The 72,089-nt window shown below is 41.1% G+C and overlaps 1 protein-coding gene across 3 annotated transcripts; it reads left to right on the forward strand.

The window, feature by feature from the left end:
- Positions 1-32,044: 32,044 nt before the first annotated feature.
- On the forward strand, positions 32,045-51,024 carry GHITM (growth hormone inducible transmembrane protein). 3 transcript variants are annotated; one of them, XM_037003012.2, is made up of 9 exons: positions 32,045-32,199; positions 33,511-33,675; positions 34,719-34,818; positions 36,236-36,347; positions 36,765-36,906; positions 41,455-41,563; positions 47,331-47,519; positions 47,975-48,146; positions 49,620-51,024. In XM_037003012.2, the coding sequence occupies exons 2-9, from the start codon at positions 33,547-33,549 to the stop codon at positions 49,702-49,704; spliced, it is 1,038 nt and encodes a 345-aa protein (XP_036858907.1). In that variant the 5' UTR covers positions 32,045-32,199; positions 33,511-33,546; the 3' UTR covers positions 49,705-51,024. The 3 variants fall into 3 exon arrangements, with proteins under 3 accessions (XP_036858907.1, XP_036858908.1, XP_036858909.1); XM_037003013.2 differs by having other exon boundaries at positions 32,069-32,221; XM_037003014.2 differs by lacking the exon at positions 32,045-32,199 and adding an exon at positions 32,393-32,573.
- Positions 51,025-72,089: the final 21,065 nt, after the last annotated feature.

The raw sequence follows: 72,089 nt of genomic DNA on the forward strand, positions 1-72,089 counted from the left end.
AGAAATACAGAGGACGGAGAGCTGAGTCCTATCAGTGCTGGTAGTGGGAGATGCTCTGCATGAGAGCTCCTAGCATACAAGCAGCTGAAAGTGGATGTGGGCTGAGGGCATGAAGCACAGGACACCAACAGCATGAGCTCCAGGCCTCCTAAATAATCAAGTGTTAACAGGTGTTAACTATTTATGACATTCTGTGAGTGCCTCAGGAGACAGCCAAGATATCTAATCACAGAACGATTTTATAATTTAAAAGGGATTTGATTCTCTTCTCTGTCTAGACAGAAAATAAGCTCAGAGAATGACTCAGACCCTGTATATTTAAACAGAATACTCTGTAGGTACCTTAAGATATGTTAGTCTCTAGTGTGAAAAGTAGATTAATACACATTACTTTGCAAGGAAATTAATTAAATTTTTCTGTCTTCCTCTTTGGCCTCCATCAATTAACTGTAATTTAAACTTTACCTGGGTCTTTCCATAGAGGAAATAAAGCACACAGCCAAAGTCCTGAAAAGCAAATACAGTGTTCTTAGGGGGAAGATTGTAAAGTATGAGATAAGAGCTGAGAAACTGAGTAGTTTCGAATACAGCTAATTTCAAACTCTATTATTTAAGGAGGATAAAACCTAGATGGTAGAAAGAATGCAATACATTGGCCCACATTATCCGTTTCAAGAAGATATTAATGAAATTCCTATTTCCCAAAATAAAGAAAATTAAGCAGAGAAACAGATCAAATTGCAGGGCAAAGAAAACTAACTACCCTACATAATGTTGCTTCCATGCTTTTTCTCATATGAGTTATATGAGGCTAACCAATGGGCCAGTTGAGGAAATGATCACAATGAGAGAGGACACAAAACTATTCTTGAAAGGCAATGGGACTTTGCCCAGCCCTTCACAACCTGTGGGAGCTAATGGGATATCAGCAGAAATAACTCATTTTTCACTGAATCACGCCTGTGTAGGCCACTTTAAACATTCCTCAGAGTCTTCAGGTACATCTCAGGTGTGTTTATGGACACGTCCTTTCCAACTGAATGCTGCTGTTGTCCCTCTGCCTCCTGCCAGATGCCCCCGCTTGCATTGCAGCTGAACTCCTGGAACCCCTGAGACAGCAACACTGACAGTGGTCCCTCTCCCTTGGGCTCGTGTGCATTGCTGGAGTGTCAAAGCTCATGCCGTAGTGTCTTAGAGAAACAGCATTGTCAGAGTTCATATACAGCACACCTGTTCTCCAAGGGACTCCAACATTTGTGAAATCCAAGGAGTGAGGACTTGGACATGAACTGAAGTGATCAACACTTCTAAGTCCTCCAAACCACATACCCTTGGCTGGGATGGTTCAAGACTTCTCTGTGCTTCCTTCTTCCTTTATGTGGCTTTCTTTCCCACAAGGCACCATAATCCCTCCAGATATGACCCTAGGCTAGGACCCTCTTAATTAAAAAAAAAAAAAAAAAAAAAGGTTGCTTTAATTTATTTATGCAGTTTTCAGGGCTTGTTTTCCTTAATAAGCACTTTCTCAATACAACTGCTCAACTTGTTTTCACTTAACATATTCAAGGGATCATTGTCCTGCCAATGGGTTTCAGCCCCCGGCAAGTTTGCTATGGATTCAGTGTGACCAAAGAAAATGACAGCAAAACATTCTTGGGGTGAAAGGGTTATACCCAACTTTATTTCCATGGTGGCAAATCAATCACTAAAATCCTGTTCACTCAGAGCGAGTCTGCAGGCAGCAAGCCAGTCTCTGCCTCTGGGCCCCTCTGTCCGCACAGTCATCCTCTGAGACTCTCTGCACAGTCATTCCATACAGCTGTCCTCCCGGCCTCTCTGCACAGTCATCCTGCACAGCCGGCCTCTGGGCCTCTGTCCTTGGTGCTGCCACCACTCCAGCCTCTGCTCTGCTCTCCTGCAACCTTGCAGCCCTGACACCGTGTTGTGCCCAGAGCCCTGGGCAGAGCTCTTTTTATAGAGTCAAATTGCCCACAGATGTGCAGTGGGCTAGTCAACCAGGGCCAGGTGAGAATCCTGGCCACAAGAACTCTCATTTTATCCACAATCGTATTAAAATGTCATTTCTGATTCAGTAGATCTAGGGTGGGTCCCAAGATTCTGCATTCTTAACAAACCCCCAGATGACACTGATGCTTCTGGTCTTTGACCTTCCCTGGAAGAGTGAGGCTTAAGGCATTTGCAGATAAACATGACACAACCTGGGCCTCCAGGAGGTTAGTTTGGCTAGAAAAATAAAGTATCTCTACACAGTCGACAGTACAAGTGAGCCTATGTCTAAGAATGAGTACCTATTCTTAAAAATGCCCAGAATGTGGTCCATGACCAAACTCATGTAAGTAACCTCTTCAGCAGAGGGTCTCAAACTCACGTGATCACCAGAAGCACCTGAGAAGTTTGTTAGACAAATTGCTGGGCCCCACCCCCAGAGCTTATGTTTTCATAGGTCTGGGTTGGAGCTCAAGAACCTGCACCTTTAACAAGTTCCAGGTGATCCTGTTGTTTCTGGTCTTTCATTTGAGAAAGATGCTTCCCACACCACGAGAGCCTCTAATCTAGCATCACCAGGACTAGTAAGCCTCGTGCTGAAAGGCAAGACAACTTCCAGTCATCTGTATGAGGATAAATTACCCTCTGGATTCCTGCCCACCAACAAAACTTGTAATGATCCAGACCTCTTAACATAATCCCCCCTGGCAAACATGTTCACAAGAATCTTGCAATATTGTCTTGCCAATAGGTTTCAGCCCCAGACAAGTTCACTATGGATTCAGTGTGACCAAAGAAAATGACAGCAAAACATTCTTGGGGTGAAAGGGTTATACCCAACTTTATTTCCATGGTGGCAAATCAATCACTAAAATCCTGTTCACTCAGAGCGAGTCTGCAGGCAGCAAGCCAGTCGCTGTCTCTGGGCCCCACTGCCTGCACAGTTGTCCCACACAGCTGTCCTCTGGGCCTCTGTCCTCAGCGCTGCCACCACTCCAGCCTCTGCTCTGCTCTCCTGCAGCCTTGCAGCCGTGCCACCGTGTCCTGCCGCTGCACAGCACCGCGTGTCGCGCCCAGAGTACTGGGCGGAGTTCTTTATATAGAGTGAATAATAGCTTATTGCCTAAAGGTGTGGAAGCGGTAGCCTAGCAACAGGCCAGTTACATCATCAGGTGATTTAAGTTCAGTGAGGATCTTGGCCATAGAAACTCCAACTTACCCACAAATATTAATCTTCATCCTTTTATCTTTAAGCTGAGGCTTTGTATTTAAAGTGGACATACACTAGGGACTTTAAATACATTCTCCACCCTGACAATCTCTATCTTGCGATTGGTGTCTTGAGATCATCTAAAGTGATTATTGTTATATTTGGATTAATATCTCCCACGTTTGTAACTGTTATCTACTTGTTGTTTATTGTTTGTTATATTGTTCGTAACATTTGTTGTTTCTTTATTGGCCCTCCCTTCCTTCTCTAGCTTTAACTGGCATTTCTTATGATTCAGTTTTCTCTTCTCAGTATAACAATTATGGCCCTTTTCAAAAAAACTTCAGTGGTTGCCCTAGAGAATACAATATATACATACAACTAATCTAAATCAATTCTCAAATAACACCATACCTCTGTGTGTAATACAGGCACCTGATAACAGTATTCCCAATTCCTCTCTTCTGTCCCTTGTGATATTGCTGGCATTCATTTCAATTACCCATATGCTAATAATCACCCAGTACATTATTACTATTACTGCCTCAGTTTTCTTTTAGCTCAGTTAAGAAGAAAATTATTTTATCTTCATTTATTCATTTGCCAATGCTCTTTATTATGTAGATCCAAGTTTCTGACATATCAGAAACTCCTGGCATTTCTTGCAGGGCATATCTGGTCATAATGAATTTCTTCAGTTTTCGTTGTTCTGTGGAAGCCATTATTTCTTCACTTTTGAAGAGACATTTTATTGGATATAGAATTCTAAGATGGAGGGTGTTGTAATCAACACTTTACATATTTCATTCTACTCTCTTGCATGGTTTCTGATTTGAAATCCTTATAACTCTTAGTCTTGTTTCTCTGTAGGTATGTGATTTACCATAACCACCCACCAGCTTCTTTCAAGATTTTCTCTTTGTCTTTCCTCATCTACAGTTTGAATATGATGTATCTAAATGAGAGACTTGGAGGAGTGGGAAGGGCTGGTTTGTTTTTTCTTTTTTGTTACTGTTTTATTTTGGTCATTTAACCACGTTGGTGTTCTCTGAGCTCTTTGAATCTGTGCTTTGTAGCTGTCATTTATTTTGAAATGGTAAATAAAACATTCTCAGCCATTATCATTTCAAATACTATTTCTATTCCATTCTTTCTCCTTCAGATTTCCCAATTACACATGTGTTACACCTTTAGAAATTGTCCCTCAGTTCCTGGGTGTTCTGTTGTGTTGGTTTTTTTTGTGTTTTGTTTTCACCTTTTTTCTCTTTGCATTTCAGTTTGGGAAGCTTCCATTGATATACGTTTAAGTTCAATGACTCTTCATTTGGCTGTTTCCAGTCTGCTGATGAGCCCATCAAAGACATTCTTCCTCTCTGCTACAGGGGTCTTATTTTCTCTCATTTCCTTTTGTTTCTGTCTTAGAGTTTCCAACTCTCTGCTTACATTACTCATTTGTTCTTGCATGGTGCTTACTTTTTATATTAGGGCCTGTCTTGCCATTGGGTTTCAGCCCCGGGCAAGTTCACTATGGATTCAGTGTGACCAAAGAAAATGACGGCAAAACGTTCTTGGGGTGAAAGGGTTATACCCAGCTTTATTCTCACAGTGGCAGGTCAGTCACTAAAATCCCATTCACTCAGAGCGAGTCTGCATGCAGCAAGCTAGTCTCTGCCTCTGGGTGACTGTCCGCACAGCTGTCCTCTGGGCCTCTCTGCCTACACAGCTGTCCCACACAGTCATCCCACACAGATGTACTCTGGTCCTCTCTGCACAGTCGTCCTGCACAGCCATCCTCTGGGCCTCTGTCCTCAGGGCCGCCACCACTCCAGCCTCTGCTCTGCTCTCCTGGAGCCTTGCAGCCCTGCCACCATGTCATGCCCAGAGCACTGGGCAGAGCTCTTTTTTATAGAATCAATAGCCATGCATTGCCCACAGGTGTGCAGTGAGCTAGTCAATCAGGGACAGGTGAGAATCCTGGCCACAGGAACTCTCATTTTATCCACAGGCCCTTAGTATGTTAATCAGTTATTTTAAATTCCCTATCTGATAATTCCAAAATAAGTGTCATATTTGAGTCTGGTTCTGAGGATGGCCTTTTCTCTGCAAAGTGTGTTTTGTTTTGTTTTGCCTTTTAGGATGCCCAGTAATTTTACATTGAAAGCTAGACATGCTATATAGGTAATAAGAACTGGGGAAAACAGGCCTTTAACATGAAGATCTGTGGTCACTGGGTAGGAGTCAGGTCATGTGTAACGTCCACTGAAGGTGTACATGCCAGAAACCCAACGCCCTCCAGGGCCCTTGTTGCCCCCTCCCGCTCGGCTTCTCTATGTCCTCCTCAGAGAAAGTCTGGGTCTTCCTGGCTTTCTCAGCTGTCATCTGCTGTTATTATGCTGGAGCCCTGGTGTGGCAGTGTGTGTAGGGGAGGGGAATGTTTCATGATCTGAACTAAATCTCAGTATTTTAGGGAGTCTCTAAATTCAGTGCCATGACCTTCACGAGTGTTTCTCCAGCAGTACAGCTTCCTTCCCCTGCACTGCCTCCCTGGCTGTAGCATTTCAAGTCTATTTCCTTGAAGCCCTGACCTCTGTTGACTATGTTTTACCCCTTTTGGTGAGAAAGGAAGACTAGAGGAGTGGAAAAAATATGTTTCTGCCAGGCACAATTAGGCCCTGGACAAAATCTTTTCCTCTGGAGAATAAGTATTTGTTATGAAGTGACGTGGTCCAGCCGCGCCTAGTCGAGCAGGTCCTGAAGTGCGGAAGGGGGGCGAAGAAAATAAAGAAAGACAGAAAGAACTGGGAGGGCTGATGCTCCCACGCGTCGCCAGCGAAACTTTAATGAAGGTCCAGGGTTTATATAATGCACTGGGGTTACATGATTCCAGGACATAGCATTATCCAATAGACAATCAAGCACAGTATTGATGTCAGCAATAGCCGGGCAAAGGTAGGCTCAGCAGGGTTCCGGTTAGTTGCTCATGGAATGCGAAAACAGAATGTTCTTTGTTCTCCATTCCCGCCACATGGCAAGTAGGGGAAGGGCATAGCCAGAAGCAAGGGCGGTGTTTCCACACATCTTCAAGGTCTCCCTATTTTCAGAGTGAGGAGTCTTGGCTCGTCTTCGAGGACAAGATATGTTTCTGTGGACAGATAACTTCAAAGGACTGCACCAGTTGTTCTCAAGCTGGTGCTTTCCCATGCTGCGTTCAGACATGGGGGAAGGTGCTTTCCCATTCTGCCTACAAACATGTGAGAAGACAAAGGCGGTCCCCAACAATGAAGACTGTGGGTATATTTCATGACAGTTAGTCTCCCTCTACCAGACCAACAAGGGAATCTTCTCAGATATTCACCATGAAACCTGGTAAGGTTCATGAAGCTAAAACCCATGATATTGTGCCCCCATCCCCAAGGACTGCTTTTCACTCTCGTGGTAGTCCATGCACAACCTCTAGCAGTTTGCCAAAACTACCACCCAAGTGTTCTTACCAGCTTATGACTCCAGCAACTCCCTCCAGAGGTAAACAGCCCTCAGCTGTCTCTCTCAGGACAAGCCTATCTCTCTAGTTTCAGGGTAGAGGCTTTCCCTGAATCATTTCCATAAGTCCAAGAAAAGTCATTGTTTTTCACTTTATCCATTTTTTTCTTGCTGTAAGGATAGGAGTGATACCCTGTAGATAAAGTGAAGGTTCCTGTGGCCAGGATTCTCACCTGGCCCCTGGTTGGCTAGCTCACTACACTTGTGGCCAACACATCGCTACTGACTATATAAAGAGCCCTGCCCAGTGCTCTCAGTGAAACGTTGGTACAGCTGCAAGGCTGCAGGAGAGCAGAGCAGAGGCTGGAGTGGTGGCAGCGCCAAGGACAGAGACTGAGACAGCTGTGCAGATATAGAGGCCCAGAGGCAGAGACCAGCTTGCTGTGTGCTGACTCACTCTCGGTGGATGGGATTCTAGTGATTAACCTGCCACTATGGAAATAAAGTTAGGTATAACCCTTTCACCCCAAGAATGTTCTACTGTCATTTCTTTGGTCACATTGAATCCATAATGAACTTGCCCAGGGCTGAAACCCATTGGCAAGGCATACCCTGAAAGCTCTTCATATGTAGAAGGTAAACTGGAAATCATTTCAGTGTTAATCTAAACACAATAGTTTCATAAAGGAAAGTTCTTGATAGAAAGCAAAACAAATTCATATGGTGTTTCAAAACCAAAGACTATCCATGGTACTGAAAGCCTCCTCCTCAGGACTTTTTGGTGTTTCTGCCCAAGACATCAATAGTCTTTTTGTGCAGCGGCCTGATTTCACCCCCAGCTCATTCTACCACAAAGATAATTTTTTATCTATAACGGTTGTTTGAAGAGATCTGGTTTTGTGCACAATATGGCCAGCATGCTGGAATAATAATCCATAATTCTGTTTCCTTTTATTTCTAAAGATAGAATATTTATAGTACATAATAGTCATAATCTAAAAAGCTTCAGTGGTAGGCAAATATTCTTGATTTTTAAAATCTTATGCCTTCAGTTAGTTTTGTCTGACTCAGTACTAATTGGGAATATGCTTGCTTCCTTGACTGTGGTACATTTTTCAAATGTATAAATGGCCCTATTGTCTACTTCCTAATTTTTATATTAAAAGTGGATTATTTGAATATTAAACATGACTAGATACCAGAGAGATATAAATGAAATAAAGAATGAGGTCTATTTGTACCCACTCTACATTCACAAACACAAAATCAGAAATGCCAGTGGAGAGGAGAGCATGGTGGGGTAAAGCACAGTTGACCACTGTGTCATCTTAGGAAAGTCACGTGTCTGCTCATCTCTCAACTTATGCCTTTTCACCTGAAAATGGGAGCACCTGTTAACATTGTGAAGATTAACTGAGGGAGCCCATGAAAAGCTTAAGACAGAATCCAACAGACAGGAGACAAAATTAAATTTTCATTATTGCCAGTTCTAGTGTCATTGTGTGTCTAAATCACTCCAAATGTGTCAGTTCCATGTGTACAAGGCTGTACCAATACAGGTTTCAAACCTATGGTCTCAAATTCCTTGTCCTTTACACCCCTTTTGGCTTCTCCCTTCCCACTGTGTTTCAATCCTTTAAGTGTCTATCAGACTTTTGACCTTTTTTGACTTCTTATTTCTTTTTGTTCCTACTACTTAAAATTCCACCTCCAACGTGAACTTCACAGCAAAATTTCAGCTTCACTAAGTTGTATTGTCAGCAAATCCAAAGTCAGGCACAAGAACAGACCCATAGACCAGTGGAACAGAATAGAGAGTCCAGATATTAACCAAGCATATATGGTCAATTAATATATGATAAAGGAGCCATGGATATACAATGGGAAAATGAGAGCCTCTTCAACAGCTGGTGTTGGCAAAACTGGACAGCTACATGTAAGAGAAACTGCATTATTGTTTAACCCCATACACAAAAGTAAACTCAAAATGGATCAAACACCTGAATTTAAGTCATGAAACCATAAAACTCTTGGAAAAAATCATAGACAAAAATCTCTTGTACACAAACATGAGCAACTTCTTCATGAACGTATCTCCATGGACAAGGGAAACAAAAGCAAAAATGAACAAGTGGGACTATATCAAACTAAAAAGCTTCTGTACAGCAAAGGACACCATCCTTTGGTGTAGAACAAAAAGACATCCTACAGTATGGGAGAATATATTCATAAATGACATATCCAATAAGGGGTGGACATCCAAAATATACAAAGAGCTCATGCACCTCAACAAACAAAAAGCAAATAATCCAATTAAAAAATGGTCAGAGGATCTGAACTGACACTTCTCCAAAGAAGAAATTCAGATGGCCAACAAGCACATGAAAAGATGCTCCACATCGCTAATCATCAGAGAAATGCAAATTAAAACCACAATGAGATATCACCTCACACCAGTTAGGATGGCCAACATCCAGAAGACATAAAACAGCAAATGTTGGCGAGGATGTGGAGAAAGGGAAACCCTCCTACACTGCTGGTGGGAATGTAAACTAGTTAAACCATTGTGGAAAGCAGTATGGAGTTTCGTCAAAAAACTCAAAATAGAAATACCATTTGACCCAGGAATTCCACTCCTAGGAATTAGCCCTAAGAATGCAGCAGCCCAGTTTGAAAAAGATATATGTACCCCTATGTTTATCACAGCACTATTTACAATAGCCAAGAAATGGAAGCAACCTAAATGTTCATCAGTAGATAAATGGATAAACAAGAGGTGGTACATATACACAATGGAATATTATTCAGCCATAAGAGAAAAAATATCCTACCATTTGCAACAACATGGATGGAGCTAGAGGGTATTATGCTCAGTGAAATAAGCCAGGCATAGAAAGACAAGTACCAAATGATTTCACTCATCTGTGGAGTATAAGAACAAAAAAAAAAAACTGAAGGAACCAAACAGCAGCAGACTCACAGAACCCAAGAAATGGACTAACAGTTACCAAAGGGAAAGGGACTGAGGAGGATGGGTGGGAAGGGAGGGATTAGGGGGAAAAGGGGCATTATGATTACCACACATAATGTAGTGGGGTTGCACAGGGAAGGCAGTATAACACAGAGAAGACATGGAGTGATTCTATAGCATCTTACTACACTGACGGACAGTGACAGTAATGGGGTATGTGGTGGGGACTTGATAATGGGGGGAGTCTAGTAACCATAATGTTGTTCATGTAATTGCAGATTAATTATACCAAAAAAAAAATTTAAAAAGACATCAAATAAAAAAAACATCCAAAGTCAGTACTTGTATTTCCCTTCCACCTCTTTCCACATAGGATACCCATCCCATCTGACCCTTCTCTGGCCTCTTGGATCCCTCACCCACTTGGTGAAACTTAATTGGTGACATAATCAGTAAACTCTTTTAAAAAGCAATATGAAAGTTAATATGAATAGGTTCAGTGTTCATCCCCTCTGATATAGTAATTCTCACTTTTGAAAATATATCCTAAAAAAATAATATAAAACATGGGGTGAAGCCATGGTAGATAACATTTTTCACTACAGAGTTATTTATGACAGTGATAAATTTAAAACAAATTAAGTGTCCTAGAGTAGAGGAATACTTAATTAACCTATGGCACATATACTCCTTGGAATATTATGCAGTCATTAAAAAGAACAATTATAAAGACTACATAGCACTCAGAATAATGAGTCAAGTGAAAAAGCTAGAGATAAAAATATGTATCTTGCATGATTGTAATTATGTAAAAATATGGGTGCATGTAGACATGGGAAATATTCAAAAAGGATAGTAACTATGTTAATTAGATTAATGGTCATTTTCTGTTAACTTTTTGTAACATTATTACATTGTTTTTACAATAAAAAGAAGTTCGCTATAAATGTAAATAAATAGTTAACAAAGCCAAACTCAGCTTCCAGAATATTTTGTTCTTTTCATTCAAAAGATTTGTACTCCAAGACTCAATTTCTCATGCTTGCAGGATGTTGTAGAAGCAAGTATTTCTATTTCCAGATACAATAAAGGGAGTAATTTAGTTTACTGAAGAGTATTTGACCTCTGTGTTAAAGTATTTTGTTATATGAAGATGGCGCTCTTACTCTTCTGTGAGCAGGGCTTGTGTTTTGAAATGTTTTTCCACTGAAGGGGATAGATTTGAGCTGAACTACCCTCTCTTCTTTCACCTTGTTTGTTCAGCTTATGGTGAAACATTTGCAAGGCTGGAGGCTGGGGGGCAGTTGGGAACCTGGCCAAGCAAAGTGAATTGACCTGTCCATTGTGCACACAAGACCTTGGCCAAATGCTCGATACAAAAGAGTTGAACTGAGATATAATAATAAAATATGCTTATAGGTGATTCCATGCCATCCAGGTGAAACAGTTTATTGACAGAGCAATGATGAATTATCTATAATAGCACCAGATAATGTGTGTATGTGTGTGTGTGTGTGTGGTGTGTTTTAATATAAAGTACCTGGAGGAAAAAGGGGAATTACCCTGTCCTAATATAATAGGAATATTATACTTACAACCATAGTCTTTAAGTATAAAGAAGGAAAAGTATATAATAATAATCTCCTAAATTCATTCCCCTACCCTTTCTACTGTTGAAAAACAAAATTCAACCAAGTAAATTTGAAGCTCTAATTGGCTTTGTTAAGTTATTCACGGATCAGACAGCATCCTCTCTATCAAGTAGAGATGTTCCAAGGAGTTATACAGAATGAAAGGTTGTTATAGACAGGAAGGGGGGAGCAGTTATTAGCAAAACAAAGGATGATTGTCAGGCCAGGTCACCTTCCCTTAGAGGGAAGAGCAGGGGCTCTTCTCATTTGTCCAGTGAGCCTCTCCCTCATCCTTAAAGGAAGAGAGGCTAATCTGCATTAGAAAATTCCTGACTGACTATGTTTCTGGGCAAGGTTGAAACTAATTGGGTGTGAGTATTAGGCCCTGGTTTGGTGAGTTCACCTGACAGAAGTGACCCCATGTGGAGCCTGTGTCTGTCTTTTTAACTCTTCCATTAGGCGGAAAGATGGATATGCGTGGAACAAAAAGAGGGTGGGGCCCACCAAGAACGCAGGGAGTTAATCAGGTAAACCCAGAGATCCACAAAGTACTCACAGAGTTAATGCCCTTTGCAGTGTGGGTTCATTCCACATGCTCTGAATCTGAGCTGACCTTGAGACTTGCTCTAGCTAATGCAGGTAGAGATAAGGCGGGGACATCAGACAAGCATCATAACTAATATGTCTAAAAATGCCAAAATATAAATAGCTTAGTAAGAACAGGAGGGACTCCATCTTAAGGCTAAAAATTCCATTTTAAAACCAGAGAGTTGACAAGTTAGATTCCTAACATATCTTTGGTAATCAGCCAACAACCTCTCTTAAGGCCAGGCAAGCAGTCTTAACTGACATATTCCCAGTGCTTGGGGATAGCCACTATCTTGAAGAGAAACAGGACGTTTATTCTACATAATTATCTAGAGGACTGACTGTGGATAGTGACATATTGTCTCTCACTGGAGATACACATCATAAGACTGCCTGACAAGCACTACGCCCCGCTAACCCTTTACCTTTATCCCATTCCTGAAAGATAATCACATAGTGTCTCATCAGAGATAGACATCATGAGACCACAAGTCAAGCCTACAACCACTCAACAACCCCCACCTCCACCCTTTGCCCCATTCTTGAAAGCCTTAAAAGACAGAATCCTAAGCCCTTAAGCATGTCTCCTGTCTGAGGTGGCCCTCACTCACCTTTCTTCAAGTGTGTGTCTCTCTCTCTGTCCTACTTCAGGTAAGTAGGGAGGGGCTCCTGAGAGCTCTGATTTGTACTTGCAAGTTCCCATCACCTGGGTGACCTGGACACAACTGCAGCTATAGGATCATGCTCCTTAATAGCCTGCCTGAAAATCTCCTTTCTTTGCCTTCGGGAAGTTCTCAGAACATAATTTCACTCCATCCAGTGCTCTGCGGCTCCCCCAACTCCTGGGGTGGTAGGGACTTGGTTCCCATGGAGTGCAGATTCAAGTGCACACTGGAAGCCAGGTGACACTGGCTTTAGGGGTTTGCAGGGGATCATGCCCTATGCCAAGTAGTTCAATAAGCTTCTCTTTCCTCCCTCTGTTTTTCCTTCCTCTCTGCTTTATTCAAATAAACCTGCTTGTGTCTACCTTGACTGTGGTCTGTTCTTCCCTTGGAGTATATTCAAATAAAACCTTAACTCTGCTTCACTACTCTGTCTCTGCCCTTCAATTCTTTGCTGCAGTGGGGACAAGAACCAAGAAGAACAAAACTGAGGAGAGCAAACTCAACACGCCAACACTACCATCCTGTCTCTTATACAACTCGGTCATCATCTACTACTGCAGCTCCAGCCATTCTTTTACTATCCATGATGTAACTGCTCCCGTCCGTGTACCAAGTCAGGAGTCCTGTTCCCCTTAAGGGCTGGTCTTGCAAGTCCTGGCGGGTTCCTGTCTCTTCAGCCAGGATTTCCTGGCAGGTATGAAGCACTTCTTTCCCCAACTCGGGGAGCAGAGTGGCCGGGTTTAGGATGGCAGGGGGGGCAAACTCTACTCGATCACGATTCAGGAGTAAGGTTTGGTAGTGAGTCATTCTGGCATTCGACATCCATCTCTCGGGTGGCTCCCGAATCACACTCTCTCAACGCATGTGGAGCAACCACAGTAAGTTTCTGTCCCAGTGTCAGTTTGTCAGAATCTTTAACTAGGAGGGCCACAGCTGCCACTACTCTCAAACAGGCAGGCCATCCACTACTTACTGGGTCTAATTTTTTTGACAAATAGGCGACAGGTCTCTTCCAAGGTCCCCATTGTTGGGTCAACACTCCCCGAGCTACTCCACTCCGTTCATCTACAAAAAGGACGAACGGCTTAGATACGTCTGGGAGGGCCAGAGCAGGTGCCGACAGGAGGGCCTTCTTGATCTCATCAAAGGCCTGTTGCTGTTGAGGTCCCCAAACAAACGGGGCTGCCCCTTTGGTCAGGGGGTACAGGGGGGCAGCTAAGGTGGCATATCCGGGTATCCATAATCTGCAGAACCCTGCTGTTCCCAGAAATTCGCGGACTTGGCGCGGAGTAGTAGGGACCGGGATCTGCGTCACAGTCTGCTTCCGGGCTTCAGTAAGCCACCTTTTCCCTTCTCTCAGGGAATACCCTAAATAAGTCACTTGTTGTTGGCAGATCTGTGCTTTTTTGGCAGATGCTCTATACCCCAGCCTAGCAAGTTCAGTCAAAAGGGCTTCAGTAGCCGCTTGGCAGACTTCCTGTGTAGGAGCAGCTATCAGTAAGTCATCAACATATTGTAACAAGGTTACCTGCGGGTTGGAGGCTCGGTAAAAGGCCAAGTCCTGGTGTAAAGCCTCGTCGAAGAGGGTAGGTGAGTTCTTGAATCCTTGTGGCAAGCGAGGTCCAGGTCAATTGTCCTGTAGTTCCTGTGGAGGGGTCTTTCCACTCAAAGGCAAACAGCGGTTGACTACTCTGATGCAGGCGCAAACAAAAGAAGGCGTCTTTTAAATCTAAGACTGTGTACCAAGTGTTTTCTGGGGCCAGAGAGCTTAGCAGGTTGTAAGGATTCGGCACAGTGGGATGAATGTCCTGTGTTCTCTTATTAACTTCTCTTAAATCTTGCACTGGTCGATAATCTCCTGTTCCCGCCTTCTTTACGGGCAGCAAGGGAGTGTTCCATGGGGATTTACATTTTACTAATATCCCCTGCTCTATGAGCCTCTGGATATGGGGCCTAATCCCATCTCTGGCCTCTTTACTCATTGGATATTGTCTCACAGTTACTGGTGAGGCTGAGGCTTTCAATTCTATGACCGGGGGCTGGTTATACAGCAAGTCCCATACCTGCCGTTTCTGCCCAGGCCCCTGGAAACTGGTTGAGCCACCTCTGATTAACTCGGGAGGGTTCTGGTTCTTTAAAAAGGCGGGTACTCGTCTTCTAACTTTATGGACAGGATGCTTAGGCCCAAGGGTCTCTTTTTGCTATCAGTCACTTGTATCTTCAGTCTGAAAGGATATTTGGGCCCCGACTTTGGTCAAGATGTCTCTTCCCAACAAGGGTGTAGGGCATTCTGGTATAACAAGGAATGAGTGGTTTAGTCCCACTCCTAAGTCCACTGTTCTTTGGGTAGTCCATGCATATTGTTTCTGACCCGTGACTTTTTACTAGAAAGGGGGGCTCTAGCTTGGGTCAGTACTGAATGTTGAGCACCAGTATACCAGAAACTCAACGGGTTGCCCCTCCCACTTTCAGAGTTACCCTAGGCTTCGAGCCCCGTCTTCCCTAATCTTCATCTTCTAGCAGGGACAACTCCTAGCTCCTTTAATGTGTTATCTGTTATGTGTATAGTCAGTCTCGCCCTCTTCAGTTCCCACATGCATCTATAGGCCTGCCCTCACCAGTATGCTGAGATTGCTTTGATTAAGGTCACAACTTAACTCACAGTTGCCATACAGTCTCAGTCGATTTTTTTTCTTTTTAAAATTTTTCTTACTTTTCTCTTACTTGATTTTTCTGGGTGCTAGTGAGCATTCCCTCCTCCATGAGACTTCTCCTCACTTGGTCTGCATTTTCACACTGTGTTGGTTTTCCTCCTACTGTTCCAGATGCATATTTTCATTCTCTCTGTGTGAGTTCCCTTTCCTCTTCCTGTTTTTATGCTGGTGTTCCTCAGCTTGCTATGACTTCTCTGTCTCTACATACTTTCCCTGGACAACCTCATATATTTCCATGATCCCAACTCCCACCTGCCTACTGATGACTTACAGATCTGTATGTCTATGCCAGACCTTTTCTAATCTCTAGCCTTTTGTATGGCTGACATCTTAAGACAATTCTCTATGGATGTCCCAAGGGAGTACCTTGACTCTGCATATCCACTACTTAATTTGTCTGTGGGTAAAATTGTAATATTTCCAGAATATCTCACCTGACTTTAGTGCATCCTCAGGGATGGACAGAAGTATGTATGGCTTTAGTGCATCTGCATATCAATAGGCATTCCTCATGGGTGGAGAAAGATTACCTGCACAACTGAGGGCTTATCTGAACCTGAGAAGTTAAGGGGAGGGCTGGTTGGCTTCTGCTGGAGCAGGAGAGAGAAACAGACCTGACTGTAGTTTGTAAGCAATAAATGGGTTTTAAACTTTATTTCTCCCTTTGACTGATTTTGGTTTTAGAGGTATTTTGCCCCAGGATTTCCTCTCCCCAGACTTACATTGTCTTAACTCTCTTTTTCCAAAACCATTTATTTCTCTAATATCCCTTACCTCCAAGTCAGAAATTTGGTGCCATATCTAATATCTTCTTTTCTTACTCACATATATAAGTCACCATGTTCTATTGATTCCACCTCTTAAATATTTCTCCTATCAATTACCTACTTACACTGCCCTTGCCTAAGTGCAGGCCCTTGTCATCTCTCCTAAATTATTTCAAGTCTCTTAATTTGTAGTCTCTCTGCCTACAGTCTTGCTTCCTTCCACTTTCTCATCCATCTATTAGCATCTCACTAATCCTGTCATTCTTCAAAATACTTCAGTGAGTCTTCCTTACAGAACTCCAATTAATAAATGTAGAAGAAATGACTGAAATAAAAAATGCCATTTGAACACTACTGAGAATAATGAATTATAAGAAATATATATTTATATATTCTCAGAAAATATACTTCTAAGATATATTTGATCATTCAGATGACCAAAATGTATTTCTCAAATGTGGTTGGTCTTCATCTACAGTTTATGAAAAGAAAAAAGAAAAACATGCTCAGAGCCATAAAGGTCAAATGGGTATCTTGTTATGCTAATGAAGAGTCTTTTGGACTCTGCCCTCACACCAAGTATAGAGGTTGCTCACTAGGAAAACCAATCAAGTAATTACAGGGTGGGAACTCTCAGCTCCCAGCTCCCAGCCCCTGGAAGGGGAGAGGACAGGGGCTGGAGGTTGATTCAGCCAATGGCCAATGACTTAATCAATCATGACTACACAATGAAACCCTCACAAAACACAAAAGAAGAGCGTATTGCACTCTTTCACATCCTGCTTCCGTTCGAGATAGTTTGCACACTTGGGGAACAAGAATGCTTCCATGTGCCACCGAGCCAGGCCCCAAGCTCCACGAGATTAAAATCTCCTTTATTTGGGACCTTGCTGTATGTAGCTTCATCTGGTTATCTGGTTATTAACTTGTATCCTATACAGTATCCTTTATTAAACTGGTAAACATAAGGGTTTTCCTGAGTTCTGTGAGCTTCTCTAGCAAATGAATCCAACCTAAGAGGGAGGTCATGGGAACCTCCAATCTGTCAGAAGCACAGGGAACATCCTGGAGCCTGCGACTGGCATCTGGAATTTCGGGTGGAGGGCAGTCTTGTAGGACTGAAGAATCTTAACCTGGGGAATGTGGTGCTGTCTCTAGGCAGTTGGTGTCAGAATCAGGTTCAGTTCTCGACCACCTGCTGGTGTTCAAGAATTACTTGGTGTATGTGGGAAAATCCTCTTCCCCCACATAACACATTAGAATTGGGTCTGGGAATCCAAAAGGAATTAAAGTAATAATGACTCAAACAAGATCGACAGATACCTGCTAAAATTATTGGGCAAAAAATTAAGAAGAAACAGGACATTTGTGTGATGTCAAAAAATGTGGCCCCCAAAATAGTAATCATAAAGGAAAAAACTAACAATGGATAAACCTAGCAGGCACAACCTTAGCCATCTGAATGAGGTTAGCCTCACCAATAATAAGCAGATCACCATCAAGTACCAGCTGATGCAGAGAAAGCAGATCACCTCTATATATCCTTGCCAAAAAATCATGACCTTAGTCTAATCAGATGGAAACTTCACACAAACCCAAACTGAGAGACATTCTAAAAAATATCTTATCAATGTTTTTCAAATGTGCAGCACTCAGAAAAGACAAAGGCTGAAAAACTGTCACATATTAGAGAATATTAAAGAGTCATGAAATATGGTACACTGGATTGGATCTTGGAACAGGAAAAAAAGTAGTGGGAAAACTAACAAAAATCTGAATAAAGTTATTAGTATTGTGCCAATGTAAACTTCTTGGTTTTGATAAATATATAAATTGTTGACATTAGAAGAAGCTGGGTAAATAGCATATGGGACTTTGTTCTATTTTTGCAACTCATATGTGAATCTAAAATTATTTCTAATTAAAAAGTTTTGAAAAGTGTTTTCTAGAACCTATAAAATAAATACCAGTTTCTTTAGCATAACATTTCATTTCCCTCATGATCTGATTACACATGCACAGCTATCTCCCATGACTGCTCATAACACACCCAAGTTTCAGCTATGCTAAACTTCTGACCTCTTATTAGCACAAATACACACACACTCATATGTTCATATATACTTACACATCCAAAACACATGAAACCTAGAGAAAATTGCTCAATTTTGTTATTAATGGATATAGGACTAAAATCCAGATTCCCAGATTTCTAACCTGCCAGTCTTAATTGAATCAATATAATTGCAGTTCACTCACCAGAACACCCAAGTTATAACATATAACATATCAAAGCAGTCAACTTAATTTTACCATCAGCTTAATTGAACCTTTTGATGGAGAGTAATACCCTATAATGTGTACGTCACACATGGAATTGAGGACTCTGAACTCATTCATCTCAAATGCAAACACTGCAGTCAATTTTCATGAAGCCAAAAATGGGCACACTTATGCACATTTATGAAGTGCATAGTTCTGCTTTTATCAGTCCTATTACTATCCCTGTCCAAATCCAAAAGTGAAAATGAATATCACAGTGAAAAAATTTCTGGTGCAAATAAAATAGCCTGGTCTAACTTTTTAATATATTCACAAATAGGGATTTGATTCTTTTATTAGTAGTTAGGAAAGGTTGCATTAATATTCAGCAGTTAAAATGTGCCATTCTAAATTTTTCATAATTTCCCATAGGGTAATATATCTTTTTGAAAATATTCCCAGTAAGTGAATGACTTTAATAACATGGTGTCTGTGAAGATAGCAAATAAAATGGCTCACAGATATATGCTTTGGCAAACAGCTGAAATAGCTTTCCTTTATAGACAAGTAAGTGTTAGCCCTGCTCATTTGAGGTTGATTGAGATTGGTTAGCTTCTGTATGTAAGTATGTTGACAATTCTTTGAGTCTTATTGACTTCTGGGGTCTGTAGATCCTTTCCTGAAACCTTTAAAAGCTGATGCTTCAATAGAGAGCAGAGAGTACATAGAGATGGGCGAGGGAACTGAAAGGTTCTGAAATAAAAGAAATGAAGGTGAGAAATGAAATTGTCTATTTCTCAATCTCTCTTTTTATTTGTGGAAGCAGAGGATGACCAACTCCTCTTTAATAAAAAAAAAAAAAAAAAAAAAAGAATAGCAACTTGAAGTAGCCAAAGGGGAAACTTCTTACTTAAGTGAGGAAAAGAGCCCCTAGAAGCCACAGGAGTAGACAAGCAATCACAGCAGGATAGAAAGGACTACAATCCCATCAAAAGCCTTTCTTCACAGGGTGCTGGAGAGCCCCGCTGAGACTCTGCAATGCATGGGCAGGACCAGGTGCGAAACTGCCGGGACAGAAAGAATCACAGCAACTACACACAAAGCTAGTGACGGTTTTCTTCTGGAAATTCTCATAATCAGGTAAACAATCCTTTTCCTGGAGGGTGCCCTGTCTGGAGATTCCAACCTTTTGAGGAAGCAGCGAATTTTACCCCCCAAAGTCCCCAGGTAGATTTATAGGTGTGGCAGGCTCACATTCATGAGTGAAAACATCAGAGAGAGTGGAAAAGAGATGAGGGGAAGATGTGGGCCCCCACCCCCCAAAAACATCCTTCTCTGAGGGAGAAGACAGCAGAGTACATAAAAACAGCAAGTGTCCTAGAAGTAGTAAAATGACCTCATGGCCTCATATATATTGAGGTAACATGAAGATAAATCAATGAAAGAGATAGATGGATAGACTGAAAGCCCAACGATGATTAATCTACAGTTACAGAAAAGGTTCTAGAAGTACATAACCATTGTATTAACAGTGCTTATCTCTGACCACTAGGATTATGGATTGCTTTGTTTTTCTTTTGATTCTGTAGTGCATTTTCTTTGTAGAAGTCTGTGGGATAGCCTCAGTCACTCATTGGAAGCTCCTACTCTATAGCCAGCCTTTCTGGGAAAAAGATTAAGCCAAATGATAAAATGGTCCTCCTGCATAGAGGATTTTCTCACAAAGAACTAAAGGCGGGCAGAGAAAATCAAACAGAGATCCAGGCACTTTGTTAAATGCTTTTATTGGAAAGAAGAATAAATTTTCAGTGTACATGTCTATAGAAATCTTGATTGTATTTGACAAAGTACCTCCAATAGTTCCATGTTACCTTCCTTTATTGTTTTAATCACTTTTTTAAATGAAACTACAAAAATTACAAATGAATTGCTGTGCTGTAAAAACAGCATTACACCTTACACTAATGAAAAACTTTTAAATATGGAAGAAAATATTAACCCTAAGTTTTTGTAGAGATGTTTGTTAACTTGTCTCTGAAATTAACTGAAATCAACAGTTGTTCCAAGTTGCCTCTACTGACCTCAAACTAAAAAATATGTAATTAAATACCACGATGTCTTGCAGACCTGATAAGATAAAGAATTGCTTTGTGATGAAATTATTCAGAGGTCTGATTCCTCACAGTTGCTCAGAGTCTGTGTCATTAGGATTCTGAACAAAAAGCCCAACTCCACCCCTTGGACACAGGCTCATAAGTACCCACAACCTGGCAATAGGGAGCAAATGCTCCACCCCCACTCTCAATGACTCAAATTTTGTGGCAAACATGCAAACTGTTTGGCTCCCATCTGCTGTAGGGAGCTTGATAGTTCTGAAATATGTGATGACTTCTTTCCTTGAAAGTAGCCTCATGGAGGTTGCGTATTTCAAATGGGTATTAATAAACCTACAGCTTTGAACAAATTCCTTCTTTTCTCTGGAAGGGCCACATAATGTTAAGATCTCTTTAGCTTCAACTGTCAGGGGCCTCAACATTAGAGCCTTTGCCCAGTAAAAACCCACAAGCTTCAGATCTCTATTCATTTCTAAAGAAAGAGTCAAGAATAAATAGTAAATGGAAAATGGGTGTATGAATGAATGATGCACATAAATGCTTCTACATAAAAAGGATTTGGATCTGAATATTACCCTGGTTTCTTTTGAGGACAAGGTTCAGGAACTCCATTTAAATATTCAAGAATGTTCTCAGAAACTCTGTTACCAAATCCTGATGATACGGTTACTGACTCCATGTGTCCCCAGAAAATATTTATTATAAAGGCTGGAGCAAGGGAGTTTCTCTTATTAAACAGATACAATAACATAAATACAAATTGCTGCAATACATAAGCCCTGAAACCTTGTGCAATGTACCAGAACAGTGTCTAGAATGCAGAGCAGGAGGAAAAGCCATGGCATGTTCAGATTTTTCCCCAGATCTAATTTTAAAAACTTGAGTGCAAACTCACTCCAAGGAGAAATTGTATTAAGCAGACTCATTTATTTTCTGCTGATCAACACAGCTATGTGAACAGCTGATAAAGTCATCTATCTCTGCAAAAGTGTACCAGCAATATAATTATGAATTTCAGCTATAAATTTCAAAACCACCCTATTTGCTAATGCAATTATAGGTTTTTTGCCATTGCACAAGGCTAAATATATACGTGACTTAGTTCTATCTATTTTTATTGTCTTACTTAGCAGGAATGGCAAGGAAATGTGTTCCACCTACCAGAAAAACAATGTTGCATACATCCATCTGGGAAATGAATGCAATGGGAAGTAATATGAGATTTTCTGAAAATGTGTCAAAAATCCTTAACAAAAAAGTTCTCAGTATGAGATTGCTATGTGTTATATTCAGAAACCTGAGTGAATGAAGGCTGGCAGCAGAGTTTTCAGTGCCATCTACAAAGGTTCTTTAGAGAAGGCTCCTCCATGGCCCATTGACAGTGACCCTGTACTGGGACCACTTGCAGGGAATTTCTTATTGAATCACATTTCATTCTATCTCAATATTGAATATAGTCACATAGGGTAGGGCATCTATTAAAAATTTCTCCACTCAAGCCCTGCAACTGTTTTTAAACCTACTAAGCCTATAGACAGGACTACACACATGATTTGCAAGGTCCAGTGCAAGATGAAAATTTTAGTAGTTTTTGAACATATTCTAGATAGCAAAAGCAGAGCATTAAACCAAATACTGGATTCTTCTAAGCAGAGGGTCCTATGTGACTGCAAAAGATTGTATGACCACAAAGACATTGCTGCCTATAGAAACGTTATTGGCCTACTGCAATCAGTGCCATGAATATTGGCTACACTTCTCTCTGAATCCATTTGAGTTTCCTGATTTTGCTCCCCTCTCACTAAGCTAACTTAACACCTACATATAGACAATATGTGTGTGTGTATGTGTCTCAAGAACCCTAAGGAATGCGTTTTGAATAAAGCAGAGAATGACTCTCATCTACTCTATTTCACTGAGCTCACTGCTGGATTCCTATAGGCCTTGGACTTCTGGACCAAAGCACAAAATGCTCACCTTTAAATTCCTTGCTGTAAATTATTTTTTAAGCATAAAATATTGCCATAAGTATAATAATATCCCAATATTTACAATCATAACACAATTGAAAGAAGAAATGTCAGCTTTTCACTTAGAGGTATAATTAAAAGGTTGCATGGAAGTTAGGCCTGAAATAGTATAACATGAAATGCTAAGAGTGTTTCCATTTAAATATTAATGATTAATATTCTGCATTTAACCAGGTATGATGAGCCCATGACTTGAAAATCACTATAAATAATGTACAGCTTTTTTCTTATCATTAGGATTTTCTTTAAATTATCAAAGATGGAGAAGATGATCCCTTGTTAATGGACCTGGTTTTAATGACCTAGCTTAGAGCGCTATCTCCAGAACATTGCTTAGGGAATGTTCCTAAGAGTAAATAAATTCAAAGAGGAAAAAGCTTGAAAGAAATGAAAAGTAAATGGACATTCAATTATGTTTAAGCAAAGTTAATTTTTAGACTAACTTGGGGCTTTAACACACACAGCTAGCGCCACCTATAGAAACAAAAATGAAAATTTGCTCTGACAGCAACAGGCTGCTTCTCCAACAATTGAATTGGATCAAACATCACAAAAGAATGAGTGAGCATTTTAGCGGAAAACTGTGGTCTTTGTTCAATAAACAAAGAGAATGTACTCTAATGAGCCTTAGCACCGAGCTCCTAAAGATTTATTGGAAACGGAAAATGTGGTTTATTATCAAGGTTGCTTCTAAGTCTTATCCCAGCCCACTACAAGAGAAAAACAAAAGTGGAACAAGCAAAACAATTCTTCCAGAGAGGGAGAGTATTGAATCTTTTATTTTAATTAAGATATTACATTGCCGGTCCTTTTCTTCTTTAACTTGTTAGTGTACATTAAACATATTTGGGGCACATCTATTTTCCACCAGGTACTCAAAAATAAAATATTCACTCTGTCCTCCAGAAACATCCAACCTAATTGGAAATATATATACAAAAATACTAGAATACATTGGAGATACTAAGTGCCATAAGACTTTTACAATGCAAATAAAAGTTGTAGTGTGTACAGGAGGTACTTGGAGCTGGAAGATCAGAGAAAGCTCCATGGACAAGTACTTTGTGAGTTGGGCGTTGAAGAAAAAGTCTGATTTGGAAGTGAAGAGATTGAAACAGAGGGGAAAGTGAGAAAATCCAATTTCTGTATGAAGCATAGCAAAAGAAAGAAGAGAGAGACACAATTGGAAGGGTACCCTGGAGCCAGATCGTAAAGAATCTTGAACAGCAAAGCCACAAAATAATAAGTATTTGCAGTGTACCAGGTACCAGTCTGCAACCTCTCTGTAGATTAACTCGTGTCATCCTCAGAACAGTCAGTAGTAGGTAAGGATATATTTAATATCTCAGTTTTACAGATAAGAAACTGAAATACAGCAAGGTCATATAACTTGACTGAGGTCACATAGCTGGTAAAATTTGAATCATGCTCATAATCACCATTGACTACTGTCTCTTGATAATAAGGAGTTGGACTTAATTCTTTCCAAGATGAAGAAAAGTGTAAGAGTTGTTTTTGTTTTTTAGAAGTAAACAAATGCTCCCATGAAAAATTAAATATTCATTATAGATAACTCAAAAGATAAAGCAGAAAGAAGGGAGGAAATACAGTATTACTTCCCAGAGACAAATGCTGTTAACATTTTATTCTATCTTATCCCAATTTTTTAAAATCTCATTGTAACAAATTAAAGAATGAAATAGGGCTTAAGCGGAAAGAAAAACACGGCCTACCCCACCATCCCTGCTCCCCCACTAGCCCCAGAAGCAGCCTTTTTCCTGACTTAACAATTGCAGGCAAAATCTATTGAATTCAGGTATGTCCCTCCTCCTCTTGATGTCTGCAAATTACAGTATTGCTTTTACAGCTACTATAGTTATCTTAATCATTTTAAATAATACAGTAGTCCTCTACTTACCCTATCAACTTTAGTCGGTTTAGTCTTCCCTTTGCAAAATGAGAATATTAATGCCTCAGACCTCCTTTCAGCTTGCTTCCCTTGACCTTCTACAACTGCATTTTTGCAGTACCAAGGCTGTTAACATTTATATTCTCTGCTGGAACTATATCATGTCTTCTATTCTTTGTATGTAGGTTGACTTTAGGAGCTAAAAAAAAGACAATAAACAGCATTTATTTTACTATGACTCTAAATATTTTTTACTGCAAGACCAAATCTAATGCAGAAAAATAAGATTATATTTTATTTTTTATAATTATAGTCCAGTGTCACAACCCTTGGGCCATAGAGAAGAGAATGATCCTGGCATCAGGGTGAAATGGATTCTCCAACAGTCTTATCAACTGTGATTAAAATCAGTTCATATTTCACTTTGCTTCAAATCGGATCACAACAACTTGTGATCTTACATGGATTTTATTTTGGGGGGTTGGAGTTAAATTGCCTTTTTTGGAGCCTTCTGTATTCCTGTTTCAAGCTGGAATGTTTGTGCTGCAAACCTGTGGCTTAGCTCCTGGATTGGTCTTCCCAGTCCTCTTGGGTTATTTTCATGGCTCTCTCTTACCTTCTTGGTGTGCATCCAGCCTCTTTCTTGAGCACATTACCATGAAAATTCCTCAGAAGGTTATGTCAGACAAGAACTTTCTGATTCCATGAACCCAAAAATGTCATTATCTTACTGTATCACTCAGATTCCCAACAGAAAAGTGAAACCACTGACTGATAAGAATTTAAACTGAAGGAATTTGATGGAGAAAATTAGTTAAATAAATAATGGAAAAACTGAGAAACCAAACAAGGGAAAAAAGTAACCCAGATATTACAAACAGTGGACATTCACAACCATCATTAGGCCAGAGATGGTGTTAGCAGCTCCAGTCCTAAGCCCAGTCACCCAGGAGAAACTGAAGCCACAGAGATGGCACAGCAAGGGTCAGAGTCCTATACTTTTGGATTTTTGATTATGTGGCCCTGTATGGAACTATCTGGATGACAGTGCTTTATTACATGCACACCCACTGTTTCAATAAATACAAATGAGTCAAGTCCTGAAATAAGAACTTTTTTTTATCTGAAAGGGTTTTCATTATTTTTTTTCAAAACTACCGGTGTGCTTGATGCTTGAAACTGACATATAAAATGATATACAAAGAGAGCTTTCTGCCCATAAGCATTTATGTACTAAAAAGACAAGCAAGGCAAGCTACAAAACACAGAAGATAAAAATGAAAATAGTGTTGGGTCTGCTATTTGACAAGAACATTCTGAAATGTAGCAAGTAAGCTTCATCAGGGACTGATAAAAAGTAATTCACTCAGGAAAAAAATAATATAATCTATATTTATAGAGTAATGAGCTCAGAACCATCTGTTATAAACCAGTAAAGAAGACATTATAAACTGTTAAACTGAAACACTAATCGAAGAGTCTACAGAGGTAGGGGGAGGGCAGTGAGACTCAACAAAAGCAGATTACAAAGAGAATGTGGAAAGGTATCCTATACCACATAATATACATAACATATGAGGACCTATTTGGTTCACCTCAAGAAAGACAACTGAAACTCAAAAAAAACAAAACGGGGGTGCATCCTAAAATTATAAAATGAGTCTCCATGTTTAACTCTTACCAGTGATGTTAAAAATAGTAAGTTATTCTTGTGCGTCTACTTGGCTCAGAAACTTCATGCATGCTATGTCATTTAATCCTCGTAAGAACCCCATGAGACATGTATTGCAATCTGTCTGATAGAGGATGTGTCAGTTGCTTGGGCTGCTATAACAAAATACCACAGACTGGACAGCTCAGTAACAGAAGTTTATTTCCCACAGTTCTGGAAGCCAGAAGTCCAAGATCAAGGTGCCACAAACCTGGTGTCTAGCGAGATCTCTTTCTGGCTTATAGATCGGTTTATTCTCACTGTGACCTAGGATGAGAGAGACAACAAGATCTGATGTCTATTCCTTTTTTTTATAAAGAGATTAGTCCTGTCAAATAACGCCCCACTCTGAAAAAAATCTTATTTAACTTTACCCCTTAAGGGTCCCATCTCCAGACATAGTCATATTGGGGGTTAGAACTTAAACATATGATTTTGGGGGGACACAGTTCATCCTAAAACAAATGAGAAACTCGAGGTACTCTCCACACTTTTTCACTCTACTGACTTCTAGGGACTTTATCATCCTAGCTCCATTGGGCTCAGAGTTGAATTCAGCCATTGGGAGGCACTAGCAGGTGATGAGAGAGTGAGGGGTTGGAGATTTACCCCCCCAGTTCCCATTCTGTCATGCTACAGGTTTAATGATGGCCATGGCTCCTGTTTAGTGAACCCTCTCCTTTACCTGCAACTCTTGCCAGGATCCACTATTTCCTCCCCTTTTCCCTCGAGGCCCAGGGTGGTAACAGCTTCACACTGCTGCTAATTCCAGGTGCTTTACTATCCCCCATATGTGTGTTAGCCCAGCACACACATTTGCCAACCCTGATTTTGTTATACTCTCTTCAATTCTCTTTTTAATGTACCATCTGTTTCCTACCCGATGCTAATACACTAAGTGGTACCCAAGAGACAGACTCTCAAAACAGGATTCTTCAATGGCTCACATATTTGATGAGAGCACAGGTAACCTCTTTTCCAGACTTGTGATGGCATCACAATTACTCGAATTATTACAGGTAGTGACAAGGGATGGAACATGGGTCCAGAGAAAGTTATTGAGAGATAGCTGTTGCACTCAGTTGCTAAGACAAAAATGTGGCACTTACTTGTTAAGGCAACAGAGGTCATTATAAATACTGTGGAGCCAGCTGGCTATTTCTGACTGTCCTAAATTGAAACTTTGAAATCCAAACTCAAGTAATAGGTGTAAAATCAAAATACCACTATAATAGGCATCTCAATCTCCTGTGACCATAGAACAGATGTAGTTGAAGATCAAGCTCAGGGCCTGATTGGAAGGATTACGAAATTGCAACATGAATTAACTGGGAAAATCTGCCAAGTCTCTTATGCCAAGGTAAGGGTATTGATGCAATGAGAATGGTGTGGCAACATTTGGGCAGATCCTGATGAAGCTGGAGAATTTTGAATCCCTAAGTGTCCATTCATCTTCTTTATTGGCAGCAGCAGCCCCTGCCTCCCCCCACCCACCCTCACACAAACAAACCCCTGGCCCCCATCTAAGAAAACCAGCCTTTACTCCTTTAGAAAATAAAATAAAATTCAACAACTTTACCTAAAGCACTTAACTCAGAAGAGATGTAGAATCTTCATCACCCATTCTACACCTCACTGGCTCTGGGCCTAAAATGAGAGATTTCAACCTCGCCCAGAAAGAGGTCTATCCTGGAGAGACATACAACATACCAAAGGAGTCACAGGTTCTTACTCATCAGGAGTCAGGTTAGCATGTACTGGAGTGGACGCTAAGAGTGTTAGATTAAGTAAAATTGAATGAATAGTTTGATTATCAATATTGATGCACTTGCTTGGAATTCAGGATTTAAATGTATTAGTGTAAGCTTGTGGAAGTACCGTTATAGTTTTCCAGTTGGTTAATTGAAGCTTGGACTCAACACAGCCTATAGTCTATGAGTATGAGATAGCAAAATTTCTCTAGCATACTATAGAATGATTTAAAAATTTTAATATGCATAAATATCACCTAGTTAAACACTTTCCTGGGCCCCATGCCCAGATATTCTGATCCAGTTAGAAATAAGGTTGGAACACAAAGGACACAGTTATAGCGTTTTGATCAAGAGATCATAAAATTACTTCAAATTATATCTCACTGATAGAATCATAGAAGGAAACACCTTAAATTTTTCTGCTGAGCAGACCTGCCCATCAGAGTGGACAACCATGAGTCACAGAAGTCCTAGATCCTAGACCAGTGTTTTTCTCAACTGTCTGTTCATGATTGCTTCCCTAAGCAGCCTCTTTAGACAGTTTTTCCCTAACTGCCCTCCCCCATGAAATTTTAATGCCACAGAAATACTGGCACATGTACTATATGTAATATATATATTATTATTGTGTATATACTGAGGTGGAAGGGAATCAAGATCTTTCCCACCTTTTTTCCCTTGCATTTATACTTTGCCATGTCAGAGATCCATACTCGTATATTGTATATACTCTTTGTATGTTATATTTACAATACTACTGTATTTGTTATACACATGTAAATACTTTTTCACACCTCAAGCACCAGTGTTTACCCCCATTGGGAATGTGTCTTCTAGACCCAGATCTACTATTATCTCATTACATTTTCTTAAACTATTATCATTTTTGAGACTTAGTTTCCTCTTTGCTGACCAGGAAGTGTGAGATTATTCTCAAGATTCCTCCACTCTTCTGCCCCTCTACAGATACTATCCCATTAATGAGCTTGCCCTTTAGTCCACATACAGCATTTGCTTGCATCTCTCTGTGAAGAATATACATCAAAAAATTGCCAGCAAAATGAGTACAAAAATGAACTACATTTTTCCTTAGTTTGGCATCAGCTTTGCTTTTCAGGCCCCAGGAAGGCTAAAGCCTATAGCTTAGTTTAGTCCATACCGGCAAGCTGAGGACAGTCTGACAATTGGTCAGTCGGATTTAGGACCACCAATCATGTTGCAGTTCAAAGCCCTTTCTCCTGTCCTGGGCACCGTGTGAATTAGAAATACCCACATTCTACCCCTCCACTCTATTTTCTGGGCAGTGTACCAGCTCCCAGGAAATGCCTTCAGCAGGACTTGGAGCAGCACCTTCTCAGTCATGGCTTCATTTTCCCTCAATTGCTGTAAGGATCTAACTGTTGAAGTTGGCACAGTTTAGTTTCTCACCCAGAGAGAATCAGAAGCTGACTTCTTGGTCGGCTGGTACCCATCTGAGTGTCTTGTGCATGTACATTTCTGGTGTTCCCCTTACTACTGAGCAGTGTCTTGAACGGTACAAACAAGCTGCCCAACGTTCACAGCTTCAGTCTTGGGTTTATCCAAGATTCGGGGATCCTGGGACTCTTTGACATGGCAAACTATAAATCTAAGGGAAAACAAGGCAGGGAAGATATTGACTCCTTCACACCTGCCTTGTTTCCTGCCACTAACAGACACCATATGAGAAGCAGCTACCAGAGTGTCTCCTATGTTGGGAAACATCCTCTCTGGGAGGAACAGTTTCCCTTTGTAGAGAAACACAGTGAACACATAAAACTCCATTGGGGAGGGCAGCCCATGAAGCCCTCACCAACTCTTTTCACCCACTCCACATCTCCTCATGCCAAAAGTCTAATAAGGCTTATTTTAACTAAAAAGAACTAAAATATATTTTTTCTTTAGTCCTTGACTCTGATTTTACTCCTCTATAAACCAGCACTTTCCACTTAGCCAGCAGGTAGAAGATAAGGAACCAGTCTGCAGCCTTTAATAAAAATTGTGGTGTATATGAGCATTAGGATTAGTGATTCATGTCTTTTTCTGCTATCTGTCCTATGTTCCAAAGCCTTAGAAGCAGAAACTTGTAATTTAACACTTCATACTTTTACTTATCTACTTCCCCATATCTGTATCTCTTCCTGTATCCTACCTCTAAATTAACTGTGCAATTATCAAGCCAATTTCACTCAATTCAGAACAGAGAGATTATCTTGGCTGCCTCCGTCATCATCCTTATGAGCTACATTCAATCAGCCATTAAATCCTGTAAATTCCTCCTGGGTCATATATCTCTGTCATAAACCCCTTCTCTGTCACTCTACTGTCTGAATTCCAGCCTTCACCAACTTTTGCTTGAACAATTGCAAATTGGTTTCCCAGTCAATGAAACCTCTTCCCACCCCACACTGAGCAGATCTTCACGATGTTACCAGGTAACCCTCCTGCCTCAAAATTTTTGACATATGTGGAAACAATGCAGTACTTGACAAACAATACTTGAGAAAATATGAAATCATAAATTTTTCTACCTTTATGAAGAGAACACACTTTAATAAGAATCTTGAAGCAAGTCACTTTGACTTAAAAGGTACTTTGTTTATTCAGGTACTATGTTGTGAATCCCTTCTCTTTGCTGATAACTGAGACTCTAGGAGGGAAAAGTAACACCCAGGGAAGCTACACAGAGAACCTATCTTTGCTAGCCCATCATATTGGGTGAAGAGATAAAGAATAAATTGTGCGCAATATTTTCATTATCGTAAGTGACATTTCTCTACAGTGTTTTCTGCCATTTTCAGAGTAAAAAAGTAACTACATACTGCCAAACTGTTTTATTACCCACTGTGGAGAAAACGAAAGGTCCTGTGGCCAGGATTCTCACCTGGCCCTGGTTGGCTAGCTCACTACACACATGTGGGCAATACACGCTCCACCCAGTGGTGTGGGGGCAACACTGGCACAACCGCAAGGCTGCAGGTGAGCAGAGCAGAGGTTGGAGTAGGAGCAGTGCCGAGAACAGAGGCCCAGAGGATGGCTGTGCGGACAGAGGGGCCCAGAGGCAGAGACTGGCTTGCTGCAGGCGGCCGACTTGCTCTGAGTGAACAGGATTTTAGTGATAGACGTGCCACCGTGGAAATAATAACGTTGGGTATAACCTTTTCACCCCAAGAACGTTTTACTCATTTTCTTTTGTCACATTGAATCCATAGAATTTGCTGGGGATGAATTCCCAGCAAGACACCCACATAAAACGCAAACCTTTATGTCTGTCAAGATTTAGACCGGTTAGAAGATTATGATAAAACATAATTAGCAGTACCTAGGAGATAAGGTTCTTGAATTTTACATGTTGTTAATCACCTTATCTAAAATAGAACCCCTCCAAGGCTTTAAGCAGCTTTATTTTCCTTCATAGTACTTATCACCACCAAACATTTTGTCTATTTTTTGTCTCATTAGAAAGTAAACGTCCTAAGGGCAAGGACTTTTGTGTTGCTAAGGTACTGCATGTTTTATTCATTTGTATACATCCCTTGTACAGGGCTTGGTACAAAGTGAGCCTCAGTAAACACTGGTTTAATGAATAAAGGAGAGTGACGTTTTAGAAAACACTGAAAAACAAAAACAAAAAACATAAACCTTCCTCGTGAAGCCGAGAAAAGGCTTTTTCACTTTTCAAATTATGCGCAACGAAAACATCTGAGTAGTCCTCAGAACCACCTTGGGTCAAAGAGCCTGCTGTTTATCAGCCCTATGTTATAAATACACACTGACGCTTGAAAATGTGCCATGGGGGAAGTCACAGAGAAGTGGACAAAAATCCTAAAATCCGTCCTGACTGCCCTCCGACTCTAGATTTTACGAGGTCCTTTGGAGTCAGGCCCAGGAAACCGGTTGGCTTTGGTCTGAACCTGCCACATTTGACACATATCTCGCAAAAATTTGAGAGGAAAGCAACAGTGCAACGGAATTTTTAATTCTCACACAATTGTTATTCAATTTCTAAATAATTTTGCAGCTGCTGCAACAAACTGAAACAAAAACGAAAGCGAGTTCCGTTACCCACAGCCAAAATGGTCGAAGCGCCTTCGCTGCCCACACCCAAAATGGACGTGAACTGTGACGCACTCAACAATCCTCCGCTGGCCCCGCCCCTTCACCCAGGAACCCCTCCTCTCTTCGTGCACGCCCTTCCGTCAGAGACCTGCTCATGATTGGCTGTCTGCAGTGTTTGCGTTATTCTGGGTGTTGCGTCACTCGGTAACCAGGAGGGACTGCACGGGCTCACAGAGGTGGGAGGTGTACGCTTCTCCGTTTAGCCGGCCCGGAAGGGGATCTGCGCGGTTGAGGTGACCGGCCACTGAGGTATGGCTCCCCAGGCGGACAGGTACCGAGCTTTACCGTACTCTCGACTGCCGGCCCGCGCGGCCCCTGAGTACTTTGGGGGAGGGCTGGAGGCGGGGGCGCTTCTGGCTGCGTCACGGTCTGCCCGCGCGTCAGGGTTGTTGTCCTGGGTGACCCGGTGGGCGGGAGACGGCGGCTGTTGGGCCTACGGTGGGCGGGCAGGGGCTCGCTCTGTCTTCGCCGTTCTCCCCGGGCAGCTGGGTGCTGAGTCACCCCGCGGCCAGGCCGTAGAGCTGCCGTCCCGGCAGATAAAGGCATGCCTGAAGCGAGGGTGTTTCGGAGAGTGCGTTGAGTTTGGGAGGCCGGAGGCTTGCTGCTGTGTTCATCCGACCCTAGTAAGCTGAGTGAACTTTCTTGGGATCTAGGCTCTCAGAATTGTATGGGGTTGGTAATATTTTACCCATTTTATGTTATAGTCAAGACACCTGAGTCTCAAAGAGGTCAAACACTGGCACGAGGCCACTGGTAGCATGTAGCAGAAGCAAGATTCGCACCCTGTGGTTACCCGACTGTAACGTCGCTGTGGCTGCGCAGGGCCCCGTTTATAGTCAGTAGGCTGAGATGATGTAATGGCATGAAAATGCTAGAACCATTTTTCCAAAGGACAGATGCCAGGTGTTGTACACTCTGACCCACTACCAGAAGTACACTTAGGTATTTTTAAAGCAAACTTTCTTAGTTTTTGAAGTATCAGTTAAAATACAAATTCCTGTGTTCCAATTCTAGAGGTGTCTAAATTTTAAAATGCATTCCAGGTGATCCATTGAAACATTTTATATCATGTTTTGAAGGGAAGTAATATTTGGCATGTTTAGCAGAAATTTACAGTGTTTGGTTCCCCTTGCTGTCTTAGGCAATGCAGTATGACCTCAAAGACTTAGTCGTTTCTTCCTTGGATGACACTTTGTCTTCTGCTCAAAAGTTATACAGTAGTCTTTTGAACTCTCCATTGAATGCTGCTATAAATCTGAAGCCAAAGCCAGAAAGCCATCACCCACCCTGTAATTCTCTTACGGTATTAACATCCACTTTTTATTAGATAACTTGTACATCTTGCTACTGTTTAAACTGGGATTTTAATCTTTTTTAGTGATGCATCCTAATCTGGGTTCTGTGGAATGGATTTTTTTAATTAATAAGGGGAAAACAGAAGGTTCACTGTTAACACTTTATTCCATTTTTTTCTCCTAGCTCCTCCTTGTCTCTGGGTCCTCTCTGTCCTTCCCGCAGTTTTCAATTGTTTGATTTTTTTTTGTCTTTGTCTTTGACTAGCATTTCAGATCTGCTTGGTAAACCTGGTGTACCACCATGCTAGCTTCAAGACTTGTGTGTCTTCGGATACTCCCTTCCAGGGTTTTCCACCCAACTTTCACCAAGGCCTCCCCTGTTGTGAAGAACTCCATCACAAAGAATCAATGGCTCTTAACACCTAGCAGGGTAAAGATAATCTGAGTGATTTTACATTGTCTCTCACTTGTGCCACAGGAAACCACTTTTTGACAGAACATGAAGTTCCTGACTTTACCATTAGTGATTTACTAAAACAATTAGCCTTGATAATGGTCCAGATCAGCTCTTTCTCACCGTTAGTTTTGTATCATTCTATTCCATCCTTACCACATACGAAGGAGAAAAACCTCCTGCAACTTTACTTACAGCTTTTGGCATTTCTTATTGAGAGAACTTAGAGTACTTTGTGAAGAATGGAGGACTATGTGGTGCAGAAAAAAAAGATGGAGGAGCCTGTAGTTAAAAGCATAAGAACCCAGGGCTATTACCAGGTGGCCAATAGCTTATTAATATGTTACTAAGTTTGTCATTTCAGCTCTTGTTTAGAGATGGTAAAAATCTGTCCAGTTAGACAGATACCCTTTTCCTTTTATAATAGATTTATAATAGATTTATATAGATTTATAATAGATTTATAATAGATTTCTGCTCTAGCATTCGAATTAGAAATATAAATTTTGAAATGTGAGTAAGAAAATGACTCACAAATAAGAAAATAAGCTAGAACAGATGGTTTTTCTCCTAAATTAACTGTTCCACTGTTGAAAAAGAGCTAAAATAAGCATAGTAGTCATCCTTCCTTTTGGCTTTGTGTTAAGGAGAGATACCTTTCTTGAAAATTTTCCAGATGAGAAGATTTAGCTAATACTTATTGAATGCGTGTTTTTAAAAAGTTAATGTTTAAAATATAGTACTTCTACAGACATAAATAAAAACTGGTTTGTAAAATAATGATTCTAAAGCTTATAAGAAGTTAAGCTGTAATGAATTACTAAATCACTTCAAAGAGCATAGGTAGGGTCTACATTTAATTTTTTAGATTGGCTAACATACTTTCATAGTGAAATCATGTACATGGAAAGTAACAAATTATGTAGACTTTTCTAATGTAACAAGATCCTCTGTTATGTTTTATTGTTAACATTCTGTTTTGGTGAGGGTGATATGTGTCTTGTTTTCTTATGTATCAGGAATATGCTACCAAGACAAGAATTGGGGTCCGGCGTGGAAGAACTGGCCAAGAACTCAAGGAGGCAGCATTGGAACCATCGATGGAAAAAATATTTAAAAGTAGGCGGCAGCGTTTATTTTTTAAACTGGAGTGCATGGAAAAAGTTTTAAGTCCATGAACAGTCTCCTAAAAATATATACAAACTTGTGTATATGTGCATATTTGGGAAGAAGAGTAATCATTCTCATCATTTTTAAAGATCTGGTGACCCAGAAAAGATTGCTACTTCACACTGAGTTCAGTGGTTCCCAGTCATACTCTTGCCGAAAAAAATTTACTTTCTCCATTATTTTTTAAAAAGTATTGCTAGCAAGTATCTAAAAGGTTTAATCTTCTAAGAAAGTTCATTTGAAACTGTATAAAATCCTTACTCAAGCATATAATATTTATGTATATGCTAGGTCAAGAGCAATTCAAAACAAAAATAATTAATATAGGCCTTTCAAGAAGCAGTAGGTTAATAAAGTAGTTTCATTCACAGTTTGCATTTCAGCTTTTCAAGTTCAGAAACTAAATTGTTAATCTGTGCAAGCCAATCAGAGAACACTACTGTCCCTTAATCTTGAAAATGTCAAAATATTATAATGGAAGAGAGCCCTAATCAGTGTCCCTCAAGGCATTTCTTTCTGATTAGTAAATTGCCCTTGGAAACTAAATTATATGAATCATAAAGTGACAGCAGGGTAACATTTTTTTAAATTGAAATATAGTTGATATACAATCTTACATTGATTTCAGGTATACAACACAGTGGTTCAACAGTTACCCATAGTATTAAATCCTCACCCCCACTAGTGCAGTTACTATCTGTCAGCATAGGAAAATGTTACAGAATCACTGGCTATATTCTCCATGCTGTCCTACTATCCCCATGACCAACTTAAATTATGATTGAGAATTTTTGTGCCCCTTTAGTAGCATTCTTAGAAAATTGAGACTGAAGGGAGTAAGATGCTCTTTGTGAATACCTCCGTCCAGTTAGAGTTGATAAATTAATTCTCAGTGCTCTTAAACGAGCACTCTCTACCTGTGTTCTGCTGCATAAACACTGATTACATTTTTATTTATTGTTTTTTTTTCTTGGCTACATGTAAAACTTCATCTTTGTTAATTACAGTTTAAGCACAGTGCAGTATAACTACTAATGTTTTTCTCCTCATCTTTACTTTCTAAGAGTGTCATGAGAACACACCACAGACTCTTGTAAATTAACGTATAAGAAAGAAGAATCCCCACATCTATGGATACACTTACTGCAAGTTCCTTATTGCAGTAATTAAGACATCTGTGTTTCAGCGGTGTGTTTTTACTGGTCCACTAATTTTGAGGCCATATCTATATCCCCACATATCCTAATTACAGCTGTTCCAAAGAAGTATGGTATATGTTTGCTTTCCCTCTTATAAACTAGAAAGGACTTCCTAATTTAGTCAGGATGTGGTAGTATTAACATGCATTTCTTCCTGTGTCCTGCAGTTGACCAGATGGGAAGATGGTTTATTGCTGGTGGGGCTGCTGTTGGTCTTGGAGCACTGTGCTACTATGGCCTGGGAATGTCTAATGAGATTGGAGCTATTGAAAAGGCAGTGTAAGTAAATTATTCTCACACAGTTCCATCCTTAAAGGTTCTAGTTTTCTTCTCCTTGGCCACATTTGGCATGTGTTAAGTCTAGTTTTCCAACTGAAGAGAGGTACATGTGCATGAAAATAGGACCTTTCTGTTTCCTTGGCATATATTTATTCAAACCTAAATAAAAATTTTTATGAAGCTTACATGTATTTAAGCAAGGAGAAACTGCTTTGCATATGTGCCAGATGCATGTATGGTTTATATCATTTAATTTTTATAGTAACTCCAACATATGCATCATTATTTCCATCAGAAATGAGGTAAATATGATTTAGAACAGTAAAGTGGTATTTCCTAAGGTCTCCCAACTAGTAAATTACAAAACCAAAATCTACATTTATAATCCTATAAAATAAACGTATTTGTTTCTTACAGAATTTGGCCTCAGTATGTGAAGGATAGAATTCATTCTACATATATGTACTTAGCAGGAAGTATTGGTTTAACAGCTTTGTCTGCTCTGGCAGTAAGCAGATCTCCTGTTCTCATGAACTTCATGATGAGAGGCTCTTGGGTGGTAAGTCAACTTCTTTTTTTTTTCTTTTCCTTTTCCACTAAATACCAAAAGATTAGATAAAAGATATTTGGCAATGGATATTAAATGGAAAGAATACCTTACTATACTGAACAAGTTTTTGTTTAAATAATATACAAATTATTCGTGCAGCTGAGACAAAGTAGGAAGTACATTCTGAGGTAAGCCAGCTATTTTCAAAGGCAACAAAGGTGTTGGAAACCGAACTTAACAGGAATGTTCTACTTAACTAGCAGCAGATATCAAACAGCCTTTACTTGGTAGCAGCTTACTAAAAAATGAGGTAGATGCAAAACCATTTTAGGGGTCAGTGGAAAATAACTTGGCACAAACACCCAAGCCTTCCATATTGTTGAGCAGACCAGTGCAGCCACTGTTACTCTGAACGCTCTTGACCCTGTCTAGGTTTTACATTCAGTGGGTGTTTCTTGAGCATTTGTTGTTTTGCTAGATACTGCAAAATGATTTCAAATATGGTGCCTATTTTTCTACTAAATGGTTGATGAGATGAACTCATTACTGTCTTAGACTAGTAGGGAAGGTCCGTGAAGGAGACATTTATTTCATCACGGCTGTAAAAAGCTAGCATTTGTTATTTTAGGAGAAGACAAAGGTAGTCCAAGTTTGCAAAACAGCTCGAGCAAAGGAGAGGAAGTACTGATTAAAAGGAATTTCGCAGTCCCATTGGAGTGAAGTTCAAGTATTTGAGGCCTGGAGCATGAAGAAGACAATTAGAAAGGGAATGTTTGATTGCCAAGCTGAAGAGAGTGCCTAAGCAGTCAGGGCATTGCAGATACTGACACAGTGAAATACGATTTGTATTTGAGTCTTAAGAACTAATATGGAAGAGACAAGAAGCAGGTGTTTCCACCTGTGCCTTTGTAAGATCTGAAATGAGTTATCATAAGAAGGTGACCTAGAACAATGAGTGTGAGACTGGAAGGGAAGGAGAGATGTGAGAATTTGTATAGCAGATTTCCCATAGCAAGCCAGTTCTTCTGTAGCTAACCTAAAGTCATCTAAATCCCAAATCTTTACTATTTTCACTGTGTTATTCAAAAGGAGAGAGCCATTTGCAGTAGTGTAGCCATTTAGACATTTCAGTGTTCCCAGGATCTTGCTTCTCGGTGGATGTCATGAAGCTTCTAGCCCACACGTTCATGAAGGCACAGAATAAGCATGGTGCATTCACTCCAGGAATGTCAGTTTTAAACAATGCTTTTGTAGTAAACAAACCTGGCTATATAAGAAAAATTACAATATATAAGAATTTAGACCCTAAAAGAAGACCAAAGAAATGTTGCCCTTGGGCCATAGACTCAGTCCACCCCCCAACCCATGGGCATAAGATCACTCTCACCTGCTGTTAGGGCTACTTAAGTGAAATAGTGTGAAAAGCCAGATAGGTGCTACAGAGATGAGGATTTAGCCCTTTGCGGATGGCAGACACACACAGATAATGTCAAAGCTTGTACCAAGTTGTTTTGGAACAAAGAGACATGAGGCATTTTAACAACTGCGTGCGGCAGCCAGGGTACCTACCAGAAAAACTTGCCAGATGAGGAAGTAGTCCTTGAGTCAGTCAGTCAGATAGGAAAGAGGTATCCTTAGGTGCAATAACAGAATTAGAGAAGCATGAAATTGGAGCTTGTTTGCAGCTCTTCACAATTCAGTGTGGTTGCAGTGTAGAGTTTGGAAAGGTGAAAGGCGAAAAACTGAACTGGATGATGAAGGACCTAAAAAGAAAAACATTTAATTGTGATGAATATACTGAAAATGCACGGAGATGTATGAAATAGCTTTTATTTATTAATTTTTTTTATTAAAGTATTGATATATTCTTACGAAGGTTTCACATGAAAAACAATGTTTGCTACATTCACCCATATTATCGAGTCCCCTCCCATACCCGATTGCAGTCACTGTCCATCAGTGTAGTAAGGTGCCACAGAGTCACTACTTGTCTTCTCTGTGCTGCAGTGTCTTCCCCATGATCCCCCACACACAATGTGTACTACTCATAATACCTCTAAGTCCGCTGCCCCAGCCCTTTCCTTTGGTAACCGCTAGTCCTTTTCTGGAGTCTGTGAGTCTGCTGCTGTTTTGTTCCTTCAGTTTTGCTTTGTTGTTATACTCCACAAACAAGGGAAATCATTTGGTATTTGTCTTTCTCTGCCTGACTTATTTCACCGAGCATAATATCCTCCAGCTCCATCCTTATTGTTGCAAATGGTAGGATTTGTTTCTTATGGCTGAATAGTGTTCCATTGTGTGTATGTACCACATCTTCTTTATCCATTCATCTATTGATGGACACTTAGGTTGCTTCCATATCTTGGCTATTGTAAATAGTGCTGCAGTAAACATAGGGGTCCATATGTCTTTTTAAATATGAGATCTTGCTTTCTTTGGGTAAATTCCTAGGAGTGGAATTCCGAAGTCAAATGGTATTTCTATTTTTTAGTTTTTTGAGAACCTCCATATTGCTTTCCACAATGGTTGACGAGTTCACATTGCCACCAGCAGTATAGGAGGGTTCCCCTTTTCTCTGCATCCTCACCAACATTTGTTGTTCCTAGTGTTTTTGGTGTTGGCCATCCTAACTGGTGTGAGGTGGTATCACGTTGTGGTTTTAATTTGCATTTCCCTGATAATTAGCGATGTGGCACATTTTTTCATGTGCCCTTTGTGTGGGATTAATGGGATTAATACATAAATCAAGTAATAGAAATCAAATGTACAAATATATATGACTTGATTAATTTTCCTACAACTCCTGCTGCATGATCAAAAACAGAATGATTAGAGCCAAAACAGTTCCTACAACTCGTGACCGCCCTCACAGGGTTTCGGTGTCCTTGAGGAGCTGGACTCAAGGTCAGATAATGATTGTGTGTTGATCATGTATTGAACCCCCTACTCAGAACTCTTTGGATGTTTAAGTTCATTTGCTCAATAAATATGAGGAGAGTCTTTTCGGCATTACTCTTGTGCTGTGATGCCTTGAGTCCCCTGGCTGGCCTTTCAGATCTTGGGCATTCCGTCACATTCCCTCCAAATCTGCAGGTCAGAGGCAGGGGAGAGCTGACACCATTGGTCACCTGAATTTCTTTGGAGAATTGTCTGTTCATATCCTCTGCCCATTTTTTAATTGGGTTATTTGCTTTTTGGGTGTTGAGGCATGTGAGTTCTTTATATATTTTGGATGTTAGCCCCTTATCAGGTATGTCGTTTACAAATACATTTTCACATACTCAGGATGCCTTTTTGTTCTGCTGATGGTGTCCTTTGCTGTACAGAAGCTTTTTAGCTTCATGTAGTCCCACTTGTTCATTTTTGCTTTTGTTCCCTTTGCCTGAGGAGATGCAGTCAGGAAAATGTTGCTCATGTTTTTTTTCAGGAGATTTTGCCTGTGTTTTCTTCTAAGAATTTTATGGTTTCATGACTTACATTCAGGTCTTTGATCCATTTTGAGTTTACTTTTGTGCGTGGGGTTAGAAAATAATCCAGTTTCATTCTCTTGCATGTAGCTGTCCAGTTTTGCCAACACCAGTTGTTGAAGAGGCTGTCATTTCCCCATTGTGTATGAAGTAGTTTTTAGTATTTATTTCTCCACTTGAAGATGTTAGAGTAGAACCCAGTGTGCTTTTCCATATTAACGAGTGAGGGCTTTCCCATCCTCAGCAAAAACCTATTCTGTTTACGGGTATTTAACAGCAGAGGCTGAACATTCAGATGCTCATGGGTCCAACAGGTTATGCAAAGGAGTGAGGCAGAGCTGTTATGCCGCACGGAATTATTGGTATCTAGAGAAAGCCTTCCCACCTAAAAGCATTACATACAGGTGTTTTTTGAATAATTGGCCAAACAAAACATTTGCCTGATTCTGTTCAAGGGCTTCAAGTTTGCAATTTTGGCTTTAAGTTTCCTGAAGGTTCATTGTCGTCTTTCTTCCATTATATACATTTCTTCCTTGTTATACACAAGGAAATCTAAAATAGGCAAAGAAAAAGGGTGAGGGGTGAGGACCAAGTCAGCTAGAAAACTGGGAAAATAGAAACAGCATCTTATTTCTCATCTTTTCCGTGTGCTTTTTTTTTTTTCAGGTATTTAGCAAACAATTCAAGACTGCACTATATATATTCTAGTGGGTGTCACTACTAATTTTTTAAATGCTATTTATGTTATACCAAAATAAATACAGCTAAAAATAATTATTCTGGGATTCTTTAAGGGGTTTTGTTAAATCTCTCTAATAAAAATAAAATTTTAAAAAGATGATGGTATCAAAGCTACTTGAAGTTGACTGCAAAACTCTATGGCAGTAGGGGGGCACTCTTGCCAATTTGGCCAAATAGAAATAAACCCAAGGCCATTAATGTGCCAGAAAAGTACATGATTTGGTTTATTATCCTTCATCTTTTTTAAGCATGGTTTATTGGAGGGACTAACTGAACTTGGAACTTTTGGGTTTCTGCTTCACATTGTTGTAAAGGATCGATTTTTCTTAGTGATAATGTGTCTTTTCAGACAATTGGTGCAACCTTTGTGGCCATGATTGGAGCTGGAATGCTGGTACAATCAATACCGTATGACCAGAGCCCAGGCCCAAAGCATCTTGCTTGGTTACTACATTCTGGTATGTTCTAATTTTAAGTTGTTATTAAACAGCCTTGAATACTACCTTTTTTGGTGGCTCTTCACAATCATAAATGGCTTATACATAATTTAGTTAAACCTCATAGTTACAATTACAGTTTTTGTCATTATTACTGGTTGAATTATTGCCAGATCTCTGCCCTGAAAAATTAATGATTCTAATACAAAGACCATGGACATCCCCAATATACTTGCCTCCTATAACAGTCCAGTACATGCAGAAATTTTCTTCTCTGTCTAATACCAAGATGTTAAATCTGATACACATCACTTGAAAATTGTTCATCTGGTTTATCTTTAGAAAAGTTAAAAGCAGTGGAGAAGAGAAGGAGGAGTTAAGATGTGAAAGAATCGGAGTAGAGGTTTTTGCAGTGGAACACTGGGAAAGAGAAGCAAACTTTTGGAAATGCACATTTGTGCCTGATGTGGTTAGCCGGGTCAGTGGGTAGTTCTTAGCTCACAAGTAGCTTGGGCAGGGCAAAGGTTTTCCAGCCTGCTGTTGAAGGGCAGTTTTAATATCCTTTTGTATATGTTGTGATATCTCCCTGAACTATGGAAAGACAAATATTTCAAAATTTTTGACAAAGTGTTTTCCATCTCAAGTATCCAAGGATAGTCTGTCTCTGAACAAAGAACCAATCAGACCTAGAAGCAAAAATGCTTCTTAGGTGCATGTTCTCTACCTCAAAACAGGATAGATTTTCTAAGCTTTTCCCTGAAACTTACCAGGAAAACAGTTCAAAATGTTAGTAAGTTGGGTCAGTGAAAGGAAATTAGGTTTAAATTTCTGGTGTGAAATACATCATTTATCATCTCCATGGGTTGTCTTTGTTTTGGTAAATAGGAGGCAGCATGACTTTCAAGTCTCTCTCCCACTAAGTTAGGTTATTCAACCATAGATACTCTCTATGGAGCTTTACAGGACAAAACCCTTGTGGTTGGGAGGTAATTGTCTACTGTAATAGTATAGAAAGCTTTTTAAGTACTTACCTTCTCAGTGAAACACCAAAATCCTCACCAGCTGAGTTTTACCATTTTATGTTTTGAATTTTCTGGATTGTATCATTTTGGCCAATGAATACAGTTCTGCACCTATTTTCTATTTTAGACACTGAGTTCCTTGAGGAAAAGGTTCAGTGTCTTTATCTGTGATAAATAGTAGGTACTTAGTCGTTTTTGAATTGAATTAAAATAGCTGTGTAGTTTGAATTTAAGGTTAGAATAAGTAAGCCTTTTTCCCTGGGTGTCTTAGAAAACCTCTTTTAATCTGCTACTACTATAGCACATAAATTAATTGAGTCAATCTATTTTATATATGTTGGGAGGTCCCCTAGACCTTCCATTCATTCAGTGATTTGTAAGAGGGAGTCCCAGGACTTGGCATATGTTTACTACAGTGAAAAGATGCATGACAGGATGTGCAAGGGGAAAAAATGCAGGCAATCTGGAGAAATCCACACACAGGCTTATAGTGCTTTGTCCTTCCTGTAAGGGGCCATACCATTCTGAATGTGAAAAGTGCAGTAACATGTATGATATTTCTGCCTAGGGAAGCCTGGGCGATTCAGTGCCCAGGGTTTTTATTGAGGACGGATCATATCATGTTGGCACCCTCCTAGCAAGTACCAAAACCCAGACTCCCAAAAGGAAAGCAAGCATTCAGCATAACTCGCAGCTTTTGCACAAATAGTCTAACCTTACTGGTTAGCAAAGGTTCAAGTGCCAAGTTCTCAGATTCCAGCCAAGGACTAACCTTGCAAACAGTGTTTGTAAAGATAGCCTTAAGCCTGCTGTGTTAACCTTTTTCTGCATTGTATGAATGCCAGATATTTCCTTTTGTTCAGAATTGTTGTATTCTTCAGAAACATCTTTGGAAGCTGTGTGTGCAGGCATTATTAACATGTCCATTTTATAGATCAGAAAGCTAAAACTGGGTGAGATCACACACTAGGAAGTGCCAAAGTCCAGACTTTGTTTCTTCAAGTCCAATATTCTGTCCACTCCTTTATCTACTAACATGATTGAGATGAGACTCAAAGGGGGGTTGGATGACCCAAGGGCAACCACTCACAGTGTCACAGGGTCATGCAAGCTGGCTTTTGAAAGTATTAACATCCCTATACATGACATTTTTCATCCAAGTATTTAGCACCATGCAGAAAACAGCTGTGGTCTCAGGACTAAATAATACTTTATAGGAATTACTAAAATGCTCATTGAAAAACGATTCTAATTGTGTTCTCCCCCCCACCCCGCCACCAACTTTCTGAGATAAAATTGACACATAATATTGTGTAAGTTTAAGCTCATGATATGTTGATTTGATATATTTGTATACTCAAAATGATTACTGCTATAGCATTAGCTAATACCTCCATTCCATATTTACCATTTCTTTTTTGTGGTAAGATCATTTAAGATCTACACTTTTAGCAACATTCAGAAGTATGATACAGTATTATTTGCTATAATCACTATGCTGTACATTAGATCCTCAGACTTGTTAATCACCTAACAGGAAGTTTACCCTTTAACCAATGTCTCCCCATTCCCTACCCCCACCAGTCTCTGGTAACCACCATTCTACTCTGTTTCTCGGAGTTTGACTTTTTAGATTTCACATGCAAGTGTGAGAGATCATACGGTACTCACCTTTCTCTGTCTGACTTAATTTTTCATAATTAAGGCCCGTCCATTTTATCAAAAGTGAGAGGATTTCATGCTTCTTTATGGCTGAAAAATATTCCATTGTGTGTATGTATATATATATATATAGACGTAGATATATATATACCACATCTATCCATTCTTCCATTGACAGACACTTTGGTTATTTGCGTATCTTAGCTATTGGGAGTAATGCTGCAGAGAACCTGGGGAGGGCAGGTATCTTCCTGATATATCCAATGAGATCCTGATTTCAGTTCCTTCGGGCTAGAAGTGGAATTGCTGGATTATATGGTAGTACTAATTTCAGTTTTTGAGATACCTGTATACTTGTTTTCCACAGTGGCTGTACCAATTTGCTGAATGCCAGTTTTCATTCAGATAATAATGTTGAGCTATTCTTACTAGTTTTATTTATTTATTCATTTATTTGATTAAGGTATCATTGATATATACCCTTATGAAGCTTTCACATGAAAAACAATCCTTGTTTTATAACATATTTGTCCTTAAGCAGCAAACATTTGTTACCTTTTGTATCATTGAAAAATCTCTGAATAATATCCTTAAAAGTTTTGCTAAAAATTTTTCTGTCAGTTGTAAAACTGATGGTAATCCTATTAGAAATAGGATTAGAAATGTCAAAGAGGAATTTTTGTCCAGTATCTTCCCTAGAGCAAAAAATATTTTAAAATTATTCATCATTGTGAGGTGCAATGTATCTTACTACTTGATCTAGAAATGTTCACGCTGGAAAAACAGATACACTAAAATTGAAATTTCAGGATGAAGATAGCTCCACCTATTCCATGAGTTTAAACTGTGCACATTTAATGTTTAAAAGAGAAACTTGTGTACTCAACGCTGAAATAATGCCTTATCTAAGATTTTTTTTTTTTTTTTTTTTTTTTTTTTTTTTGAGAGGGGATCTCTCATATTTATTGATCAAATGGTTGTTAACAACAATAAAATTCAGTATAGGGGGGTCAATGCTCAATGTACAATCATTAATCCATCTCAAGCCTAATTCTCGTCAGTCTCCAATCTTCTGAAGCATAACGAACAAGTTCTTACATGGTGAACGAATTCTTACAGAGTGAATAAATTCTTACATGGTGAACAGTACAAGGGCAGTCATCACAGAAACTTTCGGTTTTGATCATGCAATATGACCTATAAACCATCAGGTCAAATATGAATATTCATTTGATTTTTGTACTTGATTTATATGTTGATCCCACATTTCTCCTATTATTATTATTATTTTTATTTTTAATAAAATGCTGAAGTGGTAGGTAGATGCAAGATAAAGGTAGAAAACATAGTTTAGTGCTGTAAGAAGGCAAATATAGATGATCAGATGATCAGGTGTGTGCCTATGGACTAAGTATTAATCCAGGCTAGACAAGGGCAGCAAGACATCCACGGATGCAGAAGATTTCTCTCAAAGCAGGGGGGGTGAGGTTCTGAGCCTCACCTCTGTTGATCCCCAAATTCTCACCTGATGGCCCCCCTGCGACTGTGCCTGTCTTAGGTTGTTCCTCCCTTGAGGAATCTTACCCGTCTCTGGCTAACCAGTCATCTTCCGGGGCCATACAGGGAAATGTAAAGTTGGTAAGTGAGAGAGAAGCCATATTGTTTGCAAAGGTTAGCTTTTTACTTCTTTGCAGATTTATGCCCTGTGGCTTCTATGCCCAGCACTTGTCTCGAGGTTAAGATTTATTTTTTAATAAGGATTTTTGTTCACCTTTGCTAATTGAATTAATAATACTTTTCATAATTTTTATGAACATGTTTATATCTGACAACTAAAAGTACTTTATAAAAGCTGTGTTAACATTCCCTATTACACAAGATAACACCAGTGTCTGTCCTTGAACCACTAGTCACTTCTCAGTGTCTTTGAATCCAATGCTGTTTTGTTCCTTCTGTTTTGCTTTGTTTTTATATTGCACAAGTTAAGTGAAATCATGTGGTATTTGTCTTTCTCTGCCTGGCTTATTTCACTGAGCATAATACCCTCTGGGTCCATCCATGTTGTTGCGAATGGCAGGATTTCTTTTCTTTTTATGGCTGAATAATATTCATTGTGTAGGCTGAATAATATTCATTGTGTATATGTACCACATTTTCTTTATCCATTCATCTATTGATGGACACTTAGGTTGTTCCCACATCTTGGCTATTGCAAACAGTGCAGCAATAAACAGGGGTGCATATATATCTTTTCAAATAAGGGATTTTGTTTTTTTTGGGGGCAGATTCCAAGGAGTGGAATTACTTGGTCAAATGGGGCTTCTATTTTTAGTTTTTTGAGAAACCTCCATACTGCTTTCCACAGTCGTGGCACCAGTTTACATTCCCACCAACAGTATAGGAGGGTTCCTATAGCTCCTCACCCTTACCAGCATTTGTTATTTCTTATCTTTTGGATAGTGGCCATTTTAACTGGTGTGAGGTGATATCTCATTGAATTTTTTATTTGCATTTCCCTGATGATTAGTGATGTGGAGCATATTTCCATGTGCCTCTTAGCCATCTGTATTTCTTCTTTGGAGAAGTGTCTATTCAGGTCCTTCACCCATTTTTTGAGCAGGTTGTTTTTTGGGTATTGAGGCATGAAGTTCCTACATTTTAAGATTAGCACTATACACTCATTCTCTCATTTGTCCCTTTTTGGCAGCAGTAGGTTTGACCTTGAGTAAGTCATTTCAAGCCTTTTTATCTCAATTTTTTAAAATATGAGTATTGTTATAAAGACTAATGGTGGGCTCATATCCAAATAATGAACTACATAGAATTGACAAAGTTACTAAAATGCAAAAATGATGTTTGTGCTTATAAGTTATGACTCCTTTATTAGGAAGAGAGTTAAACTGTCGTGATTTGGAATTTGGACACCCAGAAATTTGGGTTATGGAATTTTGGGGGTTAGTGTTAAAGTAAGGAAAAGACTTTTTGTAATCTTACTGTTTAACAGTAAGGTATGATAAGTTCAGATGGCATGTTTGTTAGCAGTGGCATTTTCCCTTTGGTTATTATTTAGTAAATACTTAACTGGCAACTTGCTCTTTCTCCAGGTGTGATGGGTGCAGTGGCAGCTCCTCTGACGGTATTAGGGGGGCCTCTTCTCATCAGAGCTGCATGGTACACAGCAGGCATTGTGGGAGGCCTCTCCACTGTGGCCATGTGCGCACCAAGTGAGAAGTTTCTGAACATGGGCGCACCCCTGGGAGTTGGCCTGGGTCTCGTCTTTGTGTCCTCACTGGGTAAGCCACTGTGCTTTGACATGTGCTTGTTGGTCCCTGGTGTCCTAAAATCATTCAATGCACTCAGGTATCCTAATGGAAAGAATTCATTAAGAGTCATTTTTAAAAGTTGTTTAAAAGATATAATTTGACCAGATTTTCTTATTTGGCATTGTGATAAGCCATTATTGCCATTATTATATCAAACACATCTAAATTGGGAAAGTTGGTCTGGAAAACATGAAAATTGGTCAGATGCAAGAGCCTTCCTGTAGTGTTTGTAAGTGACCCACTGCAGGACTGTCAGCACAGGTTGTGAACTGGATGTCAATAAAATTAGACAGTACATATACTCATGTGTTTTCTTATGTGTGTAGTATAATAAAGAATTTTCTTTTAAGTAATTTTAATTATAAATCCAGTTACAAAAAAGTCCTTTAAAAACAAAAAACAATTTTTTTCCCATTTGATTTCAGGATCTCTGTTTCTTCCACCTACCACTGTGGCTGGTGTCACTCTGTACTCAGTGGCAATTTATGGTGGATTAGCTCTTTTCAGCATGTTCCTTCTATATGATACACAGAAAGTAATCAAGCGTGCAGAGGTAGTACCAATGTATGGAGTTCAAAAATACGACCCCATCAATTCGTAAGTAGTCTTTCATGTCTTTCCTTAGTCACATAGGAGGACACTTCTGTATTTTGGCCGATTTTGCTTTATGACTGTGTTAGTGTCCTAGGGCTGTGTTAACAAATTATACAAACTGGGTGGTTTAAAATATCAGAAATGTATTCCCTCACAGTTCTGGAGACTAGAAGTCTGAAATCAAGGTGTCTTCAGGGTTCATACCTCGTGAGATCTCTAAGGGAGAATCTATCCCATGCCTGTCATCTCGTTTCTTGTTATGGTAGCAGTCCTTGGCATTCCTTGGCTTGTAGATACAGTACTCCAGTCTCTGCCTCTGTCTTCACACAGCATTTTCCCTGGGTGTCAGACTCTTTTCTTACAAGGACACCAGTCATACTGGATTAAGGTACTACAGTATAAGCTCATCTTAATTCACATCTCAGTTATATTTGCAAAGGCCCTTTTCTCAAATAAGGTCATAATCACAGGTGACAGAGATTAGAACTGAAACATATGTTTTTAATTCAACCAAACAATGTCTGTTGAATTTTACTTATTTCTGTTCTGTTTGGTCTATGGATCCACAGGACACTTGATTATATTGCAGCTGACCATAATAGTTAGGTATCTGTTTAATTAAATCAGAATATTTTATTAGCCTTATGGTATGCTTTCTGGTCAGTTTTTTTTTTAGTAATTTATATTTAACAGATTTTAAAAGTGAAGAAAAGGTATGAGTCAAGTATTACTTGTTGGAAAGTGTATATAACTGACTTGGAAGTTTTAGTAGGAAAGCCTACTTCATTAAAAATTGGAAACACCTCACTATGAAAATTCCAATTTGAAGATACTCAACTTCAGCTGATATTAAGTGTTACATAATAATGCTTTTTTTCTTTTCTTGGCCTTTCCACCACAGTATGTTATTTTATGTAAATAATTTTCTTGAGTTTCATGGTGTCTATCACATTTTCTAAAGCAATTTATTTTTTGTTCTTTTAAAATTAAAACAATGTAATGGTTTTTTTTTTAATGTTGCTATAACACAAATTTGTAGCAGTTTTCTTTGGTTGGGGCATTGGTATTGAGGGGGGTAGAGTATATTATATTTAAAGATGCCAGACTTGGTCTGACAAGTTTTGGGAAAGGTGTTTCTTTGGTTTTGCTTTGATTATTTCATTGTCTATCACTCAGGGTTGTTTTTCTTTTTTTCTTTATCTTGGTAAGACATTATATTCATAGTGGAATTTCAGAGGATAGAATAATGATTTTTAAAACTGTCCTTTAACATTTAAAAGATTAATCTGCCAGAAGAAAATCTTGACTATTTCTAGTGCAGGACTTCTTTAGTTGACATTTTTTTTTTAAATTTCCATTTCATACACCTAGGGCAAATAACCAGTGTTCTTCTTCTTCTTTCCTAGGTTAAGAAATAGTTCTTATCTTTGTTATTAGAATTAAATGATACATAATGGACATAATTTTCTTTCCTAGGATGCTGGGAATCTACATGGATACACTAAACATATTTATGCGAGTTGCCAGTATTCTAGCAACTGGAGGCAACAGAAAGAAGTGAAATGATTCAGCTTCTGACTCCTTTAAAAAATCAGATACCTTTCTTATTGAATAAGGTCAGATATTCATTAAATAGGTGATACAAGCATCTTTTGTTGACGTTTAGAAGATAAGAACTTGTCACCACCATGTTTCAAATGTTCTGGTAATGTGATGCTTCGGGTCTCCTTTTTCTTCTCAAGAATAAATTGAGTGGTTCTCTTCCAAATAAGCACATACATTTCCATTTTGCATGTTTGAGTAATTCTAAAATGTTTTAATGAATGTGAAAACTAAGGTTTGTATTGTGAAACATTAAGTGTTCTATTTTAAAATGTATTTGTTTAAGGGAAAATTAGCAAACTGTGTTTACCTGCATAGTTTTTGAAATGCAGAGTGTTAACAAGTTAATGTCCTAAGTGATACAGAGGTTTGGTAAAGTGACCAGAGAGAAGTAAAGGTTCACCTGAAATCTTTCTTTGAATACTTAGCCCTTGTGTGATTGGTGGTTAGCCAGTGAGAGGGTCTGGCTGTTTGGAAGCAAACAAGTCAGCTTTGTTTTTGACATTTGTCTGCTTAACATACCAAAGCATTGAGCATAAAACAAAGACATGGGTGGTTCATTCTCCTACTGTTCCTTCTCAGTGTTCTCTTTATGACATAGATGTGGTCATATTTGGTTTCTCATTATTTGACATTGTTAGGACAGTCCAGAATGTATTATGTTCTACGGAGAATTCCTAATATATATATATATATATACACACACATATACATATATACATGTGTGTAAGTTTTACTTTTGAGTCTTCTGAATAAAATATCCTTAAAACTAATCTCAGGATAAAATGTGCAAGGCATGAAAGTTGTTGCATTTCTAAGTACAAAAACAGTATGTTCAGAATCTGGGTTTTTTTTGCATATTTATTGAACTTTTAAATAGAATACATGCTTGCCTTTCCATCTTTTCAAGCTCTGATGCTTTTATCAGAAAAACTCTTCAGACTTGTTTTCTTACGTTCCTTCTCAGACTAAGCACTAAAAAAGAAGGCAAAGCCAGCTTTCTTCATAAGCTGTATCATTCAAAAACATGCTTTATTTTTGTTCCTCCTAGCAGAATTTTCCTTATCTCTTGCACAGACCACTACTTAACTCCCTTGTGACATTTGTAAGTTTTTTTATAATGGAAGAGTTGTTTTTGGAAGTTTTTAATGAAGTGTATATGATTATTGAGACTATTGGTGTTTTTGACAAATACTTACTACAGTGATCCAGAAATAACTATTCTAACCACCTCAAATTACATAGGATGCTTATTTCTGAAATAAAGGTTCTAACCAGATGGCGACTGTTCTGTGATTTTTCCCAGCTGAACCATCTGCATACCATCTAAGGGATTTGTTCAAGAAAGCAGCTTAAGCTCTTACTGATACAGTCTGTATAGTACAGTGCCATTATCGCCATGGTACGTAGAACTAGACTGCCTTTATTTGAACACCAGCTCTTCCACTTACTTCTTAGGTGGCTTTGGGAAAATTGCTTGACCTTTCAGTGCCCATTTCCTCATCTTAAAATAAAGATGACAGAACCTACCTCATAGGGTTGAGGAGAATGTGTGGATACTTGGTAAAAACTCTCTTGAGTTTCAGCTGCTGCTGCTGGTTTGTTGGGGAACTTTTTACCTAAGAAAAATTTAAGTACCAAAATTACATTTTTCCCCTTCTCTACTTTACTACCTGTACAAAAGATTATGTCCTTATATTTGGATGGTATCACACACAAAAACAAAATGATAATTTCAACAGTGGGTATGAGGCAGAAGCTTATCCAGTAAATTAAGATACGTTGTTTTTTTTTAATTTAATGACAGAATTTTGTTACAGCACTTTTCTGACTTTGCTAAGACTTTTTAATATAAAAAATGAGTTATATAAAATGTGAATACTTAATAAGGTACTACAACATATCTAAAGTGATAACAAAAAAAAAATCACAGTTCCTTGGCTCCTGTTAACATACCCCTGGGGATTTTTTCCTTCTGTCACTCACAAGGAAGAGTGAAAACCTGCAAATTGGTAGGCTTTAAGCAAAAGAGAAAAAAAAATCCATTTCCAGTTTTGTAAAACATCATCCAAAGTGTTAAAGGATAACTGAGATATGTGGATAAAAATAAAGATCCTTTTGGTTTGCTTAGAATGGAATCTAATGAACATTCAGTAAAACAGCATGCATGTATCAGGCACCATACTAGCAGAACCCAGGGGAGCCAATGAGCAAAAATTGCCTTCTAAAGTATAGTAACCCTGTATAAAAACCATATAGTCCATTGTGATAGTGTCGTAAGTGAACAAAGTAATGTTACTGAGTCCAAGCTCATGCCATTTGGTGCACAACATGCAGCAAGTTGAGAGACAAGATGTTGGGGCAAGGAAAGACTACTCGGAAAGCCAGGAGACCAAGAAGGTGTTAAACTCGTCCTAAAGCACCATCTTAACTCAGGTTGCTTGCAAGCTGCTTTTATGCGAGGGAAGGGGGAGCAGTTGGGGAAGAAGGTTAGGCGGCCCCTGAAGGCTGCAGGCACCTGGCCACCAGCAAGGGCCTGAGAAGAGCTGAGTAACTGCGTGTCCTTGGTTAGTTGACTCTCATCAACCTAGTTCTCGTCGTCATGTTCCTAGAAATCTTTGGCAGGGCAATCATTATGTTCATATGTATTTCCCTATCTCTTGGAAGAGGTAAGCTTCAGGTAAGTCGCTATTTGCAGAATTCTTGAACTATCAGCAATAATCCTTTCGATGATCTACAAGCCTGTAATGCAGCACTGAGTGGAGCCCTTTTTTCACCTTTTCATCCCAGAAGTTAAGGCAGCAAAGGAGACAAATATAGTACGGGAACAGATATGACACTTTTCACTTGGTTAGAATAACTTTACAAGGTACCCCTTGAGTAAGTCTTCCAAGAGTAAATAGGCTAGGGTAGAAGCATGAAGATATGCTGGTGATAACCACAGTTGAACTTACTGCATCTTGTGTGCCAAGCCTTACATTACTCTGAGGTAGGCACTTGGTACCCCTGTTCTGTTGAATACACTGAAGCCCACGAATCTGATTTTACAAGGTGACAGTGGCTGGAACGAAGATAGTGGTAGAGTTGAACATCCTAACTCAGTTACACTGGAAAATTAATGATTGATGTCATTGGCCTGAAATCCTGTTTGAAAATAAAAATCACTACAAATTAACTAGGTTGAAAATACCTAGAGATTAGAATTTTAGTGTTTATCAGAAGAGGTTAATGTGTGTGTGGAGCATAAAGGGTAATCATGTTTTACTTCCCCAGATTTTATTACCCAGAAGCGCCTCTTCTGTGTTAACCCAATTCACCTGGAACTACAGATAAAACCATTTTTTAAAGTCGATGCAGTCAGTAAGATGGGATCCTCCCTGAGTACTCAATTTAAGTAGCACTCAAAATGGAAGCCATTTCTCAGGAAAATATATGAAAGCTATCACCTTGAGGACCTTGTCTTTTGTGAAGCAGGAGGATTTTGTGCCAGAAGCAAAGATGAAAATTAGAAGTCTGATAAGAGGGGTTTTCCCTCAGCCCCAGCATTCCATTCTGTGTCACACAGCTTGTACTGGCTCCTCACCTAGCGAGTGTCAGTCCACCTAAGGGGCCCTTTCAGCCTTCCACCTTAAACTGAGAGGTTGATCGGTGGTGAGGAAGTTGCAACTTCACTGGCTGCACTTAAATGCCTTGGGCATTGTGGCTACACCCCGAAATACACGGCGGATATTTCTGGCAGGACAAAACATTAATTCTCACAATTGGGCACACAAGTTTAGGAACTTGAACACTTTAAACAGGTGCCTTCCATTGAGCACTTTGTAAAGGCTGCCAAATCACCTGTAAGTCTGTCAGCTAGCCATCATTCCTCCAGGCTAGCCTTCATGTGCCTGAAAACGAGGACTGCTCACCAGTGCACCCCAAGTTTTATATAGCATCACAGAGTTCAGTGAAGTGTTCATATGACAATCTCATAGGAACAGTGTTAATGTCTTAGTTTTATTTGCTTAATAGTCATGTTACCTCATTCTAAGATACAATATTTTTCACACTTCATTTCTAAAATGTGTGTTCGATTTTTTTTTTTTGGCAAAACTATATTAGTGTATCTTAAAATCAGGAAGAAGTATTTTCCAGTGGTTGGTTTTCCATTTCTAATAGTCATGTAAGAACAGGTATCTGAGGGATTATTTTAATAATTGGCTGTAGCAACTTTTACTGATGATTCAAAAGGAATCTTCCGCAAGAGAGCAAAAACCTGGCCCCACCCAGTTATGTACTTAATTCTGGCTGAATAGACTGATTCCCAGCAATGCAGAATGACTTCTGAGCAAGAGGACCAGTGGAAGTTGAGAAAGTGTCAGCAGTTTGGTATGACCTGAGTGTCCGTGAGGAGAGTAAAAGGTGTAGTAGCTTTGCTCAGTTTGGTACTCCTTGAAGGAATTAATATTTAGCACCAGCGGTTGGAGGTCAACAAGGATGAATGACACCCTTCCTGACCTGCCATAGCAGCCTGGCTTGAAACATCTCAGTCTGTAAGAGCATCTAATGGACAGAGGCAGTCAATGGTAGCCAGGAGTGAGCTAATGGAGGAAGGCTGCAGGCCCTGCGGACCTTTGGAAGTGAATGCTGAGGCAGAAGCCCTTGCTGTGAAGGGGGGAGAGCAGGAGGATTTTTTTTTTTAATTTTGACAGATTCCACTCAATTACTTTTTTTTTATTAAGGTATCATTGATGTACATTCTTAAGAAGGTTCCACATGAAAACCTGTAGTTACTACATTCACCCATATTATCAAGTCCCACCCCCACCCCATTGCAGTCACTGTCCATCAGTGTAGTAAGGTGCCACAGAGTCATTACTTGTCTTCTCTGTGCTACACTGTTTCCCCATGACTCCCCCCACACACCATGTGCACTAATCATAATACCACTCAATCCCCTTCTCCCACCCTCCCCTACACCTCTCTGGTAACTGCTAGTCTTTTCTTGGAGTCTGTGAGTCTGCTGCTGTTTTGTTCTTTCAGTTTTGCTTTGTTATACTCCACAAACTAGTGAAATCTTTTGGTATTTGTCTTTCTCCACCTGGCTTATTTCACTGAGCGTAATATCCTCCAGCTCCATCCATGTTGCTGCAAATGGTAGGATTTGTTTCTTATGGCTGAATAGTATTCCAGTGTGTATATGTACCACATCTTCTTTATCCATTCATCTACTGGTGGACACTTAGGTTGCTTCCATATCTTGGCTATTGTAAATAGTGCTGTAATAAACATAGGGGTGCAGATGTCTTTTTGAATCTGAGAACTTACATTCTTTGGGTAAATTCCTAGGAGTGGAATTCTGAGGTCAAATGGTATTTCTATTTTTAGTTTTTTGAGGAACCTCCATATTGCTTTCCACAATGGTTGAACTAGTTTACATTGGCACCAGCAGTGTAGGAGGGTTCCCCTTTCTCCACATCCTCACCAGCATTTGTTCCTAATCTTTTCGATGTTGGCCATCCTATCTGTTGTAAGGTGATATCTCAATGGAATTTGCATTTCCCTGATAATTAGCGATGTGGAGCATCTTTTCATGTGCCTGTTGGCCATCTGAATTTCTTCTTTGGAGAAGTGTCTGTTCATATCCTCCGCCCATTTTTTAATTGGGTTATTTGCTTTAAGAGTGTCGAGGTGTGTGAGTTCTTTATATATTTTGGATATTAGCCCCCTGTTGGATATGTCGTTTACAAATATATTCTCTGTAGAGGGGATCTTATGGCCTTACCCAACAGCCTTCATCTTCATAAGTCTCTTAAGAGATGAAGACAACAGATTCTTATTAGGCACTCCATTAGATACCAAGTAGTTAAGATCTGAGAAACAGCAACAGATGACTCAAGGTAATTATGAAGAATTCTATGTAGAAACTACAAAAGCGTCATCCAGACTGACCTCTACAGGACTTCAGACAAAGGGCATCTGTGCCAAGTGCCCACAAGAACACAGGTGTCCTCTGCATACCAGCACAGAAGGGTTGATGGCCAAAGGGGGCTCCCTGCTTAGGTAGGAAGTGGGATGTCTGGGGCAGGCCCCACTTGCAGCAGCATGGGAAATACCCTGACCAGCTTTGCAGAGAACCCCGCCTTCTCTGCCTGCAAACAATGTGTGTGTGACTCTGCTTGTGTGCTCAAAAATCAAATCATCTTGCCCTTACCATACCAGGTGCATCAGAAAAGATGGGAGTATGAACACCTACCTCATTAAAGTAGGAAAGTCATTTTAAAATGTAGGAGAAATTACGGCAAGACTTTCACTGTGGACTGGCAGAAGAAAAATGGGCATATGGTGGGAAATGGGGTGTTTGGTGTCTTGTTCAGTGTATTATTATAGCTTTCCCTAAGTAATTTTTTAAAAAGGAAAGTATTTGGAGGAAATACATTGAAACACTTTCAAAGAAGCTCTTCCGATTTTGGGAACTTAGTGGAAAGACGTGGGAAAGTAGAACTACTCTCCACCCTGGGGTCTTAGGAACAGCTCATCTATGAGTAGAACTGAACCCAGAGCCTTGAGGTCTCTGTAGCCATTACATGCTGTGTCTACAATGACATCAGGGTTCAAGTTTACCCCAGGACTGCAGAGCCCTGGCTGCACCTTACATATCCACCCTGTCCTGGTGGTGATAGATGTGTGGGTGAAAATAAGGAAGGATGCCACCTCTCTTCTGGGAAGCCTGCTGCCAAGCCTGCAAGACACAGAACAGACGCTGACAAACAGGATCTATCCCAGCCCTGCCTGCTGTTCTCCAGCTCTGAGCACTGGCGAAAGCGGGAAACCTTGGTGTCCCCTTCCTCCTCCTGCCCACTGCTCCACTGGTCCCCTCTCCCTTCCTCAGCATTCACATTTGTAACTGGATCTGCTGTCAGACCTGAATTTCATTGTAGTTCCTTTTTTCTTTTACCCTGAAATGTGGCAAGAGAAGGCAGTTGTTTCACATTAAAGTAGCATCCATCCTTGAGCACAAGTGAGAGGTTGGTATTTTTGGGACACAGGTCACTGTTGATAAAGGGAGGGAAAGCTATATGTGTCCCACTTTCACAATTGACCATATAATATAGCAAAGACTATTTTCTTATAGCATAGCACTTTAGCATTACTCTTTCATCAAAAGGATCTGTTTCCAGTTTCAGCTAGTTTTACTAAGGAACAGAGAAATTGAACAACTGTCCAGTGTCACACGGTTAAACCATGGCAGAGCTCTGGTTAGAGCCTTGATCATGTAGGTTTAGACCCTGTGATTTTAGCAGGTGTAGGGAAGGTAAGGAGACAGAATTTGAAGACCAGAGTTCCTCAGTTTCCCACTCCAAGCTGAAATCACGGGGCAGGTGTATGGGCGTGGGGACAGAAGGCCAGGAACTCCAGAGAGAGTGAGCAAAGGACCCAAAACTGAAAGACTCTTTCCCTTACAGACTCAGATGTGGTGGCTTCACAGATGTTCCAGCACCAACACTGAATGGTCACAGGATAGAAAAAAGTGCCTCGTAGTCTCCTGGGTGTCTTTGTGGCATGGAGGAGGTGATATTCTGGCATGACCCACGTGGAGGAGCCCACAGGCCTGCTGGCGGCCACCATGGCAAGGCTAGGTAGCGCAGCAGGGGGAAGGCAGATGGGAATAATAGCACGATGTTGCACAGCGTCATTGAGAACCAAGAGGACCAGCAAGGGCAGGGGGGAGAGGCACAGACCCCTACTTAGCAGCCTTGATCCCAGAAGCACAACTACCAGAGGCAGGCAAGATGCAGTGGGCTGGAGGCTTATGAGGAAGTTTAGATAAATTGTAGAAAAAGAAAAAGAAAAAGAGGAAGCTATTGGTTTATTGTCGTATGACTTGGATGATATATAGGTTAAATATCCATATTATGGGTTATTTTCAACTACTCGTGAGCTCTCATGAAACCAGCACCTGGAAAGAACCTCAGCTTTGAAGTCAGACAGACCTGGTTCTGTGAGAAGTTGCTGTGACATTTTCTGTGAGGTGAAGGAACCACTTTCCCTTGTTGCAGATGGAAATTAAATGCTTCTCTGAGGTGGGGTGGGAATCAAATAAGACAGTTGAAGAGTCACAGTGGAGTCTGGCCCCTCCCTCTATAATAAACTGACCTGCAATTTGCAAGGCAAATAAAGGTGGGAGAGTCATTTCTGATCAAGTTCAGGGTCCATAAAACATGCTTTGAAGAAGACTGTGATGACCAAGAATAAGTGTGGGACTCTGGCCAATACTTCTCTATCCGTAAAGGGTGGGGACACTAAAGGCGTTTTGCTAACCGGCCTTAGAAATCACAAATTCGACTTGTGAAATCTTTCTTCCTTGTAAATTTCCCATGTGTTAGGCATGTCTCTGAAGACTTTCTCTCAGGAAGTCTGCCAACTATCCAAATCATCTTTGGAAATTATTCAAAGCCTCGAATTTGATTATTTTTGTACCCAAACTGCAAGTGCTTAAAACTAACAGGTGTTCCTGTTAAAATACTTCTCATTTTCACCTCTCAACTCAACTTGAGACTTCAAATATTCTGAAAAGCTAGAGGTGTTTCTCCTTTTTTAAAATAAGAAGTTGACAGCTATCGCTGAAATGTTAAAAAAAGCAGGTGAAAATCTATGAACAGTGATTGTCTCTGGGAAGCGGGGTTTGGGGTGCAACTTAACTTTATACCCTGTATTATTTAAATTAGTGTGGGCATGGATTGCTTCAGTAGCTTTTTATAAGCATATAAAAAGCTGATAGAATTCTGACATCTGAATCTTTTTCCCCTTAAACATATGATCCCAGCAACATCTGGACATCTATGAATCATGTATAAGGAACAGGGCCCCTATGTAGCCAGTTCTTCCTGCGCTTAGCTGTGCAGTGCCTGTACAGCTCTGTTTCGTGGTGGTGAGAAACCTGAAGTCTCTTTCTGACTGTGGCTGAGTGTCTGAGGGTCCTGAGACAATAACCTCAAGTCTTGGCTTAGTGGCACAGTGGATCCATATGAACTATTCAGTAGCCTGAGAGTCTCTCCTCATTTCTGCAGCAGTGCTAAGCAGAGTTCAATGTAAGATTTGGCCTAATCTCTGCCCCTTCTGCCAGGTAAGTGGCACTTTTTCCCTTTGATGATTGTTTGCCAAAAGCAAAAAGGAACCAAGTCAACCCAAATAGTAGGTGTTATAACAGGGAACAGGTTAGTGGCAGTCAAAGGTACACCGTTGCCCAGAGAACTCAATGGGGGCACCCCAAATGGCCGTTGATAAAAATAGTGGTACTAGTCCACCATAGTGGACCATGGGTGTAATCCTAATCTCAGGAAGCATCTTGAGGAAATGTCGCTGAGTTTATGGACACTGTGGTGGCTGGAAAATGCAGCCACTCTCTTTCTGACTCTCCTTCCAACAGTGGTACCCCCATATCTGTCCAGGGATGCAGCTCTGGAGTTGCCCCTCATAGATCCCCAGGGCCTTCCTGACCATACCCCCTGCCATGACCACTACCTGCTCAACATAACCTGCTCAACATAACCATCAGGATTCAGGGCACAGTTTGGAAAGGAATCAGGCTGGGGCCGGGTAGGTGACTAATAGTATGACACATGGTCCTTAAGCTCAGTGGCCCCAACTAGTTTCTTTGTGTAGACTGGTGTTAAGGTTTTTGTAAAGGTATGAGAGTACACAGGCTGACTCTCAAAATATCCCCTGGCCACTGATTTGCTCACCAAGCTGTCTGAGCATGTGCTCTGAACTGTATCTCTAATTTCTAGCAAGAGAGGAGTGCTAGGGAAGCATGCCGGCCTGTCTCAGGTAGCAGGCTTGTCTGAAGTGGCTTCTGGGAATCAGGGAGATCCTGGAGGGCTGAACCAGATAATGACATCTTCTCACACGCCCTTTGAGGCTGGAAACCAGAGCAAGTTCCTTGGTGAGAAGGGCACACTTATTAAGGCAAAGGACAGATGGACATGATACACAAGCACAAATGCAAAATCTGTGTATCTGCACAGCTGTCCCACCAACAAAGGTTCCCCAAGGCTAGGCAGTGTTTTCCATGTCCCCTGGGCCAAGCACAGGGCCTCCATAGAATGTGCCCAGTGACTGGGGGAAGACTGGGCATCCTGCAACTACTGGCAGATGCTTCCCCCTGCCCTTGTAGGGTGTTCTCCTGTGCACCTGGGCTCAGTGATCCTGTACCTGAAGTACCCTTTTGTTTTGTCTTAAACACCCATCAAGGTCCAGCTGCAGCCCCACCGTCTTACAGCTATATCAGCATCCTCCTTACAGCACATGGCTTCTCACACATGTCCTCATTCAGGCTGTGAGAGAGGTAGCATTGTCCATTTCACAAATGGGAAGGAGACTCAGACTTTGAAGGGTAAGTTCAAGGTCATGCTGCTGATATGTGGCAGAGCAAGGATTCAAAACCAGTTTGTATAATTCCAGGCTGTCTGCTCCATGCATTTCACCCATTGCTTGAGACTATTCCCTGAGGCTTGCAAATTTTTATGGTCTTTCTCCCATAGACAGGCTCTTAGGGTACTGCTAACAACACACATAACAGGAATGAGCAGAAAGACCTGTATTCGCTGGAATTATTACTGACACTATAAGTTAACATTCAACTCTGGAAAGTGGCTCTTTCCTTCTCTGACAACTAAGGCATGTGCTGGGAGCTCCCAGAGCTGGGCATTTACAGCTCTGTGTGTTACAGTTCACAAATCTTCTCAACTTCTCAAACAGCTGGGGTTTTTTCCTCTTGGGAGGGGCTGACTCTACCCTTTATGAAAATTCCAAGGTTGCTGGTGCCCTGCCCATTGGGAAACACCTCCCTCTGTCACTCTATAAGTGCCTGAGTTTATCCCAAGAGAGGACTTCTGCCACACAGCTGCCTCCCAAGGACATGAGTTCCAGCCACCCCGCCATGAGGTTTCTTGTCCTCTCCAGCCTGCTCTGCATCTTGCTTCTCTGCTTCTCCCTCCTATCCGTGGAAGGTAGGGGCTCTCCGCCAACATGCTGACCCCTGAGCAGGGATTCCTGTGTCTGGGAAGGTTGGAATCAGGAAATGTTTGCTGGCAGGCCCTGACAAGCAGTCCTGGGCCTGGAGAGACAGGCTCTCACGGTGCTACTCACAACCTGGGTGACACCTCTACCTACAGTGGCAGCACCAAGGGGTGGTTGGGGGGCTTTCGGCCCCAGAAGCTCCACCCGCTCCCCAAACACACACACAAGCTAAGTAAAAGCAGCGTGGTTACCAAGCAAACACGCAACCTCTAGCTGGATTGATTCTTGCTCCTGAGCCCAACCTAGCTAGAGATTCTGGAGCCACTGTATTGTGCTAGTACTGTGCTTGGAGTGCAGTGAATTGGTGTTGATGAATGAACAGATTAGTTAGCAGACTATCTGAGTCTGAACATCCTCAAAGTGCATGCACAGTAAATGCTGGCAGCAGATGGGATGAATGTGGGATGGAGGGGGTCATTGTGTGTTTAGAAGTAGAGGAGATGGTCCTTGTACTTCTGTGCATAGGAATATTTACCTCTTATGCCTTTATTGATTCAGATAGTTGAGTATTTTGAACTTTTTCTCTTGTCTAACCCTCTAGAAGTTGCCTACTTTTATTTTTTATTTTAGCAGTTAATGGTTATTTTAACACTTACTGGAGTTGAGGATATAGACATATATATGCACACATATATGTATATATATATGTGGGGTGAAAACACCCCTATTTCATGACTCAAGAATAGCTATGTTCAGTATTTTATTTCTTTTCAGTATTGCATGCAAGTGTTTTTTGTAATTGATCTCTATATGTTCAATATTGTATCTTTTTATTTATCACTGTATTATTATAATCACCAAAAATGCTTATGACTAACATTATTCTGGAAGCATTTACACCAGAATGCCAACAGCAATCACCTCTGAGCAGTAGGTTTTAGGAAGTATTTGTTTTCTAAAATTTCTGCAATGAACATTGCTTTGCTGCATATAGAATGTGGAAAACAGTGATCAGAATTCCTCATAAGCACAGTCTATTGCAATGCAATTTATCAGACCTCTATTTTTGGACGAGTTAGAGTTGCTTAATGCCAGTGCGTATTCAAAAGATGAATACCTTTCCCCATAAAGTTTCCTACCCATTTAGGAGTATCTCTAGCAGATTCTACAAAATGTTATTATTTAACTAATATTTTTAGATATAATATGCCATTGAGTGAATATGCTATGATGAATTTATGTGCTTAGACATCTAGATTGTTCACAACTTTGCACTATATTAAGTATGTGGTAAAAAGCCTATGTGTACATAGAACATTTCCTATATTTAGGATTATTTTCTTAGGCTTGATTGCCAAGGGAGAATTACTGTGTCAAAGGACATAGACACTTCTGAGTGACTGTTCTGAATTGTTTCTCAGACAGAAACATGAGGAATATATATTCTAAGGATAGAGTATCTCCACACATTGACATTGTTATTTCTGAAAAATAACTCACTTCAAGCCTCCCGTTTCCCTGTCTCCTCTCATAGCCTGGCCCAACCTGAGTTTCTTTGAATAAATATTCCTGAACCCAGGGCCTTGGGAGCAGAAGCTCACTCAGGTCTTTACTGCACAGATTGACTCCATGGCATCCTCAAGTGTACTAAGGAAGGGTCCCTGCCCCTCTGTGTCTGCCCGCAGGGAGAAGGCATTCTGGGCATCCCACCAAACACTTGAAAGGCAGGCCCTGCTGTTCCCAAGTTCCTAGGCTTCTCCCAACAACCCAGAAAGGTAAGCATGGTCTCCAACCCAGATGGTAAGGAGAGACTGCGGGGAGGCTGTGGGAAAGGTAGTGTTTGTGGACCAGCCTGTGCCTGGGCAGAGTGGAGGGGCCACAGGCAGATGCCATCTCTGTCTCATGGAGCTTCCAGTCTCCTGGGAGAATCTGAACTCCCCAAAAAGCAGCAAATTAATCATTTTGAACTGAATAAGTTGTGTCAAGTGAAAGAACAGGATGCAATTAGAAAATGGTATGTAGAACACCCACCCCGACTCTGGGTGGGAGTCATTAGAGGAGGTGACATTTATGGACCTGAAAAAAGGCAAGGAGTGTGGTGGGGAGTGGTGCTGGCTGGGGAAGCAGCAGTCATAGAGGCCTGACATGGGCAAGAGGGTGGCATAGGAGACAGAGGGGTTGGGGAATTGGGAGGTGCTCTTAGGGTGATGAACCAAGGCAGGGCTGGTCTTGGGTGCTGGCACATGAGGCAGGTATCACCTGGTGAATGGGGTACACAGGTCCAGAGAGACTAAAAGGCAGTAGGCTGCAGGTGTAGAGCTGGACTCCTTGCCAAGGTGAGGCCTGGAGGCACAAGGCTGCCTCTCTCACAAGACCCAGGGGCCATAGGCGGTGAGGAAGACAGGCCCAAGGAAGCAGGCACCCAGCTCCCAGTACTGTGGCACCAGGCTGCACAGGTTACCACATGGGAGTGGCCTAGCCCCAGGGCAAGATTAGGACTGCTGGACCTCTGCTGACCTTTGGTAAGTGGGTTCCAGAGCCTGGAGAAGGCAGAATGCCCCCCGGAAATGCCACAGAACCTAAAGCCAGCCAGGCCTGACAGAAACCCAGGGCTCTTGCCCACCATGTCCTCAGGCTAAGGCCCCCTCTCAGGGGTCTGAGAGGCCCAGCCCTGTGAGGAGGCTGTGACCCAGGGAGCCCGTGACCAGAGCCTCCACCCTGCTCTCACCTCCCAAGAGTCTTGAGCACCAAGGGAAGCTTGGGTGTGAAGGGAAGGGAAAGGAGGGGAGGGAGACTGCCAGGCTCGGCCTCAGGCCGCTTCTCCGAAGAAGCTGGCAGCCCCTTCTTCCAAACTGCTATCGCACCCAGCCGGGGCTGGGTAAAAATAACCAGTTCTCACACACTGCACCAAGCGTGAGGCAGCCACCCAGGCACGGTGAAGGGTGAGCACACTGACTGGCCTCCTGCAGCTCTGATCCCCACTGAGGCCTCAGCCTGGCAGTGGGGGTGTGCTTTTGTGAAATTAGTAAAGCAAAAACCTAGGGAAGAGAAGGTGGACTTACTCTCCAAGGAGAAGGGCAGGGCCTGCTCAAACATTCCTCTCTCCCCAAGCCCCTCCCCAGAATAGACTTGCTCAGGAACAGTAAAGAAATGAGAAGTTAAGGACAGGATGGGCGTGCACATGCATGAACGCACACAAAGTTCATAGCAAACACAGCCAGGTTAACTCCTTGTACACAGTACAAGGGCAGCTGTTTGGTTAGTCACACAATACTTCATTTAATTTAGATGCATGGTTTCCATGCTAAGTCTGGAATTCTTTTAGTATATATATGTTTTTTTTAATTCCATTGCAGAAATTTGCAAACAAGTTAGAACAAGGAGAACAGCACAAACACTTTATTGGGTCAATATCATTTATCTCATTTAAATCCTTAGGACCATCCCAGGGAAGCAATCTCACCATTTTTTTTGTTTTGTTTTGTTTTGTTTTGTTTTGAGAGGGCATCTCTCATATTTATTGATGAAATGGTTGTTAACAACAATAAAATTCTGTATAGGGGACTCAATGCACAATCATTAATCAACCCCAAGCCTAATTCTCAACAATCTCCAATCTTCTGAAGCATAACGAACAAGTTCCTACATGGTGAACAAGTTCTTACATAGTGAATAAGTTCTTACATGGTGAACAGTGCAAGGGCACTCATATCACAGAAACTTTCAGTTTTGATCACGCATCATGAACTATAAACAATCAAGTCAGATATGATTATTCATTTGATTTTTATACTTGATTTATATGTGAATCCCACATTTCTCCCTTATTATTATTATTATTTTTAATAAAATGCTGAAGTGGTAGGTAGATGCAATTTAATGCTCTAAGAGGGCAAATGTAGATGATCAGGTGTGTGCCTATAGACTAAGTATTAATCCAAGCTAGACAAGGACAACAAAACATCCACAGATGCAGAAAATTTCTCTCAAAACAGGGGGGTAAGGTTCTAAGCCTCACCTCTGTTGATCCCCAATTTCTCACCTAATGGCTCCCCTGCGACTGTGCCTGTCTTAGGTTGTTCCTCCCTTGAGGAATCTTACCCGTCTCTGGCTAACCAGTCATCTACTGGGGCCATACAGGGAAATGTAAAGTTGGTAAGTGAGAGAGAAGCAATATTCTTTGAAAAGGTTAGCTTTTTACTTCTTTGCAGATTTATGCCCTGTGGCTTCTATGCCCAGCATTTGTCTTGAGGTATCTTTACCACTTGGAAGAATTATGGTACTTGGTAATTTTCGATATGAGGCACGAATTCTACTAAAGGGTTGTAATTAGGAAGGAAGAAGAAAAGCTATAGAAGTAACAGAAGAAAACATGGGAAGATTGATTATTTCTTTGACATATCTTCTTGTAGAGTAACATAAGCATGTATAGGTTTTAACAAACTACTAATTAAATTGCATACACACATTAACATAATAGGAATACAGCTACATAACAAAAGCAGACCTACAATTACCAGCCATATCCAGTGAAACCAAGAAAACCATTTAGGCACCATAAGCATTTGTGAAAACTTATCAATGATATGATGGATATTGTCTAACTGAATTTGAATAGTTTGAGAAAAATCAGACAAATTAAAACAACACATTCCTGGGAACTGTTCACATCCCATATGTTCTTTTAACAGTAGATAGTCTATAGTCGCACGATTTTGGAGCACTGCAACTTGCACTTTTCCTAATTCTTGGTTGAGTTCCAACAGTATAGATCCAGTCAAATTTGTTGTTTTACTGTATGCACAGGCCAGCTTAGATATCTCCTTCTTCATTCCAATGGCAAGTCCAGGAACTGGTGGGATGAATGCAGCTACAACTGCAACAGTGCCAGGATCTTTGTTGAAGTTTTTTGATGATCATCTTCTGGAATGACTCTTCCAGAGGATGTTGATGTTGGAAGTTCTTCTTCATATCGTATCTTAATTCGTTTTCTGGGTAGCCAATTTAGGCTTTGATTCTCTGTATAAACACAAACAAACCCTTTGCCCACACTTTGATATGACCTTTATACCATTGTGAAGAACCTATTGGAGATCACCACACAGGAACTGCTTTTTTTTTTTTTTTTAAGAGAAAGGAATATTATCAGAAAAATATACTTCCATAGCTGATCGCAATGTCACCATTTTATAGGTTGGGAAACTGAAGTTCGGAAAGAACTGAGAAAGAGCCAGGAACCTGGATATTTCCACCTCTTTCCATTATAACACACTGCCTCCTTGGTACATAGCAGGTTTCCTGCAGCACGATTATGAATAATACATGCTTGTATCCAAGGGAGCCACAGACTTCCTAGAAGGATGGCACCATCTGGGTTGGACACTTAACTCCACCACCTGCTAGCTGGGTGTCCTTGAACAGGTCACCCAGCTCAGCTAAGCCTCAGTCTCCTCATCCATGAAAGGGTAAGGTAATAGAAACTACCTTTCTGGGTTATGGTGAGGAGTCAGCGGGCTGGTGACTCTAAAGCCAGGCATTAGCCTAGCACACAGTGCCCTGTAAAAACATGCCCTGCTGTTGCTATGGAGGAAGCCAGAGCCTGCCAGGGTGGCTGAAGCAGGAGGTCAGTGATTTCACACTGAAAACTGAAGCCGTTGCATTCTAACCCAGGCATGGTGGTTCCACCTGCCTGCTTCCAGCTGACCCTGGGTTCACTCAGCGATGCAGTCAACAGCAGTGGGTGGGTGTGCCAGGCTCTGGGAATTTGGCCTCTATACTCTGGTTCACTAACATAGAAGAGTGTCCTTGCAAAGGGAAAATAACTGAGGGCTGCCTGAAGGATGTCCCTGAGCTGACAACCAGCTGTGTGCACACAAGCCACTAACTGCTACTCCTAAATCCAGTGTCTTTCCAGAGCATTGATTAATATGTAAGTGCTGTGCAAGGCCCGTGGGGGTCACAGGAAGTGGCAGCCCCAACCTCTGGGTCAATTCCATGAAGCCATCATCAAAAATCAATGTGCTGAGTAGCCAATTTGCTGAATTTACCATGTTTACCAGTTTACTATAAGGGCTTTCTTTAAAGGACTTGAAAAGTTTGTAGCAATCTGTTCAGCAGCATTGTCATAGCAGTGATATGAATATTCAATTTATGGATTCTGTTAGCACTCAAGGGGAATCAGGCTTAGGCTGGGGTTGGACTGAGAGCTGTTTGGGCCCCACCAGCTGGGAAGGTCTGTGACCCTCGGCTTTCAGTCAGGCCACCTTCCTTCTAGGTGTCCTGCAGCTGTCAGTAACAATCCTCCTGAGGAAGACTGGGGAGGTCTTGTGGGAAGGCGCCTGGAGCCTCTTCATCTCACCAACTGCCTGGAGCCTGAGCACTCCGTGCCACCCTCCCTGCTTTGAAGCCCAGCCAATGACTTGACCCACAGTGGGAGACAAGGGGTAGAAGGCACACGGAGAGATTCCTCCCCCACCATAGTGTTGTCCCTGTCTCCAGAAAGATGCCCATTCTGCAGGGACAAAGATTACCCATTGAGGACCACAAGTCTGATGACTTAAGGGTTTTGGCAACTTTGGGTGGTCCCTGTGTAGACACAAGGACCCAGTGCACTGGATCTCAGAAGGCAGGAGGTAGAGAGGGTGCCCAGCCCATCCTTCCCAGTGGACCAATCAGAGGGGCTCAGATCAGTGGTCCTGCTCCTTAGGATTATGTCTTTTAGCAATAGCTGCATAACAAAATGCTCCCAACTTCACTGGCCCAAAACTATAAGCATTTATTACCTTCCATGAGTCTACATAAAGGACAGTTGGATAGATCAGCTGTCTTGACTGAGTTTATTTATTCTTCCAAGAGTTGGATAGGCTGTTCTGCTGAACTTGGTGGGGCTCTCTCACGTTTGGAGGTCAGTCGTCTGTACGTGTAGGATGGGCTCAGTTAGGCAGCTGGACTCTCTTCCATGTGGTCTCTCATCCCATACCAGGCTAGCCCAGACTGACTCACATGGGGCTGCAGGTTTCCACCTATGTGAGTGGAAGCCCCTTAAGGCCTCTTGAGGCCTCAGAACTGGCCCACCTTCTTCTCCACTGCCTTCTATTGGCCAAAGCAAGTCACCAAGTCAGCCCAGATTCAATGATCGGGAAAACAGACCCATATCTTGGTGGGAGAAGCTGCAAAGTCATATTGCAAAGGAGAGGTGGAGAACTGTGACCATATTTGCAATTAGTCAACCACAGTATTTATTGTAGGAGCCAGAGAGTCTTAGGGTCTGAGGATGACAACAGAGAATTGAGGGGAAGCCATGGTCAGGAAATCATGGTCCTTCATCAGAAATGTTGGTGGAAAATGCCATGACATGACATTATTAGAAAAGAGTAGTTTATAGTGTCTATTACTATGATTAACAATAGGGAAAGATAAGACACTTTCAAATAGGAAGAAAAAAATAGAAAACCACACCAGTATTAGCACTTACTTATGATTAAGATATGATGCTATGAATGAATTATGACAATTAAGATTGCTTTGTATAGCTAGTGGTTATGTAGTAATTACTGTGCAGCACTTATATCTGTTAATTCATTTAATCCTCACAATAATCCTAAAAATTAGATACTATTACTATTCCCATTTGTATAGATGAGGAGCCCAAAGCACAGAGAGGTTAAGTAACTTGTGGAAGGTCACACAGCTAGTAAGTAAGTGGTAGAGCTGGGCTTTGAATCCAAATAATAGGCTCCAGATTCTGTGTCCTTAACTATCACACCACCTTGCATGTAGTAATAGTTTAGAAACAGAAGGTGAAAAAAGAATAATATAATTACCATAACTTAATAACCATCCCATTTATGATTTCTTTTTTATGTAAATATATTTACCTAGTTTTATTTTTATTATACCTCACTTAAAAAATTTTTAAATCAACATTACATCATAAGCATTTTCCTTTGTGCTGCTACATAGTCTTCATAATCACAGGGTTTCATCACCATTAAACATTTCCATCATCATGAGTTAGCATTACTGATTAACCATTTCTCTACTGTAGGATAGTCAGATTGTTTCCAGAATTTTTTTTTCCTGCTACTAAAAACAAAACTATGAAGAATAGGTTAATGGATGCAGTTTGGCTTTTTTGCCTTGTGGATTATTCCTCCCATAAATGAGACTGGTTTGTCAAAAGATTCAAACGTGGCTAGAGACATACATTGCTTGAGACATGCTGTCTGGGAGGAGAAAGCCTGCAGGGTTCGAGGGCCTGCAAGTCCATGAGGGGTGGGCCCCCTTACCGTGGCCTCGCAGACCTCTCAGCTTTAGTGGACTCTGCTCTTGATAGAACCAGTTCAGCAGGGGAGCCTTCAGCTTTCCATCTTCTGCCAGTAAATCAGATTTCTCCCTGATGGGACTGAAATTGCCTGGACTGGTCATGTTTGCCATGAAAGGCCTTTCTGGTCCTCCAGGAAGGAGGGTAAGATCTGATCCTGGCTTTGATTTTTTAAAGTGTTTGCTTTACAGAGAGGAAAAGTAGTGACTTTGTGGCATCTTACGACGCTGATGGATAGTGACTGCATGGGTATGGGAGGACTTGATAATATGTGTGAATGTAGTAACCACAATGTTGCTCATGTGAAATCTTCATATCAATGATACCTTAATAAAAAGAAGTTTGTGCTTAGAAATGAATCTTAACAGGGACTGTAATGGGGTTTGTGGTGGGGACTTGATAACGGGGGGAGTCTAGTAACCATAATGTTGCTTATGTAATTATACATTAATGATACCAAAATAATAAATAAATAAATAAATAAATAAAATGAATCTAATTGTGATTTCTCCTCCCCCGACCCGTGGCTTTACCCACCCCTGCCTCTTGTCCTGTCTTGTCTGCCCATTGCCCCTTCCCAGGACGTAATGTGAGGAGCTGCAAACCCTGCAAACTGAGGCCAGATTCCAGATTCTGGGTGGTGCCTGGAGCACTCCCACAAATATAGTGTTCCCAGGACAAGGTGCCATTCAACCGAGACCCTCATGCCCAGAGCCTGAGGCACCCAGAAGCCTCTGGTTCCTGCAGGATGCTCCCCTCAAGGCTGGGACTGATGACAAAGATCCCCAGGGCTCTGGCCCATGGAAGCCTCTGCCCATGAGCCATGAGCCTCCTCTGGACACAACATTTCCCGTCTGCCATGTTGGACTGTGCTCACACTGCCTTTCCTTTGGAAAAGCCTGAACCAGAATCTTCTGAAAACCACAACATGGATTCTGAGGTCAAAGCTCTGGAATGCTTGTCTTGCTGTGTGACCTTGGATGAGTAACCTAGTCCCTCTGAGTTCATGTTGGCTTCAAAGATGTAAAATCCAGGGAGAAAAAACATCCAAGATAGGCTCCTTAGTCAGTGGCACCAGCCAGCTTTGCTCACCCCTTTCAACCTTCAAGGCAGTGAACTGGGATGTTGGAGGACTTCATCTCAGGGACCACGGGACTTGGGAAAGTTCCAGAACTCCAGATCCTGGTCCCAGTTGTACCACCAACCTTCAGAGTTATTGTGAGCCAGGCTCAGCCCACCTGGCCTCAATCTCCACAGGGTCTCTCCAGCAGTGACAGTCAAACAGATTCCCCTGTGACCTGTGGCAACTGCAAACCCAGACACTTCTGAGACTTCTGGGGTGCAGGGTGACAGGCATCCAAGAGTAGCTGACCAGGACTGCAGAGGCTCAGCCGTCCTGAGATACAGCTCATTACTAACCATCCTGTGTCCAATGGCCCCTGAAGGGACCTTTCCTAACTTTCTGATGTGAGTCTGCAGGGAAGAACATTCAAACAAGTAACAAGTAAACAAACAAAACTCATGGCACATCCTTATTTGAGCAAGTCGGTGATGGGGCCTGAGCCACAGATTTCTGCTAAAGGACACCTGTGTCCCCAAGCCCCTCCTGCAGCCACCCTTTCAACACAGCACAGTCTAAAGGTCTGACACACCAGGGTTCAAATCCCAGTTCTGCCCAGGATTTTCTGTGTACCTGGCAAGTCAGTCCTTTTTTCTATAAAACGAAGAGTCCGGGACCCATTCAGAGGGCTAACATGAAGCTCCATACATAGAAAGAGGTAAAGGGCCCACAAAAGGCCTGGCACACAGAGGGCCTTGGTTTAGAGAAGTCCCTGTCTTCCCGGCCCCCCTGCCTGGGGTAATGTTTATGCTCTCAGAACACAGAGCTGCAGAGATGTGGCCCAGAGGGACAGGTGGCCCAGGTCTAAGAGGCTTATCTCTCAGTAAACTCCCTGCTAATCTGAAATCCCAGTGAAGTGAGACCCACCCCCACACACTCACAACCATGTCTGAGGCGGCCAGGCCCACTGGGTACAAGGCTGATGGGCAGAGCTTCTCTGACACAGGGCTCTGGGGGCAGTGGCCCCCCAGAAGGTCTGAGTCCTTACCTGATCACAGGCCAGTCCTCACCCTTCCTTTTAGAAGCTGAAACTTCCTTTCATGGACTTACTCACCCACTCATCTACCCCTGGGGTGGGCAGTGGCCAGGCTGTGCTAGGTTCTGAGGCTCCAAGATGAACAAACACAGTCCTTGAGGGCTGAGAAGCAATCACTGCTCCACAGAGTTCTGAGCACTGAGGTAGAAATAAGGGCCCGGCTCAGGAAAGGGAGTCGGAAGAAGAGCAGACTCTTGTCCTGAGTTATGGGGCAGTTCCAGCTGGAGCGTGTGTGTGTGTGTGTGTGTGTGTGTGTGTGTGTGTGTGGCAGTTCCAGCTGGAGCGGGTGTGTATGTGTGTGTGTGTGTGTGTGTGTGTCGCAGTTCCAGCTGGAGCGGGTGTGGGGGTGTGTGTGTCTGTGTTGAGGTCAAGAAGGGGTGCAGCAGGGCCAGGCAGGAAGATTTGAGGCAAATTCAGCAACTGGACAGCAAGATCAAGGGACAAAGGGGAGGTGGCAGACTCATTTTGGGGTCTGGGATGACCTAGGATGTCATTGGATGTTTATAGTTTATCATGATGACGATGAAGAGTCAGAGACATTTGTAAGCAGGAGAGAATGCAGGTAGGCAGGGAAGTTAGGAGGAGGTGGAATGAGCTGGGACCATGGCAGGGTGGTGAGCTAGGCACAGAGGGATTAGAGTGGTTTCTGCAAAGCAGTGGAAAGGCTTTGCAGACCTGGTAGCTGACTGGGCTGTGGGGACGAATCCACGGTGAACATTCATGTTCACTGTGCTCTTGGACTCCTACCCGGAGCTGCCTTGGCAGGGCAGACCCCTCACCTATCAGCAATGCAGGAGCTGGCCATTCCAGAAACTTGTCCCTCACCCTTTGCCTCCCTACCCCCTTGTCCCCCAGAAAAGA

The sequence above is a fragment of the Manis javanica genome, chromosome 7, assembly GCF_040802235.1.
Source record: "Manis javanica isolate MJ-LG chromosome 7, MJ_LKY, whole genome shotgun sequence".
Lineage (NCBI taxonomy): Eukaryota > Metazoa > Chordata > Mammalia > Pholidota > Manidae > Manis > Manis javanica.

Coding starts and splice junctions, on each gene's coding strand:
- GHITM (XM_037003012.2), top strand. CDS start 33,547: ATGCTAGCTTCAAGACTTGTGTGTCTTCGGATACTCCCTTCCAGGGTT. Junction 34,819..36,235: donor GATGGAAAAAATATTTAAAA/GTAGGCGGCAGC, acceptor TGTGTCCTGCAG/TTGACCAGATGGGAAGATGG. Junction 41,564..47,330: donor TGCTTGGTTACTACATTCTG/GTATGTTCTAAT, acceptor CTCTTTCTCCAG/GTGTGATGGGTGCAGTGGCA.